Source organism: Lathyrus oleraceus, chromosome 6 (assembly GCF_024323335.1).
Source record: "Lathyrus oleraceus cultivar Zhongwan6 chromosome 6, CAAS_Psat_ZW6_1.0, whole genome shotgun sequence".
Lineage (NCBI taxonomy): Eukaryota > Viridiplantae > Streptophyta > Magnoliopsida > Fabales > Fabaceae > Lathyrus > Lathyrus oleraceus.
Window position 1 is genome coordinate 7,332,399 of NC_066584.1, and position 72,089 is coordinate 7,404,487.

At 33.6% G+C, this 72,089-nt stretch overlaps 5 protein-coding genes across 6 annotated transcripts; 3 read left to right on the plus strand and 2 right to left on the minus strand.

Moving 5' to 3' along the window:
- Positions 1 to 13,430: 13,430 nt before the first annotated feature.
- Positions 13,431 to 14,144, minus strand: LOC127093625 (uncharacterized). Its single transcript, XM_051032567.1, has one exon. It carries the CDS (start codon positions 14,142 to 14,144, stop codon positions 13,431 to 13,433), a length of 714 nt encoding a protein of 237 aa, XP_050888524.1.
- A 7,335-nt stretch (positions 14,145 to 21,479) lies between these two features.
- On the plus strand, positions 21,480 to 23,407 carry LOC127092037 (uncharacterized). 2 transcript variants are annotated; one of them, XM_051030811.1, is made up of 2 exons: positions 21,480 to 21,654; positions 22,437 to 23,407. In XM_051030811.1, exon 2 carries the CDS (start codon positions 22,437 to 22,439, stop codon positions 23,133 to 23,135), a length of 699 nt encoding a protein of 232 aa, XP_050886768.1. In that variant the 5' UTR covers positions 21,480 to 21,654; the 3' UTR covers positions 23,136 to 23,407. The 2 variants fall into 2 exon arrangements, with proteins under 2 accessions (XP_050886768.1, XP_050886769.1); XM_051030812.1 differs by lacking the exon at positions 21,480 to 21,654 and adding an exon at positions 21,681 to 21,915.
- Positions 23,408 to 48,427: 25,020 nt separating this feature from the next.
- LOC127093626 (uncharacterized) lies at positions 48,428 to 51,736 on the plus strand. The gene is made up of 8 exons (XM_051032568.1): positions 48,428 to 48,601; positions 48,903 to 49,037; positions 49,131 to 49,394; positions 49,814 to 50,063; positions 50,167 to 50,331; positions 50,530 to 50,669; positions 50,751 to 51,089; positions 51,377 to 51,736. Exons 1-8 carry the CDS (start codon positions 48,428 to 48,430, stop codon positions 51,734 to 51,736), a joined length of 1,827 nt encoding a protein of 608 aa, XP_050888525.1.
- A 16,660-nt stretch (positions 51,737 to 68,396) lies between these two features.
- Positions 68,397 to 69,868, plus strand: LOC127092038 (probable galacturonosyltransferase-like 1). The gene has a single exon (XM_051030813.1). The coding sequence runs from the start codon at positions 68,589 to 68,591 to the stop codon at positions 69,708 to 69,710; it is 1,122 nt and encodes a 373-aa protein (XP_050886770.1). The 5' UTR covers positions 68,397 to 68,588; the 3' UTR covers positions 69,711 to 69,868.
- Positions 69,869 to 71,533: 1,665 nt separating this feature from the next.
- Positions 71,534 to 72,031, minus strand: LOC127093627 (secreted RxLR effector protein 161-like). Its single transcript, XM_051032569.1, has one exon. The coding sequence runs from the start codon at positions 72,029 to 72,031 to the stop codon at positions 71,534 to 71,536; it is 498 nt and encodes a 165-aa protein (XP_050888526.1).
- Between the last annotated feature and the right edge of the window lie 58 nt (positions 72,032 to 72,089).

Sequence of the window (72,089 nt, forward strand, 5' to 3'; positions counted from 1 at the left end):
TGTAATGACTCATCTGTAGGGCCATCCATTTAGTTACATTTCGCAATTATTTTCATCATCAACAAAGGACAGCTTTTACAAACAATTTTGTGTTCTCTTTCTTTCAATTATTTTTACTTTTACAAAAACGACAATGTTTCTTTTTCATGTTTCTTTTTCGTTTTTCTTTCCAAAAAACACCTCGTAAAACTGATCACCCGGATCTCACTGCTATGGCCAAGTATGACTTCGACAATCCTATCTATCAAGCCGAAGAAGGGGTTGAGGAAGATTGTGAATTGCCCGAGGAGTTAGCCAGGTTGTTGAAACAGGAGGACCGAGCTATCACACCTTATCAGGCGGTGGTTGAGATCATTAACATTGGTATCGAAGACGACAAGAAAGAGATCGAGATCGGGGCCAGTCTACAGGCCGAGGGGAAAAGACAGTTGATGATGTACTTAACTGTGTTAGAAAGGTCAATGGGTTGTGTGCTCGGTCAGCATGACGAGTCAGGTCGAAAAGAGCATGCAATATACTACCTTAGCAAAAAGTTTACCGACTGTGAACAAAGATACTCACTGCCCGAGAAAACTTGCCGCGCTTTGGCATGGGCTGCGCGCCGACTAAGACAGTATATGTTGACTCACACGACTCTATTGATATCAAAGATGGATCAAGTCAAGTATATTTTTGAAAAGCCAGCAGAGTTGCTAGGTGGCAAATGATGCTGACAGAGTATGACATCCAATACACTTCACAAAAAGCCATCAAAGGAAGTGTCTTATCAGACTATCTTGCCGCGCAACCGATTGATGATTACCAACCTATGAGGTTCGACTTTCTTGATGAGGACATCATGTTTCTCAAATCGAAAGATTGCGAGGAACCACTCTCGGAGGAGGGGCCTGACCCTGAATCCAAATGGATTATGATGTTTGATGGGGCGGTCAACGTCAATGGTCGCGGAGTTGGTGCAGTGTTGATCACACCGGAGGGGGTTCATATGCCATTTTGTGCCAAAAAACTTTTCCCTGCACCAACAATGAAGCCGGACGAAGCAGAATGGGTCCGTTCTCGATACAACCAGCTAAGCCTAGTTGAGGAAAAGAGACTAGCAGCTATATGCCATGGCCAGCTATATCAGAGACGGACGAAGAGAGCGTTTGATCAGAAAGTGCGCCCTCGGGAGTATCGAGTCGGTGAATTGGTACTCAAAAGAATTCTTCCTCCCAACACAGATCACAGAGGCAAATGGACACCGAACAACGAGGGTCCATACGTGGTTAAAAGAGTTTTCTCTGGCGGAGCTCTGATGCTAACAACCATGGATGGCGAAGACTTCCCGTCCCTTGTCAACTCAGATGCAGTTAAAAAATACTTCGCATAAAATAGACCCGCTGGACAGTAAAAAGAATAATCCAGGCAAAAAAGGGGCATCCCGACGAACCAAAAAAAAGAATGAAGAGGTTCGGGCAAAAATTAGGGATATAAAAAAAATGTACACCCGGTGAGTCGAAAACCCGAAAGGGCGGCTCAGGCAAAAAAGGTATCCCGATGGATTGAAAACCCAAAAGGGCGGTCCACGCAAAAGTTAGGGAATAAGCGAATAACTGCGATCTGAGTTCATCCGTGTTATATCACCATTTCATTCAATCCGGCAATCTTCGAAGGTAAAAGATCGACTAATCATCCACTTCAGAAAGCAAGATGAGCAGAGCGTCTTGAGGACATACGAGCCATAGCAGAGTCGAAACTCGGTGGGACCCCGTTTCCACATTGCCATTAGGATAGTTTCTCTTGTTCAATTTATAGCGATCACCTCTTTCCAGGGATCAGCTTCCTGATGTACTCGCCTATTCCTGGCACAAATTTTTCAACCAACAAAAGTCAAATAATTCAGTTAAAAAGCCTATTTACTTTTCATTTATCAGTTTGTTTGCAAAAGATGTTTGAATTCTTGAGGAAACATATTGCATCTGAATGTAATGGTGGCTTTTGCAGATGACTTGCGCAGGAAAACAATCAAAATTGCTTTGAATGTGCTTAATCCCGGACGGTGAATTCAAATCGAGTAATTCCCCGGGGCATACGTGTATTTTTTGGTTACAGGTCACAGGAACCGGATGCCAAGTCATGAATCCTCACCCCCAAGAGGTTGACAAAGCCTCTCCTTGCAGAGCAGGTTCCCCAGTAGAGTTGACAGTATCCAGACTGTATATCCCCAGTAGAGTTGACAGTATCCAGACTGTATATCCCCAGCAGAGTCGACAGTGCTAGACTGTATCTTCCCAGCAACAGCGGAGTAGTCGCATACCCAACAGACAAGAGGGTGGTGTTCCCAGTGTTCATCTCGTCCCCAACAGATTTTTTTTAACATATTTGTTTTAATCCCCAGCCTGAGGACGATTAGCAAGTTCATATCCCCAGTAAAGGTCGATTCCTACGACATTTCCCCAGGAAGTGCTTTCCTCACAGACTCTCCTCGCAGAGCCTCGCCAAGCAAAGTTTCCATAGTTGATACTTCCCCAACAAGGTCAACTTTTCAAAAAAGGCTGATTTATTTTCGGTGGCTCCCCGGTCCCGGCAGACGGATCGTTCCCCACAGAGCATTCAAAGATTGATACAGCGATCCGTTCCCTACCAGAGTTGCTTCCCCAAGCAGATTTCTTTTTTCTTTTGCACCATGCATAACATTTGCATTTGCATTTGCATGCATATCAAACATACACATAAGCTGATAAACAGGTTCTTCAAAGCAGATTGAAAAATTACTTTACAACCAAAGTCATGAGATTCGGCCAGAGGATCAAGTGTGTGTGTGACCCAGCATGAGGGTCATTTCGAAGATTCAGCCTGAGAATCGTTTTCCAGAGATCCAGCCTGAGGGTCATTTCGAAGATTCAGCTAGAGAGTCGACTACGAGCGTTATTTCCCCAGCAAGCCAGCTGGAGGAATAGATTGACAGCTCAACAGAAAATCAACCTACAAGAGGATCCAGCCCGCGGATCGCATTAAAAAAACAAAGTCTAATCGAAGAGTCGTTATAACATGTTCTAGCTTGAAGAATATGTACGAAGCCCAAAAGTGGGATATTCTCGAAGCTGCATATCTAACATGAAGACTGTAGATTTCGAAAGAGGGTTAACCAGCGCATGCCCCAGATGCGAGATCCTGATGATGGGAATTTATCATCAAAACAATCCAGATCTAGCTAGAAGATCAAAGTCAGGTCTAGCCCGAAGATCGGAAAATATATAGATTCAGCCAGAGAATCAAAGAAAATAGATTCAACCAGAGAATCGAAACAATTCAGATCTAGCCAGAAGATCGAAATAGAATCAGCCAGAGAATCGAAACAATTCAGATCTAGCCAGAAGATCGAAGAAGATCTAACCAAAAGATCGAAGTCAGGTCTAGCCCGAAGACCGGAAATAGATTCAGCCAGAGAATCGAAACAATTCAGATCTAGCCAGAAGATCGAAGTAGATTCAGCCAGAGAATCAAAGAAAATAGATTCAGCCAGAGAATCGAAACAAAGGAGATCTAGCCAGAAGATCGAAGAAGATCTAGCCAGAAGATCGAAGAAGATCTAGCCAGAAGATTGAAACTGTATCCAGCCTGAGGATCAAAATTAACATCCAACCAGAGGACTAAATTGAGTATAGATTCAGCCAGAGGATCGAAACTCCAGATTAAGTCAGAAGACTGATTCATATTCAGCCAGAGGATCGGAAGAGAAATATACAGCGCGATGTATTTCAGCATTTTTGTTGTGTTCTCGGAGCGCAAATTTTCGGTCTGTCTTTGGTATTCAATCACAGCCCACCCTGTTTGTCTGATAAGCTATTCGCTTTCATCCTACTCGGGTTAGCTGATGACTGAATAGGGGCAGCTGTAACACCCCAAAATTTGCCATCCTCATTCATGCATTCATTTTTAGGTCATTTAACATTTCATATTACATTTCATCATGTTAATCAGAATCAGATCAAAGAAGTTTTTTTTTTTAGAAAAAAATAACGAAAAAAAAAATTAAATAAATAAAAAAATCTCAGACTTGGACCTCTCTCAAAAGCCCACTAAGCTACCAATATTAGCCTACAAATATTAGAGTTTCATTGAAACAAAAGAAACAGAAAAAGGAAGAGAAGCAAAATACTCTGAGGTTTCCTTGGAACAAAACCCTGAGCTAACCTGGGAAAAGGATAGTGAGAGAAAAGCTAACAGAGTTTAGAGCAACCTCCAAACCTTGAAGGGGACTCAACTGCACATAATCACCTCTGCCTCACATAAACCCTAAAGATTGTTTTGTAAACCTCACGGGTGCAACTCAATTTCAATCAAGCTCTCCAATCAGGTTTGCCCTTATTCCCATTGCCTTTATGCTCTTAATTTGGATCATCTGAATGTATGAGGTATGATGGATGAATTTCATTAGGTTTTTGCCCACGGATTTTAAATGTATATGAATGTATAAATAATGCCTTGAATGCTTAATCCTTATCGTGTTTCACTAACCCTTTTGTTGAGTTTTTGTGAAGGCTCACATGACTTTTGCAGGGATAGCTTGCTGGATATTCCACTTTGCTCGTGGGATACCATTTGGGAGATTTATTTTGATTGCCTTGTTGGCTCATTTACTTTATGCATGTTTGTTTTGTATGTGTTCGTATCCCCACAGGTAGCGCGGTTCCTTCGTCGAGGTCTGCCCTTTTGCCCTTGAGCATCCCCCAAACCCTAAAACCCAAAGCAACACGTTAACTCCTTCTACTACAGGCGAGTAAGTCTCCAAAGGTCGAGCATCCGGTAGATTGCGTAGTGACGTCGTTCGTCCAAAACCCAATCCATAACCCCGTAGTTAGCCGAACTACGGCTTGCTCTGATTCTCATTCCAGATGAGATACGTAGGCATAAGACGCGATGTCTTAGCGAGCACAATTACCCTTAACCCCTAGGTAGCCGAGCTACGAAGACTCTGATTCTCATATTCAGATGAGATACGTATGCAGTGGATGCGACATCCGTGCGAGTCATTTTCTTTTGACCCTTTTTTTTAGTAAATAACACATTAGATAAACCCACATCCTTTAGACAAGAACTACAAAAGTGGATCCCGTAGAGTACTACGGATGCGTAGGGGTGCTAATACCTTCCCTTCGCATAACCGACTCCCGAACCCAAGATTTGGTTGCGAGACCTTGTCTTTTCCTTTCCTCTTTTCAGGTTTACTTCGAGCGTTTCCTTTCCCTCCTTTGGGATAAATAACGCACGGTGACGACTCTTCTGTCATTTTCTTTCGCCGGTTGTTTTTTCGCACACTGTATTTTTCAGGTTGCGACACTCTCACAAATGGGAAAGGATTAAATTTTTCACACAATACCATGAGGAATAAGAGACTTACAATCTCACTTGCAAAAATATTATTGCCTTTGGAACAAATTTAGTGTTATGTTAAGCAATAGTAATTGGACTTATGTAGAAGTCACAACTATCTGAGGTCGGTCAATAATAATGTTGGTGTTAATGCATGTTAGAGACAATGTATCCAACACCAAGCTCCCAAGGCACACCACACACAAAAACAATAGGGGATGAGCCTATCTTAATCAGGCTTATGTTGATTCATATAACACAATGTCATTGATGAATTAACTAGCTAATGATCCATGAGAAGTCACTGGCCAAGAAATGATTTGAGAAGAAATGAGATGAAGATGGAGAGATGAAATGAAAGAGAATCCCAAATTGGTCCAGGATGAACCTCACTTGATCAATACCATTCATTCGACTTGAGGGATGAAGTTCAAACTTCATCAACCCCCTAAATCCAATGGTATTGACCAAGTCAAAGTCCAATTCAACCAAGACCAAGGCCAAACAGAAGTAAGGTCACAAAGTCAATACAAAAGCTCATGAAAGCATTAACTCAATTAAATTATTTTAAAACAATTTTAAAAATGAAGAAAATAAGTTTTTAAAGATCAAAAAACCTTAAATCCCTTCAAAACACCAAAGAAATGGGCAAGGGATTTATTATAGGTCAAACAAAGTCAAATGATCATTGACTAATTTTTTTTGCATTTTTCAAAAGTCAAAAGTAATTAAAAACTAATTAAAACAAGTCAAAAATCACAAAATTCACCACAAATATCAAACTTAATCCAAAAATTAGTTTTAAATTAAAAATGGGAAATGGAAAATATTTGTGAATTTTTGGTGTTGGTCCCATAATTTTTGGATCAAAAATGAATTTATAATGAATTTTGGAAGGAAAAGCTATATTAAAAATAAATTTAGAAAATAAAATAAAAGAAAAAAAAACTGAGTCATAAGATCTCCTTCATTAATTGAGGTGGTAGATCTGATAGCCACAAGCGCGCGTTCCATGATGCACCTCACTCAACGCGTTACACAAGTAGTAATCAGAAACAAGGGTCAAGATTAAAACATGGAAGTGATATCCAAGGGTGAGGGACTTACCACAACACCACCGGAGCCCTAGCTCCGGTCATCTTCTTCGGTGAGGCTCACCGGACTGGCAGGATCAAACATCTCCAGAAATTAATGGATCGTATATCATTTTGAAGAGAAAATTGCAAGGATCACGAATATCACCTCCATTTGTTCCATCTCTCACTCTATAATAAAAAAACTTGAGATGAAATTCGAGGCGTCCAACCTGAGTTGCTTCTATTCAAGCTCAGAGTAACTCGGTCACATTGCCTACATTGGCAAGACTTCAGCCATCACAAAATTGAGTCTAGATCTAAAGTATTGAGGGAGAATCAAATAGAATAAGTTTGATGAAAATCACCTTCTGTCAGAAGCTTTTGAGCTCGATTCTTGATGCAATTCCAAGCGGTTTCTCCTCATCTTGCTTGCAGAAGTCCAATGGAATGAAAAAGGGATTGAATCCTTGGAGTTTTTATTCACAATCTTGAGTTGAACAAAAACTCGATTTCAAGTGAAATCTTCAAGGTATTCTTTGTTCTGAGGTTATAGAGGTGGCTAGCAAAGCTGGGGCAATGTCATTCCAATTATGAGCAAATGCTACTTCATTTATAGGCCAAGCAATTCATTTCCACACCTTTCAAAATTTGAATGGAAATTGAGTAACCTTTAGTGCGTGGGTGCATGTTCAGGCTTAAACAATGATTGAAATCCCCTCCAATTCGTGCAAGAAAGCTATTGAAGTCATCACATGAGGCCATGCAAAGTTGTACAAAGTTGGAGTTCAAGACCTGCTAAATTAAGCCATGGAAATACCTCATGTGCAAGTGCCTCATTCTTAATCCAAATGAAGTTATCTTAGACTCTTTGAAAAGCTATCATCATGAGGAACAACTTTCATGTTCGTACATTTTCAATTTGAAGCTTAGAACATAGAGAAAGTTGGCCTTGAAGTTGGAAGAATCAAACATACTTAGAAATTTTTCTAAGTTATAAGTCAAATGACCTCTTTTTCGACCTTGAATAACTTTTGATGTGAGATTCAAATGAACTTGGATCCTTCTACAAAGTTGCATCCCTTTAAATTCTATTCAATTTTACCATATATTTGGTAGCATTTGGAGTTTGGATGATGGAGTTGTGGATTTTAGAAGTTGAGCAAATTTGCTTGTTCAATGATGGGGACAAAAATGGACCTATAATATTTCCTAATGATACATGGTTTTTAAAGTAGAATTTGACCTTTCTAAAAGAAGAAACGTTGAATAAATAATTAAATTAAGTATTAATACTAATCCTACATCAATAAAAAATTAACCTAATAATAATATTTATTAAAAAACAAAAATAAAGAAAATGAATAAATAACTAATAAATAAAAACTCAGGGATGTATATTTACCTATACTATCAATGGACCTCTATCCGGGGGGTGCTAAAAGTAAAGGGAGAAAGCCCATCAGACTTTGAGCCCAACGTGTTGTCAGGGAGTCCATGGAGAGAGTCAACGATTGAATCTCATCCAAAAGCGTTAAATTAATCCAACAGAATGCAAGTAAATATTTTAGGACGCGTTAGATGAGTATACTTAGTCAAAGTAATTGCAATGGAGGAGCCAGATTGATAGTCAATATGAAGTGTATCTTAAACGTGTGGCAGGGGACTATCAATTGACTGAGATAGTCAACTAATCGAGAGCTTCACCGAGTGACACTTGGTAGGAATTAGAGGGAACATGGATGTGGTATTTATTCAAAAATCCTTTCATACTTTTCATTTTCTTATTCTTTTTCTCTCTCTACTCTGACTTATCCCTAAACACACTCTCTCTCTCTCTCTCTCTCTCTCTCTCTCTCTCTCTCTCTCTCTCTCTCTATATATATATATATATATATATATATATATATATATATATATATATATATATATATATATATATATATATATATATATATATATATATATATATATATATATATATATATATATATATATATATATATATATATATATTATATATATATATATATATATATATATATATATATATATATATATATTTATCTATCTATCTATCTATCTATCTATCTATCTCGCGCTCACCCCGATCCCTTTCCCCAACCATCGTCCTTAGCCTAAAGTCGTCCCTAAAACCACCATCAAACCCAGATCTCCGATTGAAGTTCAATCGGGATCTTCATACCTTTAAACCCCAACCCAGGAACTTTCCAGATCAAGAACCCTAACCCTAACCTCTTTGTGGATGAACCTTAACTTCAAAAAATGAAAAACCTTAACCCTCTTGGACGAACCCTAACCCTAGAAAAGATGAACCTTCATCTTATTCCTCAACCTAACCCTAACCTTAACCTAACTTAAACCCATATTCAATCGTAAACCACCCAAATCAAATCCCCGATAACCGTAAACAACAAATCCAACTTTTTTTGTAACCAAATTGCCCTTAAACCCTTAACCTGAATCAAACAGAACAAAACCCTAGATCTACAATTCACAAACAAGCAACATGCACATGTAGGGTAAACAACAATAATCAAATAGAAAGGATTACAAGCTACCAACCTACAAAGATGAGAAGTTCTCCATTCAAAAGGTACCAACTTTCTAATCTTCAAATTCTTTTATTTTTTCCTTTTGATCAGCCTCTTCTGACTTCTCATTCTTCTTCTTCTTCTTCTTCTTCTTCTTCTATTGCAAGGATAAAATGGAATTAAACTTAGAGGTTGAGCTCTAATTACTTAGGGCTTAAAGGCGAAGGATCCTAAGTATCGAGGTTGCAAACAACTTTGGTGTTTGGTTAGGTTTGCAATAGCAAGAGCTTTTGGGTTTAGATTTTTTTCATCCCTAATTATGTTTTAGATTTAGGTATTTATAGAATTAGAATTAGGTTTAGAGTTTAAGTTAGAAAGTTTTAAATTTGATTGATTGTAATTAGAGATTTAATTTAATTAGGGATTTTTGATTTAATGTATCTAGACGATTTTCCTTGTAATTTGTATCGTGTAATGTATCTTTGAATGGAATTAGAAGGTTTTGGTAAATTTCTAAAAGTTGCAAGTTTCGATCTGTTAATTTCCTTGATTGCGCAAGTTTTAGGGTTTATAGGAAATTGGGAATGAACCTTGGTCATGAGAATGACCCGATTCAGTGATAGACTTTGGGTCTTGCTTGACCCAGTTGGATTATGGGTCTGGACTTGATTTGGTCAACACGTTGATCGACCTCAACAAATAATAAAATCATCACCATTTTAATTAACTCTGAAAAAATAACTATCAATAAAATGTTAGTCCAATTAAATTAATTAATACTATAAATTAATCTAATCTAATCTAATTAACTTAATTAACCTAATCAAAAGTAATTTAATTATACATTAATCTAAAATCCAATTAATTTAATTAATATTGTATAAATTAATCAATATTTTATTAATTTAACTAATTAAATTCCAGTTAATTTAATTAATAAATATCTAATTAATTTCATAATATTAATCTTTCATTAGTGCAGATCCCCTAAACTATAATCCCTTAAAATGACTTATATGGGCTCTGGATATGTTAGCGATCTAGATCCTAAGTTAGGAGAAGGGTGGTCAAAGTTTTGGGTACGACAACTGCCTCTATTTAATCAGCTTCAAATTGGAAGGATGATGACAGTAAGCCTATATCCTCTCCGGATGAGCTGACTAAATATAGAGAGAGACCCTAATTTTGACCCCGTAGTTAATATATTATGGGAATGAGCAAGGATTAAACAATCCTTGATGCTCTGTTGGTATCCACACCAACCTATGATGGAACCCCGATTATACCTTGTTGATTAATTTCAGCCCATCCGGGTGAAACTTGCATACGATTTCCATGATCATCTTATCATTTTACAGGAATCGGGTAGGACTTTGACGATCCTCTGGTCGTTGCTTGATAAAACCCTGGTAGAACCCATTTGACCAGTTTCATCCCTTTCGGGTGAAACTTGCATGCGATTCCTATGATCATCCGATCATTTTATGGGAATCGAGTATGACTTTGAAGATCTTCTGGTTGTTGCAATTCCTATGATCATCCGATCATTTAAAATATTGGTAGGACTCTAACGATCATCAGGTTGTTATAATTCCTATGATAATCCGATCATTTTAGAATCTTAGTAGGACTCGGTCGATCCTTCATTCGTTGTAATTCCTATAATCAACCGATCATTTGGAATCTTGGTAGGACTCTGATGAACCTACGATCGTTACATGTTGAAGTCATGTGTATTTGATATAACTTATCCCATGTGTGGGATAAGTTGTTAATCTGGGGATGTGAGAGATGGACACATGCTCACTAGTCAATAATGATCATTGGAGATGACCAGTTTACTGGGTATGTTCTTTTGAATACTCATGGTGAGTGAGCTTATTGGGGAAATCCTTTGTTAGAAAAGGCTCTGCGAAAATGTGACCGGGGAAGGCCAATAAGCATCCATGTTCGGGAAATTGTACTAGTATAGTTGGGGATTTGAACTTCTAGTAGTTGTCTCAAATCTTATGTCATGTTATGCATGTTCATGTGGATGCATGTTTTTGAAGTGACGTACATGCTTATGCATGATGCATCATTTGGGCTAACGCCTATTTTATGATGTGCATGATGAATATGTGAAGTTATGGGAATTGTGGGAATCAAGGTTTTTATAACATTTTGACTCTCTGACCCCTTAAGACTTTGATATGTCCATGGAACAGGCCATGATATTCTTGTTTCTGAGACTGCTCTATATGACATGAAAGGAATAGACTTATGCGTTGGTTAAATTGTGACTATTGATTAGGAACCTCGTGTCTTACTTAGGATGAATTGCTGGAAGATTACAGTCCCTTCGATGTTTTCTAAATCAAAGTAAAACATGTTTTGAAAGCTTTTTATTATACCCGATGTTTCAATGCATTATTAAAAAATAATTGACATTTGGTAATTAAACAGGAAAAAAAGTAAAAACAAAGAATAAGGTTTGAAGAAACATAAAAATTATTTATTGAATTTGACCCGTAAATAGGCGATAGTACATAAGGAAATAATTCTTGTAAGAGGAGATTATTGAAAAAGGAAAAAAGAAAATGGCAATGTAAACATATTTATTCATGTACCTATTGAACCCAACACATACTATTATCCCTAGGTATTTGAGGTCACAATACTTTACTTTTGAAGATGATGATTAAATTGATTGGTCACATCTGAATTCCTATTGTAGTATGGCTTAGGTTCTGCAGTCATATGCCTTTTGGATATCCCTAATTTTTGCCTGGACCATTCTTTTCGAGTACTAGTCCACTGGGATGATATACCATTTTTTTGCCTAGGCTACCCTTTTGGGTTTTCGACTTATCAACTTTTTTTTTATACAAGTCCCTAATTTTTTTGCCTGGATTGCTCTTTCAAGTTTTTAATCCACATGGATGCCCTAATTTTTGCTTAAGTGGCCTTTTCGGGTTTTCGACTTAGTGGACTTTATCCTCTTTTTATATGCGTAGTATTTCTTGATTGGGTCGGAGTTCACATGTCGTGCTAACTCCGCTCCATCTATGGTTGTGAGAATTAAGGCTCCGCCAGAGATATCCTTTTTTCACGACGTATGACCCTTCGTAATTCATAGTCCATTTATTGCGAGGATCTTTATGGATGGGTAAGATTTTTCTTAGCACTAGGTCACCTTCTTCGAACAGTCGAGGACGAACTTTCTTGTCGAATGTTTTCTTGAGCATCTGTTGATATAATTGCCTATGACATACTGCATCCATGCATTTTTCCTCTTTGAGGTTCAACTGATCGAATCTGGTTTGTACCCATTCTCCCTCATCCAATTTAGTTTCCATCAGGACTCTTAAAGAAGGGATTTCTACTTTTACAAGGAGTACTGCTTCGGTACTATATACTAGAGGGAAAGGGGTTGCTCATGTCGAAGTGAAAACTGAAGTTCTATAGCCATGTAGTGCGAAAGGTAGCATCTCGTGCCAATCTTTGTAGTTTTTCTTACCATCTTCTGGATAATCTTTTTGATATTCTTGTTAGCTGCCTCTACTTCTTCGTTCATCTTTGGTATGTAGAGTGATGAGTTATGGTGTTCAATTTTAAAGCTTTCGCATAACTCGTCCATTACTTTGTTATTTAGATTTAACCTATTATCAGTAATAATCTTTTTCTTGATGAATGGTGTGATCACTTATCTCGTCACATTGGTGTAAGAAGTAGCTTCTACCCACTTGGTGAAGTAATCGATAGCAACCATAATGAATCGGTGTCCATTCGCATCTTTTGGCTCGATCATCCTAATTATTTCTATACCACATATGGAGAAAGGCCATGGAGTAGTCAGGATATTCAAGGTAATATATGGTATTTGTATTTTATCCACATATATCTAACACTTATGTCACTTCTTGATGTATTTGAAGCAATCAGAATCCATAGTTAACTAGTAATACCCTACTCTGAGAATTTTCTTAGCCATTGTATGCCCATTGGTGTGAGTGCCAAATGACCTTTCATGAATCTCTTTGATAAGTATGTCTACTTCATATCCACACAGACATCTAATCAAGACCATGTCGTGATTTCTTTTGTAAAGTACATCACCGTTAAGGAAGATTTGGGATGCCAATCTTCTGAGTGTTTTCTTATCTCCTCTTGAAGCATTTGCAAGGTACTTTTATTTCTGAAGAGACTATTTAATATCGTAAAACCAAGGTTTATTATCCATTTCCGCTTCAACTGCTATGTAGTATGTTGGATCGTCCATGCTTTGAATTGTTATAAAAGGTGCTTCATTGTGCCAATTGACCTTGAACATGGATGATAAAGTGGCCAAGGCGTCTGCTAGTTGATTCTCCTCTCGAGGGATATATTGGAAAGTGATAACACCGAAGTAGGTGATCATCTTCCGAATGTGGTCTCGATACCTTATTAGCTTAGCATTATGTGTCCCTCATTCTCCTTTTATTTGATTGATAGTGAGATCATAATCCTTGTATACTTCTAAGATCTTGATTCTTAGGTCGATGGCTTCATCGATAATTAGGATGCATGCCTCATACTCTACCATGTTATTAGTGAATGTGAAACATAACCTAGTTGTAAAAGGGATATGGTAACATGTCGGAGAAGTTATGACAACCCTAATTCCATGTCCTTCTGAGTTTGAGGCACCGTCAAATATAAGTTTCCATCGTGATCCTAGTTCAGGTCCTTTGTCTGGGCCAGGGGTCTCACAATCCTTTATTGCCATAACATCTTCGTCGGGGAAGTAAAACTGTATAGGTTGATAATCTTCCATTAGATAATGAGTGAGGTGATCTGCTAACACATTTCCTTTGATAGTTTTTTGTATGACATATTGGATGTCATACTCAGTCAATAACATCTGCCACCAGGCTATTCTTCCAGTTACTGTCGGATTTTTGAAAATATATTTGATATGGTCCATCCTGGATATCATCAGAGTACTATGACACACAATGTATTGTCTCAGACGCCAAGCAGCCCATATTAGAGCACAAAAAGTTTTCTCTAAGAGTGAATATCGAGATTCACAATCGGTGAATTTCTTGCTTAGGTAGTAGATTGCATGTTCCTTCTTTCCACTCTCATCTTGTTTCCCTAGCATATAGCCCATTGAACCGTCAAGTACTGTTAGATACATTATAAGTGGTCTTCCTAAAACTGGTGGTACTAGTATAAGTGGCTCTTGTAAATATCCCTTGATTCTGTCAAAGGCCTTCTGACAACCTTCATTCCAGTTGATGGCTTGATATTTCCTGAGTAACTTGAAGATTGGTTTGCAAGTGGTTGTAAGATGTGAGATGAACCTAGCAATGTAGTTCAGTCTCCCCAGAAATCCACAAACCTTTTTTTTCTGTCCTCGGAACTCGCATATCCTGGATAGCTCTGACTTTGTCTGGATCCACTTTGATCCCTCTCTGGATGACTATGAACCCCAATGATTTCCCTGATCTAACTCCAAAGGTGCATTTTGTAGGATTCAGACGTAACTTGAACTTTCTTAAACGATTAAACAACTTTTGCAAGTTGATTATATGATATTCTTCAACCAATGATTTGGAAATCATATCCTCAACATAGACCTCTATGTCTTTGTGTATCATGTCATGAAAGAGAGTCAACATTTCCCTTTGTTACGTTACCGTAATGTTTTTTAACCCGAAAGGCATTACTTTGTAACATAAGGTGCCCAAGGGGTGATAAACGTAGTTTTCTCCATGTGTAGCGGTAAATTTTTTGAGATTAAGTGATTGATTAACTTAACTTACAAAGCAGGAGTCTCCACCGTGGTTTTATTATTTCCAAAGGAAAGGAAAAAAGAACGAACAAAACCCAAATAAGATTTAAAACAAAACTAATAAAACATAGGTAAGGGTCTGGGGGCTGGTTATGCAAAGGAAACATACTGACACCCTAAACATTTATAGTAATATATAGGAACCTCTTTGAAAATTTATACATTTTGGCTTTAAAATGGTGTTGTTTGCAAAAGATTGGGGAGATGAGAAGAAAAATGTTTTTTATAACTTTGTGTTTGCTAAGACTTCCTTAGCCTCATGCCTACGTACCAACAAAGTGTAGTGGAGGATCAAAACATCATAGTTCGTGGTAAAAATAAAAAAATATATTTGTTTTAATTCATTTTTAATTGAAAATATTATGTCGGGTCTAGTACATTGAATGCACTTGCATATTCCAATTGAGCTACAACTCTTCCATCATCTTTTTTAAGTTTGACACTAGGATCAAATGGAGTGGTTACTTACTTAAAGCATAAGTGTTTGAACTTATCAAACATTTTCTCAATATAGTGTGTTTGACTAAGTTCATAACCCCCACTATTTCACTTTACTTTGATCGCAAAATTATCTCAACTAGTATAAGATCTTCCATCTTGATATGTGAAAGTTAGAAACCTTTTCGTTTCTAAAATTCCATTTATCTCGTTGCTAATGATCAATCATATAATCAATATGGAGACAAAATAATATCACAATATTCTTGCATAATTTTGTATACAAACAGTTGTCACAAGAATTAGATGAAGAAGATTTTTAAATGATCATGCACGATGATGCAAGAAGGTTTTTAGATGTAGTGCAAAATGAAATTATGAGCAGTTTAAAGTAATATAGTATGAATTTCAATGAGCACCTTAGTTGTGTTCACTTGTCTCAAATCTTCACTTGAATTTCTATGTTCAATATTTTGATCAACTTCATCATTGATGTGCATGACACTTTTGATCTCATTTTCTTCTTTGATATATTTTCTTTATCTTCATCAAAACTAAACTAGAAATAAAAATTATTCTTCACAATCTCCCCCTTTCGATGATGACAGACTCTTTGAATTATTGTTTTGAAAATGATTGAAAAGTATGCCCCTTAGTTGTGTGTCTCCCTTAATTGGTGAGTAGCGAAGCACATAGTTTTCCATTTGGTCCATGTAAATATTTAGGAATTCTATTTTGACATCCATTTTCGTTGTGCTTTCTACCAGTGCATATGTGTCGAAATAGTCAACGCCTTTATTCTGTCTAAAACTCTTTGTTACTAACATATCCTTGTATGTGTTTAATGTACTATCACTATGATACTTCCTTCTAGACACCCACTTGCATCTAATGGATCTTGATCCTTTAGGTAGATCGACAAGTTCCCAAGTATGGTTTGACATTATTTAATCCATTTCGTCTTGGATAACATCATGCCAAAAGGATGAGTCCCTTGAAGTTACTACTTACTTTGTAAATATTAGGATAATCTTTCACTTGAATAATAATAGTAATCTTACGAATAAAACTCATTATTTCCTTCTACTAGAAAAGAGAAATAAGTCAAAAATTGAATTTGTTCAGTCCTAGATCCTTAACTTTTCGGACTCTCTGGCTCATCCTTAGTTCGGGATATGTTTCAACAATCCATGAAGAACTTTCGATTTGTATTTCAATAATCCCTAAAGAACCTTTCTCACAAGACTCTTTATTTGTGGAAATCTCGAATTCCTTTTCCTCCGTGATAAAGTTCTCAACATTCAACATTCTCCGTTATAACATGCACATAACATAATATATATATAAATTAGGCGCTGCAGTAGAACTAAAATGTTGTAGTGATATTACCATGAATAAATAACAAACATAATAAGTCCATTCAAATTCATATTGAGTTACAGTTAAAAATATATTAAGGCATTTTAATATCTTTAAACACAATACCTTAGTATCATCTTCAAGTATAGTATCGTAGCATATCAGATTACTAAATTACTATTCAAACATTCAACTGTTTTGCCTAGAATAACACTTTTACAAAATATTGCACTGTTTCACTTACAACAACAGTTTTCAAAGGTTGCATTGTTTTGCATTCTACAACTTTTCACGAAGTGTTGCCTATTTCCAAATTCAAACCTACTTCAACACTTCACAAGTATTGTCGATTTTTGAGTTTAAACTACTGCAACACTTTACAAATATTGTCTATTTCTAAATTCAAAAATTAATCTTCACTTGAATATTTTCTTTTTATTTTAGAACACACTCAAAATTATTAATTGTAATTTACAACAACATAAAAGATAACAAAATAATATAAATTGATTAAATATGCTCCTTGCCATATCTATCTCTTAAACATACTCATGGCAATAAAGAAATTAATGACACAAAATGTCATTAAGTAGAAACTTGGATTTTACTGATCTATTGTTTTTCACTAAAAAACATACAAATACATGCAATAAATAAACCATGTTCATTTTGTTAGTTCACTTTATATATTTTCAATTAGGATTTTATTCTACGTCTCAACATTTTTAAAGATACAAAAGGTGCACATAATCAAACTAAAGTATGCAAAAGCTGAAAAACAAAATTTACATCAAGGGTAAGCAAGTTTTAAGTCTTTGGCTTCACAATAAAACTTTCCATAAATTATCTTCACTTGAACTAACCATATTCAAGTTTCCATTGATATTTCAACTTTGATTTATACCATTACATCAAAGTTATTGAGGCAATATAAAAAATCTTTACTTCGACCGCGATTTATAGGTGTTATTGTTCTTCTTTCCACCAAGGCATTGAAGATAAAATGTAACCCTGCTTTGAAGCTTCACACTAGATCCACGCAATGGGAAACCGCCTATTATTAGATGTCATCAAATGACTTTCTGTAGTCCGCACTGAAATGGATGGGAAGGATTATAACTGTGAGTGCACTATTCTTTTTAGAAATGTTTTAAATGATGTCAAAACTATGACACTTAATATTTATGTGCATTTGACATTTCTCTCTATGTCTAGATGTGCATTTTCATCTTGGGACACATAAAAGCAGGTTAGAAACATTTTTACAAGTCAAAATTATGGTTTATATGCAAATACATAGTTATGGGTCGACACATCACACATCCATGTTATGGGTCGACACATACTGCAGGCATTTTAAAAGAAAAGTTGCTACCTTGTATGTGTCGACACACAAGGCTCTTGGGTTGATACATAGCACGAGTGGATCGACATATGACTTCTTGAGGTTTGTTAGTTCCTTGTTGTTTTGATTGACAGTAATTTTGGTAAAACTAACTTAGCTGCAACATGTTGAACAAGATGTCCTAACACGTGGTTGTGACATCTTGTCTGAAACAGGTGATACAATTGGTAACGTTTGTGGGATTAACTATCTACATAATATTCTAGGAATATTAAGCTTGCCCATGTGACGTTTGTGATTGAGGAATCAGAGATTCCAACTGTGGTTAACAAATTCTATTTTTTTAATGTTGAGACATTTTAGGAAACTTTGATTGATAACCTAATGTCATGCAACTGATTCTTGTGAAGTACAAGATCCATATCCAGTTCATTCTATGGCTATATAAAGTCTGTCTCAAAACCTAATTGGACACACAAAAGAGAAAATAGTTGACCGTATTAGGGTTTGAGTGTTTGTGTTATTTGTGAGCCTCTCAAATATCTTCTTGATATATGAGTAGGATTGTGTTGATTGGTTGTAAGCATTGTCAATCACTCATAAGCTTTTAAGCATTGAGTGGTTGTGTGTCTGTGAAGTGTGACTTCTAAATTTCTTGAAAGTGTTTAAGTATCACTGTTGTGACTGATAGGAAGGTGAAAAAGGTCTCACACCTAGGAGAGTCTTAGGTAGAAGTTAAGCATGTGTAGTGATTAGGGTATCATTTGTAAATCGGAGATTGTTTGTAGAAGGCTATAAACTAATACTATTTAGTGAATTTCCTCCCTGGCTTGGTAGCCCCCAGATGTAGATGTTGTTGTACACCAAACGGGGTCGATAACTTTATGTGTTATGTTATTTTCCATTATCATATATGTAAGTTATCTTGTTATTGTATTTTGATCAGATATCAGTGTCTCGGCATCTCTTAGGATATCTAATATCTGCATACCAGAGTTTGAAGGTCGACTCCAGCTGATGCTTTGGCAAGCCAAATGACACTGCCTTCTTGGGGTCGACTCCTAGGCATTATAGATCGAGACGTAGAAGCTGGAAAACTTCTATGGGTGGACTCACACCTTATTGGGGTTAACACGTACTGTTCTAATTTTTCTAAATTTGTAATTTTGCTAAAAATCTTATTTTTTTCCTGTTATTTCTTTCTTACACACACACACGCACACATGCACACGCATGCACACACGTACATACACACACATACTCTCTCTCCCTCTCTCTCTCTCTCTCTCTCTCTCTCACACACACACACACACACACACACACACACACACACACACACACACATACACACACACACACACACACACACACACACACACACACACACACACACACATATATATATATATATATATATATATATATATATGCATTAACGCATCATTTTGAAAGCATTAAAACCAAGAACATACAAAGCAATGCTTATCATCTTCAATCTTCTTCTATCCATACACACAACAATTACACATAATCATTTTTGTTGGGTGCCATCTAGATAAGATTGATAAGATCTAATTTAGGATTGTTGTAATCAAATTGGATTGAGAATTATTTGGGAGTTTCATTGATAAAACCAGTTAGGGTTTTCCCCTTCAAGATCAAGGTTGATTTGGGGATTTTTGTACAAGATTTCGCAACGAAGATTCAACCGAGTGAAAGCTTTGTAGAAAAGAGTTTATGTCAAAGGAGTAACGATAACCTGATGATCGAATTGGAAGTCTTGGGTCACTTGGCCGTGCTTAAGATCAAGAAAAGAGAAGAAGATATAATCAACATCAAACATAGAGTTTGAGGGTTTGAGTTGCTATTTTTTCTCTTATATACAACTCTTGCAAAGGTTAATTCAATATCTAAATTCTATTTGGAATTAGAGGCAGGCGTACCCATAGTGAGGACAATTGAGGAACCGCTTAAACAAATCTTTGTGTTCTCTCTCTCTCTCTCTCTCTCTCTCTCTCTCTCTCTCTATATATATATATATATATATATATATATATATATATATATATATATATATATATATATATATATATATATATATATATATATATATATATATATAATTTGATAATACATTTAGTGTGCAATTTGATAACTTGATAATTCTGTTTGTGTTAAAATATTTCAAACTATGTAAGATAATTGCAATCTAAACAATTGCAATTAGTTTTTTCATATCAACACAAAGGAAAACCAACCATCTTGGTGTTTATTGCACATCAAGTGTTTGATAAATTGTCTTAGTTAATTTTTATTTCCTACTTCGTTTAAAATTGATTATAAAGTGTTAATTGTTCAAATGTTATTTTGGAAAATATATTGATATGTTTCATTATTTTACATTTTGTTATGGTTTATTCGTATATCCAATTATTTCGATAACGGTTCGGGATAGACGGATGTCGATCCGGAATTGCTTTCACTTGTCATAATAAATAATTTTTAAAATAGTTTTTTATCAAAGAAAATTTTATTTGCGATCTATTCACCCCCTTTAGATCGTTGCCCTCGTCTAACATTAACCACATCTCATATATAAGGCATCACACATGAAACTCGAGGTATTCTTAAGACCATACCTCCCATTAATTACTTGGATACTAGAGTGTTAACCTTACATGTCCACCTACACATCATAGCATCAAAGATCCTCTCCAACGCATTAAGACTATACTCTATCATTTCACCAAACATTTCTAGATCCTATAGGAACAATATTCAATTATAAGTGTCTCTTACCACCACTAAAAATAAGTAAACTAAAATGTCAAATTTCTCTTAGTTAAGATTTGTTGGGGGAATCTAGATTAACATAAAGAACAAGAATTGAGCAATACTCTTTGATTACAACAAAGAGTCAGAAAGACCACATCTCCATCAAAACCTAAAGACTTTAAAAATATGATTATCTCTCTTATATAACAAACATAAAAATTATTTATATTCAAATCAAAACTTATATTACGTTTGTTAGAGGAGTCCGAATGAGTGTCAACAGTAACATGTCAATCCTAATTTTTTTTTTAAATGACACATCATAACTTAATCTAACACTTTTATGCCATGTTTACTGTCGTTGTCGTAGATAAAACATGATATAATAATATTTTCATATTTTATCTCAATGGTAATTTTTATTTTGAATTTGAAATAATTAAAAATTAGTAAGATAAGACAAGAAAAATATGTCAAGAAAAAATATGTAATTTAAAATTAAAAAAAATTGAAAATTGAAAAAATGTAAATATAAATAAACATAGAAAATTGAGTGAATTAAGTATTTCTTTGAACAAGTATCATTTTTTCCATTAAACAAGTTGAATAATCAAGCCGTAGTTAGAATTTCCAAGTCAAAATAATTTAACGCGTTAACAGACAACTAACAGATAAACACAGCTGGAAAGTAAAAAAATTTAATAAAAAATAATACAACTACTTTTGTTAAGATTCCGCGGGTACCAAACCAGAAACAAGATCATTTTTCTTTCAAACTTTTTTACCCTTCGCAATTTCTACTATTTTTACTTTTATTCATCACGTGAATGAAAAAACAAAAACCAAATAATAAATAATAATAATAACAATAACTTCTCTTTTGAGGTTTTGACTTCAAAGATCCATCTATCGTTTCTTCACCCTTTTGTTTCTAAGGTTCGTAACTTCTCTTCCATCAACGCTTATTCATTTCCACCTTTTCTACTTTTTTTTAATTTGATTTTCGAATTATATTAACTTATTATAAACCTTAATCGATTCCATAGATAATTGCACTTTTTCTGTGATAATCGTTGTTTAATTCGGTGTTATAGTTAAATTGAAATTTGAATTAGGGTTGTGGTTGTTTCAATTTCAATTTCAATGATGTCTTCGATCCTAATCGATTTTGTTAAATCTTCAACAAAAAAAAATTAGGTTAGTTGATTTTTCCATAATTTTTTTTATCCACTATAATTTTCTTATCCTCTGTTTCTGAATTATCTGTATTCGGTTGCTTAATTTCAATTAATTAATTAATTGATTTAGTTTAATTAATTTTAATCCCTCACTGGTTTATGAAACTATGGATTATTTGTTTATTCTAATATGATATCATAGATCTAATGTTTTTTAGAGTTTTTATATACAGGGCTGTTTGGATTGACTTACTTTGAGCTTATCTATTAGCATCAAAAATACTTATGAGATTATATCAGAGAGCTTATGAAAAACAACTTTTAACATGTCCATAAGCTGTTTTTAAGCTTATTTCCCAAGAGTCTCAAGAATAGTTTATGAAAACAGCTTATAGTTTTTATGAAAAACCATTTGACTTTATTTTATCTTTTGTTATTAGAAATGGTTTATGCATAAGCACTTATTCTATAAGTGCTTAATTAAACTGGTTTTCTTAACAAGGCTGTTATCTGACGTTGGGTTTTTATTTTATTTTACAGATGGCAAGTGGGTTTGGGGAATCAACAAGCAGGTCACCCCCAAGCCCTCCGTATTCGAGCAACAATAATAACAGTGATGCTGGCAATTTTGAATGCAACATTTGCTTTGACTTAGCACAAGATCCGATAATTACGTTGTGCGGTCATCTTTTCTGCTGGCCTTGTCTTTACAAATGGCTTCACTTTCACTCGCAGTCGCGAGAGTGCCCGGTGTGTAAGGCGATGGTTGAGGAGGAGAAATTGGTTCCTTTGTACGGGAGAGGAAAAACGTCAACTGATCCGAGATCAAAGTCTATTCCTGGTGTTAATATCCCTCATCGTCCTGCCGGACAGAGACCTGAGACTGCTCCTCCACCTGAATCAAATCCTTTTTCTCAACATGGGTTTGGATTCGCAGGAGGGTTGGGGGGATTGGGAGGATTTGCACCTGCAGCAACTACAAGATTTGGAAATTTCACTTTTTCTGCAGGATTCGGTGGTTTTATACCATCTTTATTTAACTTTCAGATGCATGGGTTTCATGGCGGGGCCATGTATGGTGGAGCAGCTGGTTTCCCTTACGGGTTTTCTAATTCATTTCACGGTGGTCATGTTCATAGATATCCTCTGCCCACAGGTCCAGGACAACAAGATTATTATCTGAAGAGGCTGCTGCTGATTATTATTTTTTGTGTGGTACTTGCTTTCATTCGTCAATAGATTGGGTAGAGTTGAAATAACTGATAGAATCAGACTTAAGCTCTTGTCAATCTTCCTGTGTGCCTTTTTTCATTATTATTTTGTAACTGTGGGGTTGTTCATATCATACTCTCTTGTTACTCTTGTAGTTTGTCTCTAATTAGTTTATTGATCTTGATTTGCATCCTCATGCAAAATTTCATTTCAAGATCACGAAAACAAATGCAGATATAGATGTTAGTTTGATGATTATTTAATGAATATATATACCTACCAGATGGTTATTGAAATTATAGTTTTTCCCTCTTCGATAAATACATCTTGCTATGGTCATCTTATATGAGGAATCATTTAGATATTTACTGCTTTTAGTCCATTAACTCTATTGTTCATCAGGGTTATGCTTGTTAATTCATTTGCTCTTAAAGATTAGGATATAAGAAGGAGAGCCTTGACGGAATGGTTAGAGTTACTTCTGCGTGACTAGGTGGTCACATGTTCAAATCAGTCTATTGCAAATGTAAGGTACGTCTGCCGATAATAGATCTACAATGGGTTTGGCCCTTCCTTGGAAGTCATCATGGCAGAAGGTTTATAGCACTACTTGGTCGCGTCTTTTGCTGTTACAGATGAGGGTAAACATATGCATTATTGATTTTATTTTTTACTCAACATAAGCAAAGAATCATTTCTAATGCCTATGTACTGAAAATTTAGCTCATGTGCTCTTGTTGTATTTTATAATTTGTTAATTTCCTTATAAGGGTGTTACCCTGATCTCAATTCTGAAGGTCTTGCTCTCTGGAAGAGTCTCAGTATTGTGCCTCCTCTTCAGAGCAAAGCTTCTATATATGTCCCATGAATTTCAAACCTTGTTATTGCAATCAATTTGGTTTGTTTAGGTTCTTAACTTTTATGGGTGTGTTGGATTTAGCCTTAGCAGTATGGAAGTGATGTTATGTTATTGAGCTTGCTGGCTTTGTACTTGTGTTATTTACTTACTCCTTCCAATGAACCACGGACACGATACGAGGATCCGATACAGATATACGTCAGGCATTGAAAAATCTAGGATCCGAATTAAAATTAAATTTGCAAAATTAGTTAAATCATTCTCTTATCAAAAACCAATTGAGTTTGCAAATTTTGATAGGAATTGGTAAATGAATTATGAGAAAAAGAAAAGATAGTTAAAGTTAAGAGAAAATTAATTGAAAAGTTGGATTTTTGTAATAGAAAAATGAAACTGACGAGGGAATTAAAGTTGAGAAAAGAAGAATTAAGGATGATGAAGATTTATTCATGTTATAGAAATATGAATAGTAGTCTGTAGTAGTGTATCAGAGACGTGTGTTACAAAACATATAGATTGATATTTATCGGATACCTTTAAACAAAGCTATTAATAAAAAGATTTAATTAATAGATTACATAATAACAGTATATTTTTTAAATTTGATCTTAAATCTGAATATTATCAAATTCAATCAGAAGAAATTGATAAATATAAGACAATTTTTGTAGGATCCTTTGGGTAGTATGAATGAAATGTTTTGTCCTTAGGATTTAAAAATATTCACTCAGAATTTCAAAATATAATGAATTCTATTTTTAATGATTACTCTCACTTTACTATAGTCTACTTAGATGATATTTTAGTTTTTAAAAAATACTCTATTAGTCAACATTTCCAACATCTTAATCAGTTCTATGAAATAATCAAAGATAATGGTTTAGTTTTGTCCGAAAAGAAATTAAATTTATTTCAAAGTAAAGTAAGATTTTTGGGTTTGATATTAGTCAGCGCATATATACCCCTATTAGCAGGTCCTTAGAATTTGTTAGTAAATTCTCCGACGAATTAAAGGACAAAACTCAATTACAAAGGTTTTTGGATTGTCTTAATTATGTTTCAGACTTTATTTCTAATCTTAGAACTATTTGTCTTCCTTTATTTAAGAGACTTAGAAAGAATCCCCCACATTCGGATGATTCCATGACCAAAAATGTCACCCAATTAAAGCAAATAGTTAAGAGATTATCTTGCCTTGGAATCCCTGATCCAAATGTCAATCTTATTGTTGAAACAGATGCCTCGGAACTAGGGTTTGGTGGTATATTAAAACAACTACTTCCGTGCACGGATAAGGAACAAGTTGTTAGATATTACTCTGGAACTTGGTCTCCAACCCAATTAAATTATAGTACTATTAAGAAAGAGATTTTAGCCATTATTTTATGTATTACCGAATTTCAAGATGATTTGTTTTTTCAAAATTATTTTTTATTAAAAATAGACGGCAAAACTGCTAAGAGTGTTTTAAAGAAAGATGTTAAAAATTTGGTTTCAAAATATATTTTTTCTAGATGACAATCTTTGCTATCATGTTTTGATTTTGAAATAGAACATATTGAAGGAATTAAAAATTATTTACCAGATTTTTTAACTCGAGAAATTTTACAGGGTAAAAATGAGCAAAAAAACAAAATGATCCCAGAGATAATTACGGACTTCCATTATCATCAAATAATAAAGCTATAGTTTTAGGATCACCTTCATATATTACAAAAATTAATTCTCCAATACCTTATTCCCTCAGACCTTTGATTAAGCCTGTATTATTATCTCCTTTATCTTTTACTCAGAGAATTATTACTCCCCCGTCTTGTCAAGGTAAACCCACATCAAAATTAGCTTTTTACACTCCTCCATCTTCTACAAAATCTTCTTTCATTCCCAAAAATCTGTCAGAACCGATTATCCCTTTGGAGCCTATGTATTATCTTTCAGATGTATCATTATTACAAGTTATTTCAAGATTTTTTCCTCCTGGATTTTTCTTTTTACCAAAAGACTTATTAAAAACCTGAGAATATTATGAATTTATTTTGGTTGATACTGATTCCATTTCTCTTACTCATCAATATGATGAGAATGATAAATAAAAAATTAAGTTCTCCAAATTCAAAATTATTAAGGCCCCAAATAGAAGAAAAATCCTTCTCAAGGTCTTACTCTCCTCAAACATACAATTATCTGGATTACATGGACGTCTGGTCCAATTTTTTTAGCAATTGAACCATTTAACCATACTTGGTTTATTTGGTTTAGTAAAGATATTTCATTAAACTTTCCTTATTGGTTTATCCAATGGTTTCAGCTTATTGGACCCAATTTGGATATTTTTCCCAATTATGTTTCTAAAGCCTTCAATGACTTTACCTTAGCTACTACTTGTCCTTCGCACAAGGCTTTATTATCTTTTTGTGCAGTTTTTGGGATTACATGGATTACCTCCTGAACCTTTTCGTCTGAGCAGTTATGACAAGATTGTCCAGCTTCTCAATTAATTAAGAAATTTTCTATTAAGTGGTGGATAAAGTTTAATCCAGACATGTTATCAACATCAAAGTTGGAAGTCTAGTGTAAAGCTCATCCCAACCTTTGCAAAAATACCAATATTAGTTCAGAAGATACTACTTTTCTTATGGATCGATCTAAATTACTAGCCACATTATCAGCTGCTACTAGCCATAATGAATTTTTAAATAGATTGAAAGATGATATGTTTACTATATCAGAAAGTGATAGTGTTTCCAGCACATCTGACCATTTGAATGATAATGAAGATGACTGTTATGGAATTACAGATCTCGAAGGATAAGGTTAATGTGTAAAGATAAGGTTGATGTGTGAAGATAAGATCAAATTATTTTTCTAAAGAAGATAAGATGATATTATTTTTCTGAAGATAAGGTTGACCTTTATCAGACCATACTATCATGTTACTTTTGGCTTGTTGTATTCATTAAAGGCCACGTGGACCATATTATCTTTGATTATATATTTCATTATTTGGTCTTGTCGGCCACTTGTTTGTATAGTTTTAGGGTGGTTTGAAATTTATTTGAAGTCCGTCTGTTTTTCTTCTCTATATAAGAGAAGACAGTTTGTGGTGAAAGACATTCGAAAATTGAGAGATTCAATTAAAAAACTCCGAGATTGCCATCAACTTTTGTAAGTATTTTTAATAATAAAATCATGTGTTTAAATACATTCATCCTTACATCTGCATTTATTTTAATTCGGATTATTCAATCTATCTTAATAATCATCTTCGTTATTTTTAAAGTAAAACTCGTCTGATATATATATATATCCTTACTTCATTAGTTCTCTTTCTAATAGAAATGAATTGCGATTTGATGTTATAAGCCATAGGCATGAAGCCAAGAAAAACCTAACTACAAAGCCAAAATTGTAAAATTTTCATTTACTTGACTGCTATATACACCATCATTATTGTTGTTAAGCTAAAAATTTATTAAATAAATAAAAGAGAAAGGACGAAATTAAGTAGCTCCAACTTTGAGTCAGAATTGATTATGTATTTTTCAATAATAAAAGATATTGACTATGATTTCTATTTTATGTTGTCAAAAAAGAAAAGATTTTTTTTAAAAATATTTGTCACTGTAAAAAAAAATATTTTAGTTATAAATCACTTTACAATTTTAATAAAACATTGTTAAATACATTATACTCCTGCAGCAGCTTCACTTAAACCTCAAAATTATTATACAGTGTTAAATGAAAAAGTATTCCACACTTTTGAAATTAAAGTTCAAAGTGCTTTCATGGACTTGCACTAGCTTACATTATATTGTTTTCTTTGTACGATCTGGAATTTATTTTTGAGTTTATTGGCCATAAAATAATTTGATCCATTTATTTAGATATTTGTTGTGTTACATTGTTACTAATAGGGGCCTTATGTATAAGAAGATACTAAAAATTAAGTTCTATCACATGGCTTTGTTTGTTTGGGTAAGGTAGGTAATGATAAAGACTGCACAATATTTTCTTGGTAGCTTTTTATGATCAATTTTTATTAGACTTTTAGACTTTTAATTTTTGTCCAACCAAATAAAGTGTAATCATAATCGTTTTATATCCATGGACCGGTAGGTTTTAGATTATGTTGCTATAAATACATGGCTAAGTCTTGTTTTGCATTCATAAATTACAAGTGTTTGTTCTTGGTTTGCATTGAGTAGTCCCACAACATGTGATCCAAGGGAAGATTGGTTTGATTCGATTTTTGAGAGAAATAAATTTGAAATAATTCTAAAATTGTTAATTTAGTTTGTTTTTGTAATACTTATTACAAAATGAAAACATAAAATATATAATGGGCTATAATTGGATATATCTAAAATTACATATGCCTATTAGTAATGTCCCCTTCAACAATTGAGTAGGGTTTAGAGATGATCATCTTTGCTTTCTTGCTAGAGTGACTATATTAGATATTTTTAAAATTTGATCAAAGAAATCTCGAATTGGATCAAACTCAATAAGGAGTGGTATCTGCTTTCTTCTCCTTAAGCTAAAGTGATTGTGTTTGGGATTAATGATGTATTGGCGTTTTAGTAAAGACAATACGCATTACTCAAATGTTAGAGGATTTAAAATAATTTGGATATCTAAAATTATGACTTAAATTTATAATGGTGGTATGATTTACAATATAAAATGCAAAATGATATTGATAGTGATTGTTCAAAATATATGATAGAAGATAGATCTATGTTCTTTTCTTTCTCTCTTAAAAAGAGAGGCTTTGTTTTTTACAGTGATAATAATAAAGAAGAATTATTGATTTCGATACTATTGGTAGGGGTGGAAATAAGCCATGACAACTAAAAAGGTCTAAGGGCTAACTTACACAAGTTCAAGTCAGATTAGCCTTTTCTTATGCAATTTCTTTTTATACCCTTATGCTTTCTCACAAACCTTGGTGAAAACCCAAAAATATCCATATAATTTGAATATCCATCTCCTGACACACTCATTTCCCACAAAGTTGAACGCCAACGAGTGAGTCACCCATATTATACTTAATTTTAGTCCGAAGATGCATCTCCGAAAGTGCATTTGGTATAATTCGGAGACACATATCCGAAAATGACCATGATACTTAATACCAGAAACAGAGACAATATGAGTAAGATCTAAAAACAAAAACAATTTGACATTAAGTTAAAACACCCAACATTACATAGACAGTTGTTAACATAAATTTAACATTACAAATCATTATAAGTGGGTAGTTCAAGACGTTGCAACATATTGATAACAGCGGATCTTCCAATCTTCGCATCCACTTCAATCAGATCCTTTGATACGTAACCGCAAATGTACTCCATATGACCTTTAAATATTCATCCGTCTTCAGTTCAAAGCTGGTGAACTGTCCTCCCTTCGCTGTCAAACGAGGGTGATAATACTCGAGTTTGACAACTCTCTGATTTTCTTGATATCATAGGAAAGTATTCAATTTAGTTTTTAGATCGTCGAGAAGTATGTCACCGTAGATCCGAAATTGAAATGAGGATTTTGTGGTATTGAAATACACAAATGGAAGATGAGGATATGTAGTTATTCTCGGACTTTGGTGTGTTTTTTAGAAAATATGAGATGAAAGATACCCTATTTATACAAGTTTTAAGTCACTTTGGACCTTAGAAATCGTATCCTTTATCAGGGAGCTTTTCGAAGATGCATCTCCGGATAAACCCTATTTGTTTTTACAAAAAAATGTGTTTACGGATAAGCACATCCGTAAAGGGTCATGTTGTGTTTTTTTTAATTTAGTGTGGAATGTATCCAGATATGCATATCCAGAATCACCCTGAACCAGTTTCACACCAGAAATTGTGTAAAACAAAAACATAAAATGTAAACCATAAAATTTGTAAACCGAAACAATCGACATTTACACCATCATTGTTGAATATGTATTATTTATGTATTAAATCGTATCAAGATTACATCGTTAACAATAATACGTTCAAAAAAGTATATCGATTACAATCTAAAATGTATCAAAAGATACATCACCATATAAATATACTATCGGTTCCTCCTTCAATTTTTCCTTATTTGATTCTCTTTCAAGGTCGCTCAATTTTGTGAACTCTTCCATCCTTTCCAGAAATTGATTCGACCAAGTTTCCACCTCTTTTTGTGGAAGGTGTCGTCCACTCCAATGATGTACTTGGTATAGGACACCCCGATTTTAAATAAACCTCAACAAAATGTAGCAATTTCGAAAGTCACCCAATACACATGATGTGTATGGATGGATCTTGAGGTGGACCACTCCAAAGTGGAAAAAATGTCCCAGAGAAACCATATCTTGTCAGATCGATGCATACTCTGTTATATGCACTTGTTATAAAATGACTCATATCAGAGAAGCACATCCATTTTGAGTCCGATATGAGACCGCTAACACAAGGAATAAGAGCATTATGAATTGCATCAAAATGTACTTTTTTCCCGTATAGCAATGAGTATAATTCTCTATGCGATGTCAACTCTTTCAAAAGTTGTTGGCGGACAAGAAGTGATTCTTCTCTCCTCTACAGAGGAATCCAATTACGGCATGATAACCATAATTACCATCACCCTTAACATTTACAATCCACTCTATGTGTTTGTGAATAAAAAGCGACATTTCTTCAATGTAAATTATTTTCGAAATCGACGGTGAAAGAGGTGGTTTTCTAATGCGAGCACCCTTGTAAACACTTTTTTTGAGATTTCAGAGTTGGAGAATCTGGGAAATATGAATCAACATGTTAAAAGTACAAAGGAGGCCGTTTCGTTGAATTGTCATCTTATGTCGATTTGACCTTTTTAAGGGCACATTTGGTTTTAACTGGTTCTGAAGGAGGTTTCAAATATGTGGTTTCTGGATAAGAAATCTTCCCCAACCACTCTTTGATGTGCAACTTCATGGTGTCATATGTTTTAGAAAATCTATCTTGTATTATTTCCCACTCAACCACGATAGTCATACCTACTTTACCATCCTTCATTACATCATTGTCATCAAATTAGTTCCTTTTCCAATGACTGTAGACTTCATCCATACGTATCGTGGCATCAAGCTTCATCTTTTTTGAAATGATACAAACACATGGAAAACCATAAGTTTTCCTAATTATATATCCACACTTCTACCTATCCAAACCTATCTTCTCTGCTCGCTTCACTTCGTGAAAAATGAAATTCAATCCCGCCAGACGTATGTTGCCAACCAAGTCCGAATAAAGAGTAATGTCTTTGAATCGATGTTCTAACACGGTAATGCTACAACCAAAAATTGTTTGTATTTTATTATGTTGGTTTTGGAGCATTTGGTTCACGGTGTCCCACTCTCTACAAAAATCACCCTTGCTATCACCCAACCATTTCTTCAATGCTGAATGTGCATATTCAACTCTATTAGTTATTGTTTTGTCGAGGTGTCTAACTTGACAGGTCAAAGCATACACAACCTTCTCTTTCAGTTGATCCAGAATAGTACTCTCAACATATTTCAGGAAATCTGGATATCTTACACACACACACCCCTAAAATGCATTGTAGAGGAAGCACACAAGTCTTCTGTGGATGCATTTAATATACCATTTCATGCATCAATTATCTTTTCCAACACCACACCAGGTTTGACCATTTTTTCGTCTTCATCCTTGTTTTTTTTTGTGCCTACCGCGAGTTTGAGCTGACTTCTCACATTTTTTGTTATGTGACATCGACAAAGTAATGCATAGTGTAACACCCTTCTAAAATACCCCAATAATAATAAAACAACAAATATAAATCAGAGTAGATATGCAATTTCAGGGTGTCACACTTGACACTTCACACCATTCACCAAAATAGTTTGTCATGCTCATTTAATAATCAAAATAAAATATTGCACAATTCGCAGCGGATATGCAAACCATGTAACACATTACATGTAAAATTATTCAACAACCAAATGAAAACAAGGTAAAACATCCCGTCCCGATGTTACATATACCAGAGCATGACCCACTAAGGAACTACACTAGACTTCAAGCACTAGCTTCTACTCAATCACTGCTCGTTACCTGAAACATAGTTGTAAGGGTGAGTTCCTCAATCGATATAATAAGCATTATAAAATATCATGTAATGCTAAGTAATTTAACACATTTCATCACCCAAATCAGATCACACATTCAGCAACGACAACATCAACTCAAAATCATAATCATACTCAACCCAACACAAAACACACGTATAATATTGGAATACATCCATTCATATTATACGCCATACATACATTATGCAATGAGACTCTATGCATGCGGTACCGACTATTCGTGAACACATAGTTCAACCTCACCGATCAAACCCAGATACGGCTACCAAGCTCACTAGTCCCACTCATTTGAGACCTAGTGACTCACTCACTAATTCCTCACCATGGGAATTAGCTACCACCATAAAGGCCATGCTATGCACGCTAAATCACCTAGCATGCAAACATCAACAACAATCCACAACAACTCACTCACTAATTCCTCACCATGGGAATTAGCTACCACCATAAAGGCCATGCTATACACGCTAAATCACCTAGCATGCAAACATCAACAACAATCCAAGATAGACATATGCTCACACTCTAAGCCATAACAGTCCATTCACAATTGCATACATAACAGATACATTCACAGCATTATGCATACCATCTTACATCATCAGCATATTTATCACAGAATCATATTCATATCATGTCAAATAATAAATCACAGTATTAGCACACTCTACTAATACTTATACTGCTCAAAACAACGAGAAATGATCCCTACTATATCATACACCAATATAGGCCAAACGTCAAATATGTACACAATATTTGAATATCAATTTTCCACTTTCCAAACAGTGTTAACCGGTTAACACCCTGGGTTAACCGGTTAACGCAGAACAGAAAACTGTTCCTGCGCTAACATCAAAGGTAAATAACAATCCCAAGAACCTCCCTTTTCCAAAACACAAGCCCTCAAAAGATCCTCCAGTGACTGAATCGTCCTCTCAGTCTGACCATCAGTCTGCGGATGATATGCAGAACTCAATCTCAGCTTAGTTCCCAAAGCCCTCTGCAAACCTTCCCAGAACTTCGATGTAAATCTAGGATCTCTGTCCGAAACAATACTCGACGGAATACCATGCAAACTTACAATTTTCTCAATATACAACTCAGCTAATCTCTCTAACGGATAATCCATTCTGATCGGAATGAAATGAGCCGATTTTGTCAATCTGTCAACAATCACCCAAATAGCTTCAAAATTCTTAATTGTCCTCGGTAAACCAGAAACAAAATCCATACTGATACTATCCCACTTCCACTCTGGAATAGCCAACGGTTGCATTAGCCCAGACGGCTTCTGATGCTCAATCTTTGACTTCTGACAAGTCAAACAAGAATAAACAAAACTCGCAATTTCTCTTTTCATTCCCGGCCACCAAAATAACTTTTTCAAATCATGATACATCTTCGTAGCCCCAGGATGAATACTCAGGCCACTACGATGTCCTTCCTCAAGAATACTCTTCTTAAGTTCGGTAACATCCGGAATACACACCCGATTACCAAATTTCAAAACACCATTCTCATCAACTCTGAATTCACCACCTTGACCTTGATTCACTAGAGTCAACTTATCAACCAAAAGCACATCGGATTTCTGACCCTCTCTAATCTCATCTAGAATACCACTCGTTAACTTCAACATTCCCAATTTAACACTATTGTGAGTACTCTCACACACCAAACTCAAGTCTCTAAACTGCTCAATTAAATCCAATTCCTTAACCATTAACATAGACATATGCAATGATTTCCGACTCAATGCATCAGCCACTACGTTTGCTTTACCCGGATGGTAATTCAAACCAAAGTCATAATCCTTCAGAAACTCTAACCATCTCCTCTGTCTCATATTCAGCTCTTTCTGATCAAACAAATACTTTAAACTTTTATGGTCACTGACAACCTCAAATCTTGACCCGTCCAAGTAATGCCTCCATAACTTCAGAACAAATACCACAACTGCCAACTCTAAATCGTGTGTCGGATAGTTCCTTTCATGAACCTTCAGTTGTCTCGAAGCATAAGCTACAACCTGCTTATTCTGCATCAAAACACCACCCAAACCCAACAATGAAGCATCACAGTAAACCTCAAATGGTTCCGATGGACTTGGTAATATCAGAATAGGAGCAGTAGTTAACCTTCTCTTTAACTCTTGGAAACCTTCTTCACATTTTGAATCCCAAACAAACGCTTGCCCCTTTCTAGTCAACATCGTTAACGGTAATGCCAACTTAGAAAATCCCTCAATGAATTTCCTATAATAACCTGCAAGTCCAAGAAAACTCCTTATCTCAGAAACTGACTTCGGAGCTTCCCACTTAGATACCGCTTCTATCTTAGAAGGATCAACAGCAACACCACCTCTTGAAACCACATGACCAAGAAAACTAACCTCTTCTAACCAAAATTCACACTTGGACAGGTTAGCAAATAACTTCTTTTCTCGTAGAACTCCTAAAACCACTCTCAAATGTTCAGCATGCTCTTCTTCAGATTTCGAATACACCAAAATATCGTCAATAAACACCACAACAAACTTGTCTAGGTACGGATGGAAAATCCTATTCATATACTCCATAAATACCCCAGGCGCATTAGTCACACCAAAAGGCATTACAGAATACTCATAATGTCCATACCTTGTTCTGAAAGCAGTCTTCTGAATATCCTCAGTTTTCACACGTATCTGATGATACCCCGATCTCAAATCTATTTTGCTGAACACACTCGCACCAACCAACTGATCCATCAAATCATCAATCCCCGGCAAAGGATACCGATTCTTGATCGTCACTTTATTCAGTTGCCTGTAGTCCACACACAACCTCATAGTACCTTCTTTCTTCTTAACCAATAACACTGGTGCGCCCCACGGTGACACACTCGGACGAATAAATTTCTTATCCAACAGATCTTCCAGCTGACTCTTCAAATCAGTTAACTCAACAGCAGACATACGGTACGGAGCCATCGATATCGGCCTAGTACCAGGTACCAAATCAATCGAGAACTCAACTTCACGCTCTGGCGGTAATTCATTCACTTCTTCAGGAAACTCATCAGGAAAATCACACACCACGGCTAGATCGCAAATCACCAGTTTATCTTTAGCCTCCAAAGTCGCTAACAGCATAAACAACTCTGCCCCATCTGCTACTGCCTCATCATAGGGAGTGTAATACTTCGACAGCTCTGTGAACTTAGCAGCATACTCAGTAACAGACCGGTTGCCCTGCTTCAATTCTAAGAACTCTATCTCTTTCTTTCCTCTGACATCCTCTGGAAAGTACTTCCTCAGGAATCTCTCTCTGAACACCGCCCAAGTGATCTCAGCACTCCCAACAGCTTCCAACTTAGTGCGGGCAGCAACCCACCAATCATCTGCTTCCTCTGACAGCATATGCGTACCGAACCTGACCTTCTGGTTATCGGCACACTCAGTCACTCGGAAGATCCTCTCGATCTCCTTCAACCACTTCTGAGCACCATCTGGATCGTATGCTCCCTTGAACATTGGAGGATTGTTCTTCTGGAACTCACTCAGTTGACGAGCAGCTCCCAATCCCACAACATTCGGATTCCCTCCAAGTACTCCAGCTAGCATACCCAGAGCCTCAGCAATCGCAGCATCGTCTCTACCTCTTCCAGCCATCTCTATTCTGAGAACCCAACAAGCTAAAACAATAAGTACGGATAGGGTTACACAACACCTATCACATACAGGGAAACAGAATAATTACGACTCGACTCGACCGACTATGCTCTGATACCACTTATGTAACACCCTTCTAAAATACCCCAATAATAATAAAACAACAAATATAAATCAGAGTAGATATGCAATTTCAGGGTGTCACACTTGACACTTCACACCATTCACCAAAATAGTTTGTCATGCTCATTTAATAATCAAAATAAAATATTGCACAATTCGCAGCGGATATGCAAACCATGTAACACATTACATGTAAAATTATTCAACAACCAAATGAAAACAAGGTAAAACATCCCGTCCCGATGTTACATATACCAGAGCATGACCCACTAAGGAACTACACTAGACTTCAAGCACTAGCTTCTACTCAATCACTGCTCGTTACCTGAAACATAGTTGTAAGGGTGAGTTCCTCAATCGATATAATAAGCATTATAAAATATCATGTAATTCTAAGTAATTTAACACATTTCATCACCCAAATCAGATCACACATTCAGCAACGGTAACATCAACTCAAAATCATAATCATACTCAACCCAACACAAAACACACGTATAATATTGGAATACATCCATTCATATTATACGCCATACATACATTATGCAATGAGACTCTATGCATGCGGTATCGACTATTCGTGAACACATAGTTCAACCTCACCGATCAAACCCAGATACGGCTACCAAGCTCACTAGTCCCACTCATTTGAGACCTAGTGACTCACTCACTAATTCCTCACCATGGGAATTAGCTACCACCATAAAGGCCATGCTATGCACGCTAAATCACCTAGCATGCAAACATCAACAACAATCCACAACAACTCACTCACTAATTCCTCACCATGGGAATTAGCTACCACCATAAAGGCCATGCTATACACGCTAAATCACCTAGCATGCAAACATCAACAACAATCCAAGATAGACATATGCTCACACTCTAAGCCATAACAGTCCATTCACAATTGCATACATAACAGATACATTCACAGCATTATGCATACCATCTTACATCATCAGCATATTTATCACAGAATCATATTCATATCATGCCAAATAATAAATCACAGTATTAGCACACTCTACTAATACCTATACTGCTCAAAACAATGGGAAATGATCCCTACTATATCATACACCAATATAGGCCAAACGTCAAATATGTACACAATATTTGAATATCAATTTTCCACTTTCCAAACAGTGTTAACCGGTTAACGCAGAACAGAAAACTGTTCCTGCGCTAACACGAAAACAGAATGCAGATTTCCCGCATTTCTCGCCGTCGGAGGACTTCCGGACCTCCGATTTCAATTCCGTAAAAAGCTACACGTCCAGAAATTTACGACTCACCCACATATAGATTCAATTACAGTTTTAACATAACTTATTCATCACCATTTACAGCGTTCCTCATCCCAATTAGGGTCAATTCAATGGCTTATTACTACCCATTACATGTTAACCCATAATACCCATTAAACGACGATAAACCCCCCTTACCTGAGTTAATCCGGTAAATCCTTTACTTCAAGCTTTTCCCTTCTTCAACCCTTGTTCTCTTGCTCTTCCTCTTTGCCCTTTTCTCACTTTCTATCGCTTCTCTGGTTTTCACGTGAAAAACCCTTTTTACCAAATGGAACTCCTTATATATATTCCAACTTTATTATTCCAATAATAATAATCCAATAATATTCCAATTATTTAATTAAATTAATAAATATACTATTAACTTAATTTAAATAATTATCATATTTTATCGGGGTGTTACACATAGGATGTAGGAAACACCTTTGAAACTGAACTTATCGGTGTGGTGTCTCGATCAGTGAAAATTACATTCGACATGTTTTCTGGTCCTTCAGCAAAGTCTTACACATTTCCAAGGCCCGTGTAACATTTACCTCTTTTAAAGATTCAAAAAATTCAAATCCCATTGAAAAAGTATTCTCGGTAGAAGTAACACCAATAATTTCCAAAAGCGGAAGCCTATACTTGTTAGTCTTATATGTTGAATCAAATATGAGGACAATGTGAAATGTGTTGAATAACTTGATACTTTTGGGATGAGTCCAAAATATGTCACGAACAATGACTTTATCTCACAAACTTTGTACCTAGAAACATAGTGTTTATCATCCAAAAGCTTCAACAAATGTTGCATTTCGGATCTAGGATCTCTTATCACTGTGTTGTTTCGATAACACACATTGTATACCTTCTTGATATTCGAAACACTTTCAGGTATTTTTTGTTTCAAATATGCAAGTATCTTTTTTGGCATCACCTTAATTAAAGACATGTCTGAAACAATTTCCTTCTCGTTCGATTTAAGGCGACATACGCTGGGATGACTGACTAGCTTGGTTTGCAAAGCATGATTATGTATTCCAAAAACCACATTAAATTTTCATGTATCATTCACCTTATAGTATCCACACAATTTAAACAGACATACATATTTTCTCGTTCTGGTATCATCACGTTTCAACTTCCGAATCGGCGAAACATACATGCCACTTCTCTCACATCTCATGGCTGCAAATGCTTTCCTTCTATTTGAACTATTATCAGACTTTCCGATTATAATGCCAAACCCCAATTTTATGGCCTCTATACAAACCCATTCAAGCATATGTTCACGAGTAGTAAACAATTGTTCACTTCTAAAATGTTGATCAACATCTATCTCGACAAGAACCAGTTTAACATCATCCTTCACTTCATCCGGTTTAACATCACCCTTCACTACTTCAGATTTTGCATTATTACTGACAGTAGCTTTGGAAAACATATCTGGTTGCATCATATCTAATACGAAACAAAACAGAAAAATAGTTTTAAAAACTCACAGTAGCAGGAAAATCCAGATATACACCTCAAAAACATGACCACGTAAATTCGGATATGCATATCCATACTCAACGTTCATTTTTCAGATCAAATATGAGATCAATGCAAGCAATGATGGATGAAATGAGTAAACTTTACCTTAAATTGCCACCTCTTTTACTCCCTTTGATGTGATAAAACACAAGAATGTTGATTTGGAGTCGAAAAGTTGATTGAGAATGATTTTTTAAGGGTTTTGGGTTATGGAAGTGATATGCAGTATGGGAGAAAGGATCATGCAAGGTGGTAATATATTCAATTTCCCGCTTGACCCTTTCGGAGATGCATGTCCAAAAATGTCACTAAATGGTTAAATAAATAAGCTCAATAAAAAATGCGAAGTAAATGGGCTCAAGGTTGTTTTCAGAGATGCATCTCCGAATACACTCTAGAAAGTTTCACAAACGCATCTCTAGAAAAATTTTGAGAAAAAATGTGGTGGTTGCTTGATTTACGAAAGATGGGGTGTTTTAAGGTGCGCCCAAAGATGCATCTCCAAAAACACCTTAAGGGAAATTTGGATTTTCAGTGGTGTGAGTCACACCCTAAGGGTGCGAAAAGAAATTCCCTTTTTTAAATAAAAAATGACTAGGCTTTTTATAAGTCTATTTAGTTAAAAATACTAGACCTTATAGAAAATTTTACCCCAGCCCCGTACATTTATCCATATACTCATACATTTTATAAAAAATACCAATTTTATCCTTATATATTTTTAACTAATTTGTTATTTTATTTTTTATTTTTTTTTAAATTTATTTTATTTTGTGTACCACTTTCCAAAAGAATTCCGGTAGTCATTTTTCAAGTATTTTTTAAATATTTTTGTGTATCAGAAGACTTTGGAAAAGAGTTTCGGTACACAAAAATTGACTACCGAAACTCTTTTGCAAAATCTTCCTGTATACACAAAAAAGTTAAAAAATATTTGAAAAATGAGTATTGGAACTCTTTTACAAAAAAATTCGGTACACAAAAGTTGACTACCGAAACTCCTTTACAAAGTCTTCTGGTACACACAAAAATGTTTAAAAAATACTTGAAAAATGACTATCAGAACTCTTTTGCAAAGTCTTCTGGTACACAAAAATTGACTACTGGAACTATTTTGCAAAGTCTTCCGGTATACAATTTTTTTAAAAAAAATGCTTGAAAAATGACTACCGGAACTCTTTTGCAAAGTCTTCTGGTACACAAAAATTGACTACCGGAACTCATTTGCAAAGTCTTCCGGTACACACAAAAATGTTAAAAAAATATTTGAAAAATGACTACCTGAACTCTTTTGTAAAGTCTTCCGGTACACAAAAATTGACTATCGAAACTCTTTTGCAAAGTCTTTCGATACAAAAAAAATAATTAAAAAATGCTTGAAAAACAACTACCAGAACTCTTTTGCAAAGTCTTTCGATACACAAAAATAAATTAAAAAAAATATTTAAAAAATAAAATAATAAATTAGTTAAAAATATATAAAATTAAAATTGATATTTTTTATAAAATGTAGGGGTATAAGGATAAATGTAAGGATATGAGATAAAATTTTCGGCCTCATACCATAGAAAAACATTTTAAGTCTATCAGGTTGACCTATTTAAATAAATATGAATAATTTTATCATTATCATATTATATATTGTACTTTGATTTAAATACAAAAATAAAACTTAGTTTTATTGAAGAAACTATGAAAATAGACGGAAAAACACCTTATGAATAATGTCATAAGTTTTTCTAAACAAATAGTCGCATAAAACTTATGATACTAGGTAAGCTCAAGTAAGCCAATGCAATCAAATTTTAGTGTCATTGATCTTTTAGTTCTTTAGTCTATATAAACATTAATGAAATTGCTTATTTACATATTTTTAAATAAAATAGACTTTTAAGTAGGCTAGCATGTCAGTTAGGCATTCGAAAAGGTTAGACTTATGCATAAAAATAAGCCTATGATAGACTACAAGCCAAACATAGGTTTTGATAGTTTTACCATGCTAGGTTTAGCTTTGGCAAAACCTATCTTGACCCGGCCTATTTCAATCCCAAACTATTGGTAAGTTTTCAATCCAACGATTGAGATGTTCTTTGATGGTTTAAAACATAATTTTCTAAGCATTAGTCAATTATATGACAAATGCAATAATGCGATTTTTGATTCGTTTGAATGCAGGATTGTAAAATGAGAAACAAATCAAACTCTTAATATCAGTTTAATAAGTAGAAATACTTAAATTGTTAAAATGATGTATGTTTTATTAATGAAGACGAATCATGGATATGACATAGGAGAATAACTCATATTCACATGGACCGTTTGAACAAGTTGGGTTGCAAGGATATAGTAACTAGTTTGCCAAACTTGTGTTTTGAAAAAAATAAGTTATGCAAAGCATGCCAAAAGGGTAAACAAGTAAATGTCTCATTTAAATCGAAAAATTATATTTCTACAATAAAGTCTTTACAACTGTTGCATATGGATATTTTTTGCATTAAAGTTGTGAATTTTTTGCGGGAATTAATATGCCCTTGTAATATGGGTGACTATTCTCGCCATACTTGAAAGCTATTCATATCCCATAAAATATTCGTGTTCATTGCCTTTTAGAAATTAACCAAATCCAAAATGAAAAATGCTTAAGAATTGCGTCTATCCGGAGTGATCATGAAGGTGAGTTCCAAAATATGAAATTCAAAAAATTATGTAATGAGAATGAAATTGAGCACATCTTTTCTGCTCCACGAATTCCCCAACAAAATGGGATAGTGGAATAGAAAAGTAAATCTCTTGAAGAGTTAGTGAGGACAATACTTATCGGAAAAACCCAAGTCCCACATTGGTTAAAGATAAAGTCCGCAAAGACTTTATATCGAGTGACACCCATCACCTTACAAGCTAATTTTGTATGAATGAATTAGGCTAAACTCTAACTCTATCATGGAATCCATATCCTATTGATTCAGACCAACCACCATATATATATGCACACCAAGCCCAAAAAATATTGGGCACAAGGGGACCAACCAAGCCCAATTTGTTTAGCGTGAAGGGGTGTATTGAGAAAAAACCCAAGTCTCTCATTGGTTAAAAATAAAGCCCACAAATGATTCATATAGAATGACGCCCCTCACTTACATGTCAGTTTTGTGGGGATGAGTTAGGCCAAACTTTAATTCTATCAATACTCAATGAAACTAACCTTCCTTTTGAGCTGATGCACTAAACACAACTCGCTATATAATGAATCGTGTCTTGATAAGACCATTGTTGAAGATGATATCCTATGAGTTATACAAGGGAAGAAACCCCAATATTTCTCACCTTCATTTTCAAATGCAAATTCTTTCTTCTTAATAACGGTAAGGATAATCTTGAAAAATTCGATGTTAAAGTTGATGAAGGTTTATTCTTACAATACTCCACCCATAGTAAAACTTTTTGAATATTTAATAAAAGAAAATATATATATATATATATATATATATATATATATATATATATATATATATATAATAATAATAATAATAATAATAATTAGTCCATGTTACACTAGAGAAACCTAACTCCAAGTCGATGGAGATAGAGATCAGACCCGACCCTGTGTCTCTGCAACCAGTGCCATAACACAATGCCTAAAATATGTAAGGGGCCTCAAAATAAAAAGATATTGTAGGTTTGATGTAATATCTCATATTCCCTTAAATACTCAATTGATTGTCAGTTGAGACCAACTGGGTTTCTATATACTTCATTTCTTGTCATTTGAAACAATTTAAACTCCTATGTGCTATAAATATTGTCAGTTGGGACAAATAGAATAATCAGTAGATTTTGAAGAGATCAATCATTTTTAAAAGAGACGGATAATTTTTAATAAGTACCAGAGATAACATTTTGGTAACATTGATACTAAAAGACAAAATATCAATTGAGATATTATATATATATATATATATATATATATATATATATATATATAATATATATATATATATATATATATATATATATATATATATATATATATATATATATATATATATGAGTGGGGATCAACTTACTCTAAGAGTAAGTTTTTTTATCTTACTTCACATCATAATCTTTGAATTGAATCTAATATAATGGTTAATTAAATATAAAACTAATTTAAGCATTATATTAGATTCAATTCAAAGACTGTGATTTGGAGTAAATTAAAAAAAAATTGAAGTAAGTTGATCCCTATCTTTCACACACACACACACACACACACACACACATATATATATATATATATATATATATATATATATATATATATATATATATATATATATATATATATATATATAATGTGGTAGGAAATTAAAAGGAAAAGAAGAAGTGGATAAGAAGAGAAGAAGATAAGAACAAGAAAGAAAAACCAATAAGAGAGGAAAGAAAGGAAGAGGAAGAGAAAGAGGGAAGAAATAAGAAGAAGATCCATGGATAATCATCATCACCATCTCCTCATCTCAATTTCTCCATCATCTTCATCGATCTAAGGTGGATTCCTAGGTAAATTTAGCTTTGATGGGGATAATACATGTTTTGTGGAGTTAGGTTTTTGTGTGAAATTGATCTTGATGCATGCTTATCTTGTTTTTGTATGCCTATTTGTGATAAACCATGTTGTTTTGGGTAATTGGGTGCATTAGGTTGTTTGGTGTTTTTTTTCTTCATTTAAATGAGTCCTGATACTGTTCTTGTTCTGTAACATTCGCTAGAGCTCACTAAGCGAGCATATCAGTAGTGAAGCAACAGATTTTCTGGTATGTTCGCTACCAGCTAACTACAACTCGCTAAGTGAACTTGACAACATTGAGAAAAATGCTTGATTGTCGCTTACACTATAACTCAAGAATCATAACTTTGATTAATACGCGATCAAATATGTTGGAAAGCTCTTTCAATGCTTTATTTGATTGAAGTAGAAATAAGAGATTATACCAATGATTAATAGGATGGTGTTTATAAAATATCATGTATGGTATGATGAAATTGAAGTGAATGTAAATACTTTGTTTCCATGTTTCCACCATAAAACGGGAACGATAACTACGATTGTTACGAGAACCAATGTGTTAGCTAACATAGACTACTATGACATAAAGACAAATCTCTATGAGTTATTCCACTATAATTTCCCGTTTAATCCATTTATTCCCACTATAGTATGATCATATAGACGTTTTCCTTATGGCGTGAAAGTGTGATAAGATAGATTGATATTGATTGTGTAATAGATTGACTATGATTCTTATACCATGTTATATTACTTTGTGTGTGCTTTACGAATGCTATGAACCATATTATGATATATGTTAAGTATTGTTTTTGTGTTTATTGTGAAATAACATGATTAAAACCTTATGGTGATGAGTGAGGAAACCTTAGGAGAATAACTCAATTAATGACTTAGAAAGATAACTTAGGTTGTGAATTGACTTAAGCGGTGATGCTTGGACACAATGGTACCTCGGTGTGTATCCCGGACAAGCATTCAGTTGATTAATGAACCAATAAACTTTGTATGGAACATGTGAATAAATGGATATGATTACATGAGAATTTGTGTGTAACGTGAGAATTGGAGAATGTATCGCCTAGTATTTGATGGATACCATGCGGATTGGTTGACACTTTAGTGAGAAACCTTTGTTCCAAAAGACCTATTTGGTGAGGAGCCTTGCTCCAAAAGTCCTATTATTGTTGTGAATCCTAATCACATATTTGAATAGTGATGTGCACATACCATTTTAGAGGCTTACATAAAACGGTAAATGGGGATGTGGCACTAATGATTCATGCCCAAATTGGGTTTGAGTCTCAACAATGGCGGATATGAGTGAAATGTGGATACCTAAGTGGTTTAGAGTCTCATACGGTGAAAGATACTCCAAGCGGGTGCGAGTCCCATACGAATGACGATTGCTCTAACGAGGTTTGAGTCTCATAGAGGGCTCGATATTCACCGTGAAAGTCGAATCATACGAGCATGCGTGAACCGAGTCTAGCCTAGACGTAGGTCCATTCGAGGATTAATGCTTTATGGCTTCCAAATAGTGATAGACTGAGTTATGAGAACTCAGGTGACATGCTTCCATACATTGCGAATATCCCTTAGACACTTAAGTTTTGGTCATGTTGTGTGAGTGATACACAATTAATGAAAGATGAAGACCTGTGTTAGGAATCAATTAGAAAATCATGTAGAGCCAAGATGACCCATATGATAGGAGAACTCACTGATATTATTATCTCACCCCATTATTGTTGTTGCTTTTCAGGTGTTGTTTGCAGGTTATATACAAGAGGAGTTGTGCATTGATGTTTAGAAGGATTCTGATTATTGTGATCTTTCGTCGTGGATTGTGTGCAATGAAGAGATTGTACATATATCTTAGTTTTTATTTTTAAGCACTATTGTATAACATGGATCATAAATGTATTTAGTTTGAACATGTGTATATAATTATGCTATTAGGCTCTTATGTTGTGGCAGTATCAATTTTTTTAAAACATTTTACGATATTATTCTAGATATATATTATACAGGTTGTTACATTTGAACACATATCTCTACATTTTATGTCTTTGTACAACTATCGGCTGAACTGACTTAACTTTATATAATATAAGTTATTAATAAAAATGTATCTAATTTTTAAAGAGAAATTTTAGTATATATGCTCTACTTTGTTTTATTAGCGGACAATTATAAAAATTAGAACAACGCTTCCAATTTGTTTGGGCTGACCTTGGTAGAGGTATTTGATTGTGCATGTATTATGAAGAATACTCTTTTAAAAGACAATGATCAAGATCAAGAAAAAGATAAAAACCAAGATAAAATTCAAGATCAAGATCAACAACAAAATCAAAATGAAATAAATCAAATTGAAGAATTAAGCAATACTCATCATGATCTACTAAAAAAATTGAAAACAATAAATCATTTAATTCAAAACGTCATGGTAGATGCTTTTAAAAGTTTCATAACTCGACACTCTCTTAATCAAATATATAATTTTATAAATTTAATTTCTCAAATTGAGATTAAAAAAACCAGGAAAACTCTCATTTAAAAACATTGATTTCTTCCTATACAGATGTATTTTATAGTCTAATCTATTTTTGGTTGGCACTTTATCAACTAAACTTATGACCCAACTTTGTTTCCTCAATAAATTTTCTTAACTTTGACATTGATTTGATCACTTAGAAATTAACTTGTGGCATATATGCTTTATTATGTGTACCACGAAATCAACCCGAAAGGGAAATTAATATGAACAGTTTGCTAGTGTGCTACATTACACCCTGAAAGTAAGCATATCCATAACCATTAATTGAATTGTTCAGAACACATCACCGACATTACATTCTTCCAACATTTTAAAGTATGGGATTGATACTGATTCATACATAGTATAGTATGTAGCTAAGCTATGACAGACTGTATACTATGTATTCACTTTATACACATACAGACAAATCATTGAAGTTACAACAAGAATCACTTATCAACAAAATGGCTTTTAAGACTCATGTGAGGTCATAGCTCAAACGCGTTTTTTACTTTTGGAATGTAATTAATTTCTTATAGCTTTTGTACTTTGAAGTGTGAACACTAAACATAGCATTTTTGTTTTGAGAAACAAACAAAGTGTACTTATGGTTAAAAACATGTGCTTGCTTACAAACCTTAATCCAAAATTTTGTTCTTATTCATAATACGTTTGTTTGTTTCTATTTATAGACATTGGAATGGATTATTCTCTCATGTTGGAAGCTTCTTAATATATGTTTGGTTTCACAAGAGAGGTAAAAGTAGTTCTAGAATTAAAATTTTCAACTTTGATCTATTTTAGTGTATGTATAGTTTAATTTTTGAAAAAAACAAAAGTAATTTTAAAAGTGTAGAATTGAATTTGTAATAATTTTGAGATGTTTAATTCTTTTAAGATCTATATAGTATTTTGGTCTCTGTAAGTTAGCGAACTTTTGATTTTGGTTCCTGTAATTTTTGTTGTTATCTGAGTCCTTATATCTCACTTTTGTGCTGGTTTTTGTCTCTAAAAGTAAAATTTGCATGAAAATCCACAAGAAATCTTCGGATTTTGACTTAGGGACTAAAACCAACACAAAAAATGAGATATAGGGACTCAAACCAAAATAAATAAATTACAGGGATCAAAACCAAAAACTCGCTAACTTATAAGGACCAACCAACTATTTTAGTCTTCTTTTAAATTAGAATTGATTATACTGTTGAAATGTAATTCAAATTTAAGTTGTATTTGTGTTTCAGTTTCATGTCATTTGGATTTGCATTTTACATTTGAATTTGGGTGAATGTATATAAACGCAAAGTTAATTACTTTTGTAACAAAATTGCGAATTTGAGTTTTGAGAAATTGAGTTTTGAGAAATTGAGTTAGTTATAGTGAATCTCCCCCCCCCCCCTCCCCCCTCTCTCTGCAATTCTCTACAATTCTTTCATCTTCTTCTTCCTCTTGTGCAATAATGAAGGTTCAGAGTTAACTTCAATAATTGGTATCCAGAGCTTCGATTCAGATTCACAAGGAAACACGAGTATACTAAGGTGTGTGATTGATTTCATTCCTCAAATTCGCGTTGAATTGAAGATCGAAATTGAAGAGAATCAAAGATATTGACTCTCAGGATTTAGGAAACACGAGTGTTGGTGAGAATTGAGTGATTTGCACAATAACAAAGATGAACGGAAGAAATGGTAGCTTGAATACAAAGCTTATAGTATTTGACAAAAAGAATTGGAATTGGTCGTCGATTCAGATGCGTGTGTTATTTGACACTCAAAATATTTTTAATCTCGTCAATGACGGTTACACCCCAGTTGTAGAAAATGAAACAGAAGTGCAAAGAAATGTGTAACGTGAAAAGAGGAAGAATGATCAGAAGGAATTGTTCTATATCCACCACTGTGTGGATACAAAGGTGTTTGAGAAGATTGTTGATTCGACGACGGCGAATGCGACGTGGGATACACTTGTGCGGTGCTATAATGGTTACATATAAGTGAAGAAAGTAAAGTTGTAGTCCATTTTCAAGAAATATGAGAGCCTTAACATGAAGAACAATGAAAAGGTGCCTGATTACATCTCCAGAGTGATTGTGGTCACGAATGAGATGAAGTCTTGTGGTGAAATGCTCTATGAACAAGTTATCATTGAAAAGGTACTAAGATTACTTACCCCTTAATTTGATTACATAGTTGTAGCCATAAAACACTCCAAATACACTGGCACCATGAGAATTGAAGAGCTTCAGAGTAGTTTAAAGACACAAGAGTTGCGTTTGACTGAAAGAAACTCTGAAAGGGAGACAAAACAGACTCTAAAAGCTCATACTCTGAAAGCTTCTTTTGTCAAGAAGAAATATAAGCAAGCATGGCTAGAGAACAAGAAAAAGTATAGTGTTGGTGCTCAGACCCATATGAGAATAAGAATGTTCATAAGGGAAATGAGAAGTTTGATAAGAGAAAGGTTCAGTGTTACAGTTGCAACAAGTTTGGGCATTTTGCTGTTGATTGCTGATTAAACAAGGTTAACAAGAGTGAAGAAGCCAACACAACCAGAGGACATTCTGATGATGAACATGTGCTATTGATGACATCTGAAAAATGTAGGTGGAACAATGGTAGACTAGTGGGATATGGACACTGACTGCTCAAATCACTTAACTGGAAATAAGAAATGGCTAATTGATTTTGACTCCGGTAGAAAGACTAAGATCATATGTGCTGATGACGAGTATCTGAATTCCGAAGGAATAAGAAATGTCAGAGTGAAATTGAAAAATGACAAAATTGTACTTCAAGGATGCATGGTATGTTCTTGGCATGAATAACAATCTGATGAGTGTAGGTTAGCTGATTGAAAAAGGTTTTTCAGTAACCATGAAGTACAATCTCTTGAAGTTGTATGACTATAATTAGAAGCTGATTATGCAGTATTAACTGGGAAGAAATAGGATATTTAAGTTGAATGTTGCAACAGAAAACACTCAATGCCTTAGTGTGAGAAATGCTGAGGGGGAAAGTGAGTTGTGGCACAAGAGATTGAGACATTTGAATTTCAGAAGCTTAGGGCATTAGATTTCAAAGAATCTGGTATATGGAATTCCAAAGATTGTGTTACCAGATAAATCATGTGATATATGCATGAGAGGAAAGCGACCAAGATTGTCATTCTCATCAGAAATGCCTCCAAGAGCAACTCATGATTTAGGTATGGTGAATTATGATGTATGTAGTCCATTTGAGGTACCTTCACTTGTAGGAAATAAGTACTTTGTGTCATTTGTGTATGAGTTCACAAGAATAACATGGGTAACACTCATAAAGTTCAAACATTAGGTGTTTGCTGAGTTCAAGAAATTCAAAGCGAAGGTTGAAAATCAAAGTGGACTAAGATTGAAGATCTTCAGAAACGATGGTGGAGGTGATTTCAATTCAACAGAGTTCAAGAATTTTTGTGAGGAACATGGTATTGAGCATGAGGTCACTGTTCCATACACTCCACATCATAATGGTCTTGTTGAAAGGGGAAATAGAACTTTGTTTGACATGACAAGGAGCATGATGAAGGAGAAGAATCTATCTCACACATTTTGGGGTGAAGTAATTGTCATGTCAATATATATGCTCAACAGATGCCCAACAAAGAATTTAAAGGAAGTAGTTCCTATTGAGAAGTGGACTAGAAGAAAGCAAAGTTTTATCCATTTCAAGGTGTTTAGTTATGTATGTTACAAACATATACCATATCAAGGTGTTTGATTATGTATGTTACAAACATATACCATATCAAGGTGTTTGGTTATGTATGTTACAAACATATACCATATGCTACTAGAAAGTATTTGGATGACAGAAGAAGAGTCATGTTGCTTATAGGTTACCACAATACATGTGCTTATAAGCTTTATTGCCCATTCACCAACAAAGTTGAATTCAATAGAGATGTCATATTGAAAGAATTAGAAACATGGGATTAGAGAAAGTCTCAATCCAACTATAATGAAATGTCAACACTATAGTTTTATTATGCCTCTAAAGGAGATTCTTTCTCTGAAGGAGGTTCTGACTCTGAAGGAGGTTCTGACTCTGAAGGCGTGTCTGGCTCTGAAGATGACTCTGACTCTGAAGGTGTGTCTGACTCTGAAGATGACTCTGACTCTGAAGGTGAGTCTGGCTCTGAAGGTGACTCTAACTCTGATGGTGGACCTGACTATAAAGGTGATCCAACCTTTGAAGGTGGAGCTTCTAAAGGTGGTCATGCCTCTGAAGGTTAACTTGCGCCGTTTCAAAGGCCACAAAGAATGAGACGAGACAGATACCAAGGAGACTTGCAGACTTTGAATGCTGTATGATACTGAGACTGACTCTGAAGGAGAAGTCCTACAGAATGCAATGATGATGGACTATGAACCTATCAACATCAATGAGGTTCTTAAGAAGAAGGTGTGGGTGAATGCCATGAAGGAAGAACTTGAGTCCATTGAAAGAAATAAGACATGGGAAGTGACTGTTCTACCTCAAAACAAGAAATCCATCGGTATGGAATGGGTTTTCAAGATATAGCTGAAGCTAGGCGGTTCTGTTGCCAAGCATAAAGCAAGGTTAATAGCTATAGGATTTCTACAAAAGTATGATTTAGACTACTTTGAAGTGTTTGCACCTATAGCTAGACATGAAATCATAAGATTGATTATTACTACAACTGCAAATAGGAATTAACCTGTGATACATTTAGATGTAAAGTCAGCTTTTCTAAATGGTCAATTGCAAAAAGAAGTGTATGTGTTACAACCTCCTGAATTTGTGGAAGAGAACAAAGAAGAGATGGTGTACAAGCTGCATAAAGCCTTATATGAGTTGAAACAAGCTCCAAGGGTTTGGAATATGAAAAATGATTCATTTTTCAAGCATCTAGGATTCAAAAAATGTGAAATTGAATATGGTGTGTATGTGCAGCATACTTCTAATGAAAATGTGAGTATGATATGTCTCTATGTAGATGACATACTTCTGACAGGGAGTTGTACTTCTGAGATAAACAAGTTCCAAAAGGCGTTGATGAATACATTTGATATGACTGACCTTGCAAAAATGGTATATTTTCAAGTAATGGAGATTTTACACTCTAAAAAGGGAATCAATGTGCATCAACTAAAGTATCAACTTGAGCTGCTGAAGAGATCTGAGCTGATGAATTGTAAGTCAGGAGTCATACCTGCTGAGACAAATCATAAGTTGGATTATGATGTTGATGGTGAGGATGTAGATGCTATAACCTTCAATAGTTGGTTAGATGTATGAGATATATGTGTAACACTAGGCTTGACATATGCTATGCAGTTGGAATGGTAAGTAGGTTTATGAGTAAGCCAAAGTGGTCACATTACCAAGCTGCAGTCCGGATACCAAGGTATGTAAAAGAGACTTTGAGGTATGAAATTTTGTTTTCATATGGAGTGTCAGATGATGCTGAGATGATATGCTATTCAAACTCTGACTAGTGTAGAGACAAGGTAGACAAAAGACGCGATATAGAATAAATGTTTATGTAGCTATGAGCTCCCATTTATTGGTGCTCCAAGAAGAAACCAGTGGTTGCACTATCAACTTGTGAAGCTGAATACATATTTGGTGCGTTGTCAGCATGTCAGGCTGTTTGGATAATGAATTTGCTGCAGGAATTGAAGTTCAAGGTGAGCAAACCAATAAGTTTAATGATAGACAACAAATCAGCCATAACTCTTGCAAAGAATCCAATGATGCATGGAAGAAGCAGACACATTGATACTAAGTGTCAATTTTTACACAGTCAAGTTCAGAATGGAGTACTTGAGGTTGTTCACTGTAGTACTCATAAGCAACTTGCAGATGTGATGACCAAGGCAATCAAAACTGAATATTTCATCAATTTGAGGGATGAAATTGATGTTGTTGATTTTTAATCTTAAATATGAATTAAGGGATGACGTTGAAATATAATTCAAACTCAATTCGCATTTGAGTATCGGTTTCATGTCATTTGAGTTTGTGTTTCATTTATATTAGAAGTTGGGTGAATGTATATAAACCCAAAGTTAGTTACATTTGTAACAAAATTGTGAAATTGAGTTAGTTATAGTGAATTTTCTCTCTCTCTCTCTCTCTCTCTCTCTCTCTCTCTCTCTCTCTCTCTCTCTCTCTCTCTCTCTCTCTCTCTCTCTCTCTCTCTCTCTCTCTCTCTCTCTCTCTCTCTCTCTCTCTCTCTCTCTCTCTCTCTCTCTCTCTCTCTCTCTCTCTCTCTCTCAACAATGGATGTTCAACGTTAACTCCAACAAAATTTAAAATTGATTTAACTTAAAGTTAAAATTTATATTTTTTTTAGTTTAAATGTAATTTTTATACTAAAATTTATTGTTAAATCCACTTTTACATAAATATATCAAAATATAAATCACTCTATATTCAACTCAATTTTGTGTTGAGAATGTATCAAGTGTGAGTAGTGTGGATAATAGTCTCACATTGGTTGAAAATATGAAGACTTAATCATTTATAAGTGAGAAAATCCACCCACCTATCACCTTAAGGTTTTTGGTGAATATGTGGTGTGTCTCTCACAAAGGTGTTGCTCTAAAAAGAAGAAGTCTCACAATGTTCAATACTCCATAGTGAAAAACTCCTTCAATAAATGGTATCATGAGCCTTTGGTTCGAGAAAGAGACTAACTTACTTGTATCAAAAGTCAGCGGCGCCACAAGGATGGTGAATATGAAATGTTCCGTTGAAGAGTGTCAACGACGCCAAAGTGGTGAATAAGAAACGTTCTGTGCGGTACAAGAGTTAGTGGAAATAAGAAGAGCTTCCACTTGAGGGGGAACATTGTGGACTCACACTTGAGGGAAAGTGTTGATAATGTATCAATTGTGATTAGTTTAGATAATAATCTCACATTGGTTAGAAATATGGAGACTTGAGCATTTATAAATGAGAGAATCCACCCACTTATCACCTTAAGGTTTTGGGTGAATATGTGGTATGTCTCTCACAAAGGTGTTGCTCTAGAAAAAAAATTCTACAATGTCCAACGCTCCCTAGTGAATACTCCTTTAACATTTTAAAAATAATTTATTTTATAAAATTAATTTATTGAAAATAATTTTTTTCGCCGCAGAATCAAACAAACAATTAGTGTGATATGAGTTAAAATTGATTTTAATTTTAATTTATCTTAGATTTTAATTTTTGACGTGTAAAAAATAATTTTATATGTGAAAATTTGGTTTTTGACATGTTTGTTTATGCTAAAATATAATTATTTTTGTTTATATAATTAGTTTTATTTTAAGTTAAAAATTATAAACTTTGATTTTAAAATTAATTTTTATATTCTGATTTATTGTTTAAATAATTTTCATATTAGTATTTTTAAACATAAATTAGTTTAACATCGGATCATTTTAATCATAATTAATTTTTCAAAATTAATTTTTTTATAACCACACACCAAATAGCCACTTAGATCTAACTCAAATTACTTAATTAAGCACTAAAAACTCAAATTACTTACAGATATGATTTGTATTTTTTTTCTCAAACATGATTTTTGTAATTTTCCCGTCTTTTTTTATAAAAAATATTTTTAGAAAACTAATTTATTTTATGGCAAAACCAACACACCTTTCATATTAATTTGGCTTCTTAGAGATTGAAGGATGGTTATTTAATTTCTGTTAATATATGTTTGAAAGAGCAAATCATAAAATGCAACATGTCAAGGTTCAAAGACTTTTTTTCAATATAGCTAAAACGTCAAATTAATTACTTGCAAACTACGTCATGTCTTTCAATTAAGATTGTATTCAATTAATTTTATTTTAATACATTATTATTTAAAGGTGTATAAAACAAGAATAGGGTCGACCTATTAGTAATAATTGGACTAGAATAGAACACTACTTGTTTAAGTATTTCATGTCTCACATTCTAAATTATAAATTAGGAATATTCTTTATGGTTTGGTGGAGGACAACTTTAATACTAGTTAGAAGATATTAATTGAAAAACAATAATTAAGAATTGGTTTTTAATTGATTTCTTAATGGTAAATTGTAAGTAGTATTTTTGTTAGAGGTTAAGTGATAGTAGAAACTTCTTACTAATAAAATGACAAAAACAAGACTTAAATTTTAATTAAAATTAATTTTTAATCACTCCATTTCTAAAATTATATTATTGATTTTATTTTATTGATCTATTAATAACATTTATCATATAAAATTATCACGCCACAAAATTCTTTAATTCTTTTTTCATTCAACTAAACATTTCCAACACCTTACTTTTTTACTTTATTTTTGGATAAAATTACAAGATTTTATGGTTGTTAAGTCCGAAGAGTTTGATTTCAGGAAGACAACACAATTCTGCAATGAGATCTTCTTCTCAGTTGAATATTATGCTAAATTATTGATTGATTTGTATTTGTTGAAAGAGAGAGTTATGTTTTTAATGTTGATGTTAAGTATAAAAATTCTTTTCACAATGTTTTTCTCTTCATATTCTTAGTTATTCATTAAAATATTGACATGCTAAAAATGTTGTTAAGCCGATGAAGGAAAAGGTAACAACGATGATGCTTCATGTTCAATAAATCTAATCATCATGTTGAAACGTTACTACAATAATAATAGATGAGTTATAAAAAAATAATACACTCATTATGTAGAAACAAACGCTTCTTATGAGATTACTCAAATTTTTAAAAATTGTACTAGTGTTCGGGAGTCCGAGGAGCGGTGAAAGTGTTAGTGAGTTAAACGTTCAAGGTCTAAGAGATCTGGACACCACCTATCCACCAAAAACCTTAAGATAATGAGAGTATCATGAGATTTATTTTTTATAAATCCAATATTTTCTTCATTTCTAATCGATGTGAGATTTAACCACTCATACTTGAATCTGAACAATCTCCCCCACAAGTGTGAGTCACCCAACATCACTAGTCTTTGATCCATATTGGAATCTCACTCTCACTTCTCCATCAAGTCGAACCTAGGCTTTAATACCATTGATGGGTCATGAGGAGGAGTATCCATATTTGGCCAATGAAAAATACACAAGTGAGACAAAACTCAATCTAGTGATGACAAAACTAAGGTTTGTTATCACAGAGCCCAAACTGATTCAGTCTTTTTGCAATGGAAAATGGAAGCACAACTTCGAATCGATTTCCTACAAATATACCACTTTTAAAAGGCGAAAACTATGATAGATGGGGTGCATAAGTGAAAGTTATTCATATTTTAAGATGTGGTTGAAATCGTGAATGATGACACGTATACATTGGAGGCAAATGCAAATGATACTCAGAGAGCTACACACAAGGAGCAAAGGAAGAAAAATGGAGGGAAAATTTCTTGATTCATCACTGTGTGGATCCAAATATTTTTTAGAAGATCATTGAGGAATGAAAAAACAAAGGAGCATGTGATACATTGAAGAAACGGGTGGAGTTGAGAAATTGAAGAAGGTAAAGCTGTAGATTTTGAGAAAACAATGTGAGATGACTCAAATGAAAGAAAAGGAAACAATTGAAGTAATCTGTAAAGCAAAACATTTCCCACATAATATTGTTAATAGTATGAATATTTTAAAATATTGGATGAGTAAAAATACTATATACACTAAACATGACACTCACATCTATAAAAACATATATATTTTTATAAAAGTAATCTATAAAGAAAAAAAGAAACATATCTCAAGGAAACTTTGATTCCTTAACATTCGGTTAAAGGATAATAAACATATATAATTTATTAAATTTTCTATTTATTTATTTCTCTTTTATTTAATCAAATCTAGTATGTGAAATTTTTGTCCAAATAACCACATTTTTCAAATAAATTCTCATAATGAGCACAATTCCCACATGGTTTTCAAAGTAATTCATTTTTAAACCAAACAAAATTAGAATGAAGAGAATTTTTCATATGAATTGACGTCTCCATTTAAAAAATAAGAGGAGTCATCAATTGAATTGACAACTGCATGTGGGGTTACCAATCCAATTGGCGCCGACTACATGCATTACTTAAGAGGTAACATCAATTAGTCTGACGCCTGTGTACAAGACCTAAGTGGTGACGTGAATTCAACTGGATACTATGTGTTGGATGCTTTTTTTAGTATAAATAAATGTGTCTTCTACCATTTGCTTTACACCTCTTATAATTTTTTTCTTATCTTTTCTTCACTAGGTTTATCATGATTGTTAAAAGAAATTAGCATGTATGTTATTCGAGAAAGAAGCCTCTGATGAAAATGCATTTTTGAAACATCCAAAGTTCGGAGCAACTTGAATGAAGTTTGAACGGTTGGTTAGACTGGGATATTAATGATGGAGAAAGAATTAGAAGTATTAAGAAGCTTGTTTCGTACATATCAATTGTAGATGACAATAATGATATGCAGCGTATGTGGATGCGAGTTAAAGATGACAATGATGTCTACACCATATGATATTGTTTTTATTGCTATAATCTCTTAGATATGCTATGGTGTTAAGCGTTTTTATTTGTTGTATGTGTTGTTGTTTTAGGCGTGTTTATGTTCATGTGTTGTTTGTATTAGGGGTGTTTATGTGAATTTTATTGTAACCAAAAGTTGTTTATATATATATATATATATATATATATATATATATATATATATATATATATATATATATATATATAAATACCAATGTTACAAATTTTTTAAAAATAAATAAATTATCATGAAGAGTTTGCTCCAACATTAGGGTAATGTTTCTGATTGTGTCCGGACTGACGACATATACTTTCTCACATTAAATTACCAACAAACACTACTCTCTCTTCACACTTGTAAAATGGCTCTATTGACTATGGATGAAATGCACAGAGAAACCATCACCATTTATATTTGTTCTAACACATTATTTTTATGAAAAACTTATTTTCCTTTTTTTAGGATCTAATTAGATTTCACACTCGTTTCCATGAATATGTCGCCCCCGACGTGTTGATTCAACCTTATATTGAGCTCATCAATTTTGAACATGTTAGCAAAATAATGTCTTACTCCATTGGTGCTAAGTTTATACTTGTTTTACATGAAAGATGACGACCCGAAACACACATTTTCTTTTTTCCAATCAGTGAATGTATTGTAATAATAGAGGACGTTTACATGTTACTAGGGATAACTATTGAGGATAAGACGGTCAATGGAAATACCAACTTCGCAAATTCAATATGCAAGGAGCTGTTAGGTGTCGACTTGTTAGATAATAACCCGAGAGACCAAGGTATCTTACCTTCGAACCTTAAAACATATTACGACTGTTTAACATTAGATGAAAATTATACCAAAGAAAGAAAAATAATTAAAACTAGATGTTATATTATGCTATTAATAGGTTCATTATTGTTTCCTAAAGGCAGTGGTTCTAGTATGCATGTTAAGTATTTACCCTTATTAAGAAACATAGATAAAATAGGAACATATAGTTAGGGTTCAACTTGTTTGTCTTATCTATATTGCTCTTTGTATAATAACACAAAGAAAGACACATCTATATTTTATGAATGTGCCGTTTTACTCCAAACACGGGGTTGGTATAAATTGTCGTCCCTAGCGCCCATCAACAATAACAACTTCACATTCCCATACGCACAAAATTAAGTTAATAACAGTATTTCTATTTACTTACTTTATCCATTATTATTTCTAAATAATTTATTTTGACACATTTGATTTATATGGTCGGCTCGTGGTATGACTTACAACTAGACACAACATCACTCAGTATCGCAATCTCTGGAATCACCTTACACTAAAAGATGTATTGCTACTAAACTAATTAATTCATAATAATTTATTTTTAATATTACCCACTTTATAATCTAATTTATTTTTCCTCTACAGTTTATTTAACAACCATATATAGGTCTATAACATTATCATGAAATCAGAGAGGAAGATGCACCCATTTGGACTACATGCACACCGATCATTAGGTTCACCATTATGAAGATGTACCATAGCGATCGTGTGAAACTACAGTTCGGCATGTGTCAAAAAATCCCAAATCCCCGACGTGCCTCAGACAATGACATCAACATAAAATTAATGAACAATGGGCATTTGACAATTGGAAAGACTTCTTTAAATTTGAGTGTTATAAATGGAGGCACCGTCATCAACGAGTCTTCGTTACTACAAGTAACCCCATTTCACCTCGGACGCAAATGAGATATAATCTCAGTTACACATGCGAGGTAACAAATGGCGATATGAAAACTTGTCACTTTACTCCTCGTTTTTTGAATAACCGAGGGAAAAAGTGGCACTGGTCATGGATTCGATTCCCAACAACTTCATTTTTTAGATTTTAAAAAATGTGCTACTTTTTACCTTGGTTTTTAACAATAACCAAGGGGTAAAGTCTTGTTTACAAAATTTTAGTTTTAACCTGTTTTTTTCTTCTCGTTTTAATTTACAAAACATCAAATTTGTTGACAAATTCTAAATCTTCTTCATCATCAACAGTAACACCACCAACAACAACAATAAGAATCAATAGAATCCTTAAACATTAAATTTCAACAACAAAAACAACAAAAACAAAAACAACACAACAACAATAACAACAACAACACCAACAATAATAATAACAACAACAACAACAACAAAATCCATGAAGTCTTTAAACATTAAATCTCAACAACAACAACAACAACAACAAATAAACAAAATCAATAGAATCGTTAAATACTAAATTTCAACAACAAAACAATATTAAACATTTTACTTGATACAACTACAACTAACATGAATAAGTTATTTTCATGCTTTCCTAACTAACATTAAACATTTTTAACATGGTATTAAGTCATAAATTAAAATAAAAATCAAAATCAAAAGGTGATAAAATATAGTTGCTGGAATTCGAAGATGTGTCCTCTTAATACTTTATCCCTCGGGTAAAACCGAGGTAATATGTCATAAAAAAATTTAAAAAAAATTAAAAAGGTGCTAAAATGTAGTTGCTGAGATTCGAATGTGTGTCCTCTAAATACTTTACCCCTCGGTTTTCAGCTCAATAGAGGGAATATATGGTATTTAAAAAAATTAAAATGTGACGCGTCTATGGTTTACACCTCAATTTTTTATTGGGTGAGGTGAAAGTTTGTAGTAGTGCTCACGTGATGCTGTGATGTCAATCGAGTATAAACCAATTAATAATTATATGGCTTGGTACAAATTGGTTGTAATTGAGTCTATCTACGAACATATGTATTTATACGACTCACGTCAAACCACTTACACACAAGAAGCTTCAACATCTAACCCCCACAAAATTACCATACCACTTACTCACCACCGCCAACCCAACACAATTACCGACCAACAAACACTCAAACCCACAACCAATACATGTCAGACACTCAACCACAAAACCAAGAGCATACTTCATACCATTACTAACAAGATGCTTATTATCAAAACGCCAAACATCCATATACATGCATCCAACACATCATCTTACCATAGGAAAAACATACAAGGAAGATATAACACCAACAATTCCTGATACCATAGCCAAAATGCCCAAACATCACATCACCGAGACATGCAACAAACATATTCCTACCAAACACCAAAACAACCATTTCTTCATTTCTCCAATGAATCATTCACATCAATATTGTCATTCAATCGTCTAGGTCCTACACCAATAATCCCATTAACACAACCCAACTGCTCTGGCATGAGTCACAAACTCAATTACGACAGTGTGTCAATGCATACACAAGACTATTTAGAAATGCAGGAACTTATTAGAGAATCTGGTGATGACGATGTTCATGGGACCTAAAATCCTCAAACACATGGGCTGAATCAAGCGAGAGCGCAATGAGTCAGGGTAGTTAGAGATTGTGAAACCGGTGGCCTGTATGACCAACTCGGTCGTCCCCATTAAATTTTATTTTCGTATGTAAAAGTAATTAAAGTTAAATATTAGTATTTTTATTTACTTTTTTATATAATTTATTTTTTTATTAAAAAAATAATACACACTCTCCAGATGAATTGGCGCTAGTTCTTGTTCTTTCAACATGATCGTCAATTAGATTGACAACACCACATGCAAGTCAACAATTCAGTGTACAACACCTCTTATTTTTTTAAATGGAGGCGTTAATTTATCTGTCAATATCTTTTAGTATTAATTTTTTTAATTTAAAAATAAATAATTTTGAGAGTTATGTGAAAAAAATTATTATTATAAAAACTTATTTGAAAAAGAAGTTGATTATTTAGATAGAAATTTCCTACTCTACAGTACTTTTTATCTTTAAAAAGAAATCTAATAAACAATAACATGTCAAATCTTACACATATGTGGTGTGAGAATTTTTTTTCTCTATATATGTATATTTTATTGGCCTAGTCTATGGTGAATTAATGTTGGAGAAGTTTGAATCTACAAGCAAAGGACGATGTTGATTGAGGTAAAGTAACTTCAATTAAAATATTAAGCTTGTTTTAATTCCTTTGACTTATACTGCCAGATCAGCTTCAAGAATCATTGACATTTCCCTCCGGCAAGAATAGATACATATATTTTTTAGATCCATGAGTAGATAGACAAATAATTAAATCCATGAGTAGATACTACCTTTATACATAGGAAGAGCCTAAATATATATTTAAATTCAATAGATAAATCAAGAATATTGGATTCGATCTTTCTTCTTAATATATATACTTAATATTCCATTTTTCCAATTTTACCTTTAAATTTGGTTTGGACAGTCAAAAGTCTAAAAGACACAAAGCCTAATTACAAGAGAGCTTGATAATAAAAAAAACACCTCTACAAGATAATTAAGAATTTCATAGAAGAGTGTTGAAAAATCCAACCTTTAATCTTTACCGTTTAGAAATCACACATCGTTAGACTTGATCAAACGATTCTTTGTATTTCACGTTGAAGAATATGTAACGATTCTAACCGTCTTCAATCTATAAATTCCATTATACGTTGCTCACATATAGGATATCATTCTTACTCGCATTATCAATTGTCCCCTATTGTTCACTGACTTGTGCATTGAAGTGTTAACCTTACAAGTCTATCCTGCCATGTTGTAGCGAAAGCACTCGTCCTCGGCTTATAGAAGACCTCATTCTCGTTGCATTTATCATTTATGGTTCCACCATAGAATAATGACGTCGTATGTGAAAATTGTAGATCTATGTAATGTGTAGGTATAACCGTCAATAGATTTTGATGATGATAAATGTCAAAACAACTTTTAAAAATGACAACTCCATAAATCAAACGAATTTTTGAATGTTGATAGCTCTTTTCAAAAGTTCTTTATGACAACCAATAAATGAGAATTTGAATTTAATTATCCATGAAACTCCTGATGATGACATTCGATCAAGAAGATACCTTTGTTGAAGAAAAATGTAATTCAAGTAGGGTTTAATCGATCACAGGTTTGGTGTAACCGGTTACCACCATGGTCTATAGCAAAAATATCAAAACAGTGGGGTTTGTAACCGGTTATATGTTTGGTGTAACCGATTACCACCCCTCTAGAGTTTCCCAGAATCAAGTCAGTGGCGTTTGTAATTGGCTACAGGTTTTGTGTAATTGGTTACATGATCGAAAGTTTAGTTTTTCCATTTAATTGGTTACATGTACAGTTGTGTATCGATGTATAAGTACCCCAATTTGGGTTGTTTTCATTAATGCATGTATTTTCACCAAATTCTCTCTAATTCTCTCTCTCTCTCTCTCTCTCTCTCTCTCTCTCTCTATCTCTCTTTCTCACACACACACACACACACACACATACACACACACACACTTGTTCACCATTGTGATTCGGTTCAACATTTGGCATCAAGAGCCTAGTTCTTTTTAGCAAACACTTAGTGTGTGAAAATGCTTTCTATCTCTAATGAATGTATCCCTGCAAACCTCATAATTCTCGATGCGAAGAATTATGATAAGTGGTGCAAACATGTTTGGTTATCAAGATATTTTTGAAGTGATAAAAAATGGTGTTAATCCACTTGTAGAAGGTGCAATGGTTGTACAAAGAACTGTACATAAGAAAGATAAGACTAGAGATTTTAAAGCTTTGAATCTCATTCATTAATGTTTTTATGTTGATAACTTTGAGAAGGTTGGTGATTGCACATCCTCAAAGGAAGCTTGAGAAATTCTAGAAAAATATTATGTAGAAGCTGATAAGGCAAAAGTTGTGAGGTTTTAAACTCACAAGAGAAAACTGTAATTAATTTAGATGAAAGGGAAGGAAAGCATTAGTGAATTTACTACAAAAATCAAAAAATTGGCGAATCAAGTGAAAACATGTGAATATACAATCACTAAGCAGTATGTGGTTGATGAAATCTTGAGATTCGATAACATAATGGTTGCAATTGAAGAGTCCATGGATCTTTAAACCATGATCAAAGAAGAGTTAACGAGTTCTTTTGAGGCTCATGAGCAGAGAATGGAGGAGAGGAATATTGACAAAGCAAAGGATGAAATTTCTTTGCATCACCGTTTCGTTGGAAAGACAATAAGGTAAAGGAATAATGGTCCATGAATAAAGGTAGAGGAAACTATCAAAAAATAATGGAAGATGCCCATTGCTATAACTGTCAAAAGCTTGGTCATTTTGCTTATGAATGTAGTCCAATAAGAATGATCCACAAGAAGATGAAGAAAAGTTTGCAAGGCAAGAAGGTGATGAGATCACACTGTTGATGGTGATAAGTGAAGATGAAAATAGTTTAGGAGACATCTGAATCGATTACTTACCTACTCTAACCGATTACCATCAGTTGAAAATATGATGGTGACTACGCGAGAAAATGCAAAATGCAGCGATCAATGGTAATTTAACTCTGGGTGTTCAACTCACATGACGAGAAGGAAGGATTGATTTGTAAAAATCATTCAAGAGATGAGAAAAAGGTGAAATTCACAGATGACAACACACTAACAATGAAAGGAATTGGTGATGTATCAATCAAGAGGAAGAATGTTGAGGATTCTTTGATTAAAGACATGTTGTATATTCCTGGAATCCAGTATAATATTTTAAGCATTGGTCAATTTCTTGAAAGGAATTACAAGATTTACATGAAAAACAAAGTGTTGAAAGTTATGGAGGCAAATGGGAGTTTGATCCTAAATGCCCATATGGCTCAAAACAGAACTTTCAAAGCTGAATTGAAAGTAATTGAGCATAGGTGTCTTGTAACGACTTCTAGTAGGGAATAATGGATATGACACTATAGACTTGGGAATTTGAATTTCAAAGTTCTCAATGCTATGTAGAAAAATAACATGGTTACATGATTTCCATTGATGAATATTCTAATTGAAGTATGTGAAGATTATGTGCACGCAAAGCAACATCGAGGTGGCTTTAGAAAAAATGCGGGATGAAGAACCAAGTGTCATCTTGAGGTGGTGTATTCGAACATTTATGGACCGATGCAAGTTGACTTAATCGGAGGCAATAGGTACTTTTTCACTTTTATTGATGATTTTAGTAGAAAGTTGCGGACTTACGTGATAAAAAAAGATGAGGTTCAGGAAGTGTTCAAGAAGTTCAAATCCATGGTAGAAAGACAAAGTGATCACAAAATTAAAATTCTAAAAACATACGGTGGAGGTGAATATGTCTCAAATTATTTTAGGAAATTTTATGACCAATAGGGCATTGTACATGAGGTACTGCCACCCTATACTCCTCAATAAAATGGAGCCTTCGAGAGGAAGAATCAATCAGTTATGAACATGTTGAGAAGTATGTTGAAAGGAAAGCACTTGCCAAAAGAATTATGGGGAGAAACAGTGACCACAACTGCATATTTGTTGAATAGGTGTCCAAAATATTACACCCGAAGAATCATGGTCTAGATTCAAGCCAAATATGTGTCACTTGAAGGTATTTGGTTCGGTTGCATAAATACATGTTTCAGACTAGCTTAGAAGGAAGCTACATAACAAGGGATCACAAATGATACTTGTCGGGTATCACTGAAAGGATGGCTACAAACTCTAAGATACAGTTCACGAGAGAATCATAATTAGTAGAGACGTGATTTTCTATGACTTAAGGGACTGTCAACATGCCCTGACCAATTAATAGCCAGATGTAACTGGTTATAATAGTGTTGAAACTATTCCTGTAGTACTTGAAGGGAAAAAATTGCATCTGGTAAAGTACAAGTTGAATAAAATGTGAGAAGATCAACAAGGCAAAGAGGCATGTCAACGAGATTTCAAGATTGTGAATTATTTTAGAATAATGAAGTAAATGATAATGGTGATCTTGTCCATTTTCCCTCATGGATGAATCCGAACCAGTGAAAATGGAAGAGGCCTTGAGTGATACAAAATGGATATGTGCAATGAAGGAGGAGCTGAAGTCAATTAAGAAAAATAAGACATGGGAACTAGTTGATCTACCTCAAGAAAAGAAGGCAATTAATGTAAGATGGATGTATAAAGTGAAGACAAACCCTAAAGGTGAAATAATCAAGTATAAGGCTATATTATTGGCAAATGGTTCTTGCAAAGAGAAAGGATAGACTTTGAAGAGATATTTGCATCGGTGGATAAGATTGAAACTATTAGGATAGTTGTTGGTATTGCAAACAACAACAACTGGTCCATATACCAAATGGATGTCAAATCTACTTTTTTGAATGGTCCGTTAGAAGAGGAAGTGTGTGTGGTACAACCACCTAGTTTTATTGTGAAAAAATAAGAAATCCAAGTTCTATAGATTAAGGAAGGTTTTGTATGAGTTGAAGCAAGCACCAAGAGTTTTGAACAAGAGAATGGATGGGTTTTTAAATGATATAGGATTTGATAAATATGTATCTGAACATGGTGTATATTTGAAGAAATATACAAGAAAATGAGTGATCATCCTATGTCTATATGTCGATAATTTACTGATTACAGGCAACAATAAAGGTTATATTACCAAATTCAAAGGTGAGTTAATGGAGGAGTTTGAGATGACTGACCATGGTCTCATGATACATTTCCTTGGCATTGGGTTTCACAAGTCTGGAAAGGGGGCATCAAATGAGGTATGTACTTGCAAGTTTGAAATGGAGCATTATAATGTGGCCATTACCCCTGCAAAATCAAGGTTGCAACTGCCAAAGAAAGAAGATGAGCAAAATATTAATCCAATGCAATATAGGAGACGTATTGGATTATTGTGGTACTTGTGTAATACGAGACCGAACTTGGCATATAATGTGCGCGCAATAAGAAAATTTATAAGGAAGCCAAAGGCCTTAAATTTGTCAGTAGTTAAGAGAATTCCGAGATACATCAAAAGTTCGATTGGCTGCACAACTTTGTTTCCCATAACAGATAAAGGTAGAAGTTACAAATTGTTCGGTTATACCGACTCAAACTCGTGTGTAGATAAAGATGACAAAAAATCCATCGCTAGATACATCTTTATGTATGGAGAAACATCAGTCTCTTGGTGATCTAAGAATAAACAAGTTGTGGCGCTCTCTTTTTGTGAGACTGAGTACATTGTAGTGTCTATATGTGTGTCAAGTTGTATGGTTGATGAATTTGATGACGGAGTTGTGCATCGAAGAGAATGAAGTCGTGACTTTAATGATAAACAATGTTTCCGCTATAAATCTTGCCAAGAACCCATTGCACATGAGTGAAGCAAGTATATAGATATGTTATTTCACTACTTGAGGGAGCTTGTGAGTGAAGGAAAATTAAAGTTAGAGTATTGCAAAAGTGAAGATTAAGTTGTCGATTTGCTAATCGAACGAGTGACAATTGAAATGTTCAAGATATTGAAGAAACACATGAGTATGGAAGATTTGAGAAACTTAAATTAAGGTGGTGTGTTGAAAAAATGTAATTCAATTAGGGTGTAATTAGTTACAAGTTTGGTGTAACCGGCTACCACCCTGATTTGTAGCAAAAATATCAAAACAAGGGGGTTTGTAATCAGTTACAGGTTTGGTGTAACCGGTTATCACCCTCAAGAATTTCCCATAACCAAGTCAGTAACATTTGTAAACGGTTACAAATTTTGTGTAATTGATTACATGATCAAATTTTTGGTTTTTTGATTTAGTTGGTTAGCTGCACAGTTGTGTATCGATGTATAAGCACCCCAATTTGGGTTGCTAATGTTAATGCCTCTATTTTCAACCATCTCTCTCTCTCTCTCTCTCTCTCTCTCTCTCTCTCTCTCTCTCTCTCTCTCTCTCCACACACACACACACAAACACATGCGAGCGCAGACGTAAATACACACAAACGCTCGCGCGTGCACACCCACACCCACTTGTTCATCATTGTGATTGAGTTTTTCCCAACAACCTTAAATCTTATCAGTCAGATAATTCAAATATCCAATTGAGATGCTAATCAATTGTTAAATCAAAGAGAGGATCTTAAAGTCTTAAAAAGAGAAAGTGTGGAATTAGTTCAGACAAGATGATTTTTTTTAACTAGTCATCCAAAGCTGAATTGAATCAAGATTAATTTTATTTTTTGATTAGATAAATTTTTTCTTCAAAATTGATCCAAACAATACTACAAACACATCTAATTTTTATTGTTCTTGCTTCCCAGAATATTTTAGGCAATATTTCGTCCAACCATTTTATATTTTAGGTAGTGACTAAAATCATGAATTTTTTTAGGGACAGTGGAGAAATTAATCTTGTATCACTAGTTTGTTAATTACATTGTTTTAAAATAACATACTATATTTGTAGATTCAAATTGCTCTAGAATAATTGACTCGATTTAATTTCTAATACAATTAATTATTTTTAAAATGTAAACATCACTCTTATAGTAAATTCAATATCTCTCAAACATCGGTTGCTGGGTAGTTTTCTGACGAATGCGTCCATTTACAAGAAGGAACAAATATTAAATGATAAAACTAAATGGCATGACTATGAAGCATGAACAACATTGAATGTGCCTCGAATGAATGCGAAGGTAGCCGTAAGAACAACGTTATATTATATACAATGCACATGAAACACACAAATATTAATATGTTTATTATCTTCATCCATGCTCTTTACAAGTCTTATGTCACTGTTACTTTAACATAAAGTACTCTCTTCACCATTTCTAAATTTATAATCCAAGTGATAAAGGATACTTTGACTACTTTTTCTAATACATTTTCTTATGTTCTATGTTTTTTAATAGAATTTTGTTATTTTGTAAAATTATAAAGATATTTTCAGTTGATTTAAGAGGAAAATACAATTGTTTTCAAAATGTAATTTTTCATTTAAATATGCTATATATATATATATATATATATATATATATATATATATATATATATATATATATATATATATCATATCATTAAAAATATAGTTTTTTTATGCAACTCAGTTATTTGGATGTAGAAATATTTATGTGAAATTCTAAATTTAAATATGTGATCCAAAGTAAAAGTATTTCTTTAAAAAAAAACATCTATTTGATAAATACTCTATGATATTCTTATATGATGGAATAAAATAACACAAATTAGTAGAATATATTGAGAAAACCACAAGTTTAACATCATAATTCGAAAAATGCTGAAACTACTGAGAAATTCACAATAGTCAAATTAATAGCATAATAAAAATAATGTTGGGAAAGTAGTAATACATTGACTGTTGTTAACAATCCCCTTAAATATAGTAATAATTCTTTTTATACTATTCAGATTTTTTTATAATAAAAAATATTTACCAATATAAATTGATCGTTATAATCTAGTAATCTAGAAGTATGACGAAATTAAAATACTCGAAATATTCATGTCTCCGAGTCTGCAGCGTTGTTGACTTTAAGATCAATGATTAAATATGTATTAAGTCGAAATTAATCCGTCACGATTAACACAATATCGTATTAAGACGACAAAATCACGAAGAAAAAATTAAAAATAAGATATTATTAAATAACCAAATCTCTTACCTTAAAAAAATAATACAAATCAAATCTCATTTGTTTTTTTTTCTAAAAAAATAATTTTTATTATAAAATGATTAAAGATATATTTAAATACAATCCAACTTAAAACCAAACACACAATATTCCATGTTTTAAACTAGTTAAAAAGTACAAATGAAAATACAATGAAGACTATGGTAGCTAATAGCAATCTGACTCTGACATATTCAAGATACATTTCCTCTTTTATGTGATACATAATGCACAAGCATGTCTCTTTAATATTCCCATTCCATAGTACAAAAAACTATAGCTTATAAATCTATATACAAAATAAAAAATATTTAAATAACGATTTAATCAGATTAAACTTTAAATAACAAAAAAATGAAAAATAAAATTGTGACATGAAATAAATTGAGAAACTTAAGAAGATGGTGAGTGTCTCCATCCCATACCTGAAAAATGGTAAAAAAAAACTAAACCATCAAATGAAAATTCCAAAACTAAATATGTGAACTCCACCAACTTCTCCCTCATTATATTTTCATATATATTCTCAACTTTCCCCTCTCTCTCTCATCATGCTAGCCCATCCAGCTAGCTAGCCACTTCTTTCTCTCTCCTCCTCTCTCTCCCCCACTTTTCTTCTCCTTTTTCTATAAATTTAAAACTTTTTCTAACTCAAAACCGTGTTTGAACCCTCAAACTCCAATTATAACCCATCTCCTAGATCTCACTCTTCTCAAAACCAAAACAAACGCAAAATGAACTTCAAATTCCCAAAATCAAAACCAAAACCAAAACTTTTCTTCTTTTTTCTCACCCTCTCCCTCTTGTTTCTTCAATCTCAATCACTATCTTCCACCACCACCAAAAACAATGCCTCAAAAACAAGAAAAACAATTACCAAAGATCAATTCAAAGAAGCACCTCAATTCTACAACTCACCAAACTGCGCCATCATCGTAGAATCAGACACAGACACCGAACACGACATAGACGCGTATATCTGCTCGGAGGAAGCAGTCCATGTCGCAATGACATTAGACACAACATACATCCGAGGCTCCATGGCTGCAATCCTCTCTGTCCTCCAACACTCATCATGTCCACAAAACATCATCTTCCACTTCGTTTGTTCCTCAAACTCTTCACTTCTCCACTCCACAATTTCAAACTCCTTCCCTTATCTCAAATTCCAAGTCTACAATTTCGACGATTCAATCGTTTCAGGACTAATCTCAACCTCCATTCGCTCCGCCCTCGATTGTCCCTTGAACTACGCAAGAAGCTATTTGGCGAATCTAATTCCACTGTGTGTTAGAAAAATCGTCTACTTAGATTCAGACCTTATATTAGTCGATGATATCGCCAAACTCGCATCAACACCATTAGCAGAAAAAAATTCAGTTTTGGCAGCACCAGAATACTGCAATGCAAATTTCACATTTTACTTCACACCGACTTTCTGGTCCAACCCATCACTGTCCTTAACCTTCGCGAACCGAAAGCCTTGTTACTTTAACACCGGAGTCATGGTGATCGATCTAGAAAAATGGCGCGACGGAGATTACACGACGAAGATAGAAGAATGGATGGAATTACAAAAGAGAATGAGAATCTATGAACTTGGTTCATTGCCACCATTTTTACTAGTTTTCGCAGGCGAAATCGTTGCGGTGGATCATAAATGGAATCAACATGGTCTTGGTGGTGATAATTTTCGAGGTCTTTGTAGAGATCTTCATCCTGGTCCAGTGAGTTTGTTGCATTGGAGTGGTAAAGGGAAGCCATGGGTGAGATTGGATGCTAATAGACCTTGTCCTTTGGATGCTCTTTGGGCACCTTATGATCTTTTGCAGACACCATTTTCTCTTGATTCTTGATTAGGAAGAAATTAAACAAGTTTTCAATGTAATTAATAAAAAAAACTATATATTATATTGTTGAGGAGAACAAAATAATGACTTTGTATATAGTTTAAGAGAGTTTCATATTTTGAATATGTAAATTCAATGAGTATAATCAAATTCAAGTTTATATACAGACCATTCACAATTTTGTTTTGATTCTTAATTTCTTTGAATTTAAAAGAATTATACTGGACAGTGTAAACAGGTGATATTAAATTCAACTTTTTGACGGTAATATTTATTTATATTTTTTTAATTATTAATATTTATAAAAAACATACAACTTAAAATATATTAAATATTTATAATTTTTTATCATCTGAGTTGTATTTATAGGATATTCAATTTTTTTTTTTACTTTCTTTTGTGATTTAGTATCATGGACTGAGTTGTGTTTTTGTTTCTTTAGGAATGTTGTAAGGAATTTAAGGATTTTGAATATATTTAATAATTGATTTTTTTTATTTTTTTTTAATTAAATTTATTCTTAATACATTAGAATTTATTTATTTAAACTGAATAGAGATTGAGTGAAAAATAATTAATGATGATATTTTAATACATTTTTAGAAAAAAAAAAGCTGCTTATATGTTTATGGTTGAATATCAAAATCAATTATTTATTCCTAAACAATTAGTATTGCTTATTCTACACTTTAAAGTGATTTGTCTATTTTAAGAGAATGAGATTTAAAGTGAATAATATCATTGTAGATTTGGATGCATCAGATTTTAGGTTACACCAACTTCTTCACTAAGTACCATTTTTTAAAGTAAAAAATTGTTGTTTTATATATGAATATTGAAAAGCACTAATAAAGTTCCAAGGCTATTTCATATAGGTTGAAGAATTAAGATACATAAATTAATTAGTTTTAGAAAATTTAGATATTAATTTTTTCTGTTTAAAACAAAACAATAATGTGTTAGCTTTCTATATTTGTTTTATTTTTCTATTGAATTTTCTTGAGAGTTTGTCTGTATAAATATAAGGTAAAGTTGGAAAGGTATTGTGACAGCTGATTAAAACTTTTTTTTAAGAATAAACATTGTCATGTGCATTAATGAATAATTGATTGTGAAAAAGTGAAGACTAATAATGATTGCAGGCAAAGAAATATTATATATAATTTACAAACTTAATATTTAATTTTAATAAATTATTAGTCGTCTGACATTGCGATGAAAAGTAATTGTATAGTAGTAGAAAAAATGTCTTATTGAACACATTGGAAACTAATCATAATTAAATAATATCAAGGCAAATCTTACCTTATAAACTAAGATATTATAAAATCTTGATTTATATTCAAACTTTTATTAGTAGATATATCAATTAATATTTTTAAAGAAAAAATCTTATTACTTATTTACCTTTAATTTTTATAGATTATTTATTTATAATTTAAAAACCAAAAAAATAATATTTGTGGTTATTTTACTTGTTAGAATTTTTTATTACTCTAATTATTTAGTGTTTAAGGCACTATTTTAATGAGCAAAGAAAGAAAGAATATAGAAATAATAATTGTATTCTTAAATTGAATTATTAATGAAAGTGAATTATAAAGTGTCTTTTTATATACACATATGGGATTTAATTATTAAATAAAATAACAAACTAAGTAACAAACCCTAAATCCTAATTAGTTTTGGATTTGGATAACACAACTCAACTTGGATTATATTAAATATCTCAATATACCCCATTATAATTCAAGTTGTCGAAACACACTAATCATTGTCGATCTGAACTATTCCTAATTTCTTCATCAATGTTAGAAACCTGTTAATCTTCATTCCTTTGGTGAAAATATCGGCCAATTATGCTTCACTTGAGCAATGACTTCAAGTTCACCTCGATTTACCTTATCCCTTAAGAAATGGAATCTAGCTTCTATGTACTTACTTCTTCCATGCAAAACTAGATTCTTCACAAGATTTATGGCAGACTTGTTGTCGATCTGCATTACCAGAGGTTTATTCACTTCGACATCGATCTCTTCCAACACAGATCTTATCCAAATTGCTTGACACACAACATATGATTCTGCCATATATTCAGCCTCACACAATGCCACCACATGTTGCTTTTTCGAGCACCGTGAGATTGGGGCACTAAATACTTGAAAGAAATATCCAATTGTACTTCTTCGATCTTCTTTATCTCCACACCAATCAGCATTTGAATAACAAGTAACTATAGCTTCTTTTCTTTCAGAGTCTCGTCGAAATAAAATTCTATAGTTTGTCGATCCTTTTAAGCATCTCAGGATTCTTCTTGCAGCTTTCATGTCTGACACCCTTGGTTCACTATATATCTGCTCACTAATCCAACTGAGAAATATATAT

What these genes read in the sequence shown, in the direction of transcription:
- LOC127093625 (XM_051032567.1), bottom strand. Translation starts at nt 14,144, where the DNA reads ATGTATCTAACAGTACTTGACGGTTCAATGGGCTATATGCTAGGGAAA.
- LOC127092037 (XM_051030811.1), top strand. Translation starts at nt 22,437, where the DNA reads ATGGCAAGTGGGTTTGGGGAATCAACAAGCAGGTCACCCCCAAGCCCT.
- LOC127093626 (XM_051032568.1), top strand. Translation starts at nt 48,428, where the DNA reads ATGGACACTGACTGCTCAAATCACTTAACTGGAAATAAGAAATGGCTA. An exon ending in AGGTGGTCATGCCTCTGAAG is followed by an intron (nt 50,064 to 50,166) that starts GTTAACTTGCGC and finishes CTGACTCTGAAG; the next exon opens with GAGAAGTCCTACAGAATGCA. An exon ending in TCAAAACAAGAAATCCATCG is followed by an intron (nt 50,332 to 50,529) that starts GTATGGAATGGG and finishes TGATACATTTAG; the next exon opens with ATGTAAAGTCAGCTTTTCTA.
- LOC127092038 (XM_051030813.1), top strand. Translation starts at nt 68,589, where the DNA reads ATGAACTTCAAATTCCCAAAATCAAAACCAAAACCAAAACTTTTCTTC.
- LOC127093627 (XM_051032569.1), bottom strand. Translation starts at nt 72,031, where the DNA reads ATGAAAGCTGCAAGAAGAATCCTGAGATGCTTAAAAGGATCGACAAAC.